General features: G+C 36.0%; 1 protein-coding gene across 1 annotated transcript; it reads right to left on the bottom strand.

The window, feature by feature from the left end:
* Window positions 1–11985: 11985 nt before the first annotated feature.
* gabra6b (gamma-aminobutyric acid type A receptor subunit alpha6b) lies at window positions 11986–64800 on the bottom strand. The gene is made up of 10 exons (XM_056447093.1): window positions 64592–64800; window positions 64366–64484; window positions 64063–64130; window positions 62632–62852; window positions 60603–60685; window positions 59634–59777; window positions 54213–54365; window positions 36498–36748; window positions 26534–26784; window positions 11986–12324 (listed from the first exon to the last, which is right to left on the bottom strand). Exons 1-10 carry the CDS (start codon window positions 64624–64626, stop codon window positions 12315–12317), a joined length of 1335 nt encoding a protein of 444 aa, XP_056303068.1. The 5' UTR covers window positions 64627–64800; the 3' UTR covers window positions 11986–12314.
* Between the last annotated feature and the right edge of the window lie 7180 nt (window positions 64801–71980).

Genomic DNA, 71980 nt, shown 5'->3' with positions numbered 1-71980 from the left:
CTATTTGAGTTACTGTTGTCTTTCAATCAGCTGGAACCAGTCTGGCCACTCTCCTCTGACCTCAGGCATCAACAAGGCATTTGATGAACTGTCTCACTGGATATTTTATCTTTTTCGGACCATTCTCTGTAAACCCTAAAGATGGCTGTGCGTGAAAATCCCAGTAGATCAGCAGTTTCTAAAATACTCAGACTAACCCGTCTAGCACCAACAACCATGCCACATTCAAAGTCACTTAAATCACCTTTATTCTCCATTCTGATGCTCGGTTTGAACTGCAGCAGATCGTCTTGACCATGCCTACATGCCTAAATGCATTGAGCTTCTGCCATGTGATTGGCTGATTAGAAATTTGCGTTAACGAGCAGTTGGAGAGGTGTACCTAATAAAGTGGCCAGTGTATATATATATATATATATATATATATATATATATATATATATAACTTTATGTCGAATTGAACATGAAGACTGAGGTAAAGGAGACTTTTATTCATAAATTTCCAGCATTGATGGCCACAGTTTGGTTCAACCATATTGAGATTTGCATGCCATCTTCAAAATCAGTAATGACACATCAAATGAAATGCCTTTCGCTACAAAATATCTCTCAAGACTGTCCTAGATTTGTCAGCTTTGGTGATTCCCAAAACCCCTCAGTGTGGCTTTAAAAAATCCCTTTATCAAAATAAACCAGAAATGTGTTCCTATCACATCACATTATCATGGGTTTAATTAACATTATAATACACTCCCTGAAGTATACACACTGGTTAATCACTGGTTAATATTGCACCTTTATGATTAAACAGTGGCAGATTGTTGTCAAGCTAGTAAATAAGGGGAACATTCACCCATGGTCTGGTATGGATCTGGTTTGAGCCGGTTTGCGTTGTGTTTATTGAATGGCAGTTTGGCATTTGAGAGACAAGAGCGTGCCGTGATTCTGCATGTGTGATTTTCTATTTATTCTCTTCTCTCTCTCTCTCTCTCTCTCTCACTCTCGCTCATGCTCCAGTCACTGCTTTTGCTACGTCAGAATGCAGGGTGAATCACGTGGCATGTGACAGTCTGCTGTTGGAGCAGAGCTGAGCTAATTTTGGTACTTAAAAAAAGAGAGACTAAATCCCTAAATCATAAAACATATGCAAGGAGTCGAAAAGGCTGCGGTAGCTGACTTTTGATTGGGGGATTTTGGAAATCTTGCCAAAGTCACGATTAGAGTTCTTTAAAATCAACTCTTTTTATAGTGATTTAGTATTTCATCCACAGATTGTTTTGAATTAACCGATTTCTGCACCTCTTTAGCAGCCATCTCTTTATAGGAGTTTGATCTATGGAAATATATGCAAATGACATGTATATGTATATGACATGTACATCAATAAATGGATTAATATATATTTTTTAACATTTTAATGTGTTAAAATAGTAAAATATGCAGTGTGCGTATATATTTATATATAAATATGTGTTTATACATAAATATGTATGTATATATGAACACACACACACACACACACACACACACACACACGCGCACACACACACACACACACACACACACACACACATATATATATATATATATATATATATATATATATATATATATATATATATATATATATATATATATATATATATATATAAAGTTGTGTGTGTGTATTTATATATAGTTATTAGCCCCCCTTTGAACTTTTTTTCCCAAATAATGTTTAACAGAGCAAGGAAATTTAATTTATATATATATATTCTCTGACTTCAACTGTATATATATATAATTTGCCCCCTTTTTTGCTTTTCCATCTTTGGAATAAAAAATATTTATGTAAAAATATTAAAATATACTATATGTGTGGGTGTGTGTGTTCATATATGATAAGGTAATTATAGCTAATATATATTTCGACACATATTTACATATATACAAATATGTAAACAGCCGTTTCTTCTATATAATTTGAAGTATAGATTTTGTTTTTGTATCTTGATAATAATTCAATAGATCTTGAATTATTAAAACATGTAGTATTATATAATAATAATAATTATTATAATAATGATTATTAATATTATTATTATTTATTTATTTATTTTTTTGTCTTTGGAATAAAAAAATATGTAAAAATAAAAAAATATAGTATGTGTGTGTTCATATATGGCCATTAAGAAAATATAGCTAATATACATTTCGACACATATACATATAAAAAATATGTAAACAGCCATTTTCTGCAATAAAAATATTGAAAATATTTATTTATTTTTGGCCTTTGGAATAAAAAATATGTACGTAAACATATTAAAATATACTATGTGTGTATGTGTGTGTTCATATATGGTAAGGAAATTTGAGCTAATATATATTTTTTTACACATATGTACACATGTACGATCTGTAAACAGCCATTTCTGCTATATAATTTGAAATATTGAAAATATTTTTTTTCAGTCTTTGGAAAAGAAAATATGTATGTTAAAATATTAAAATGTGCAGTAAATATAAATAATTATTTTACATATTTTTTTTTGTTTTTGGCGATGCGATGGCGCAGTAGGTAGTGCTGTCGCCTCACAGCAAGAAAGTCACTGGTTCAAGCCTCGGCTTGGTCAGCGTTTCTGTGTGGAGTTTGCATGTTCTCCCCGCATTCATGTGTGTTTCCTCCGGGTGCTCCGGTTTCCCCCACAAGTCCAAAGGAATGCGGTACAGGTTAATTGGGTAGGCTAAATTGTCTGTAGTGTATGAGTGTGAGTAAGTGTGTATGGGTGCTTCCCAGAGATGGTTTGCGGCTGGAAGGGCATCCGCTGCGTGAAACGTGCTGGATAAGTTGACAGTTCATTCTGCTGTGGCGACCCCGGATTAATTAAAAGAAAATGAATGAATGAATGAATGAATTTTACGAAAAAAAATACGTAAAAAATTATAAAATATACTATGTGTGTGTGTGTGTGTGTTCATATATGGCCTTAAAAATTCTAGCTATTATACATTTCGACACATATACATATATAAAATATGTAAACAGCCATTTTTGCAATATAAATAAAATACTATATATATATATATATATATATATATATATATATATATATATATATATATATATATATATATATATATATATATATATATATATATATATATATCCATGTACATTAAAGCTTACATATTTATAATACATATATATTTAAATATATGTTGCATATTTGACATTTTATATATCTAAAACCCAAATATGTTAGTCCAATATGCAAATATTGCCATATATGAGATTTCTATATGGCATCGCTTCTACCAGAAATCAAACAGAGTATGGGACAAATGGTTTAGCGAGACTCCCAGACATCCACGCTTTTAATGTGTACCCCTCACCCTTACCCTAACCCTCGCAGTGATGTTGCCAACTCTATTGAGTGCATGTGCAGGTCTGCAGCCAGATAATATTGGGTTTAGTTGCATGTCTACTTGTGAACATGCATTCATGCTTCTATCTTGGCACAAGACAAGGGAGGATTAAGTGTGCAGGGCAGGTTAAATGCTGCATACCAATAGGTGGCACTCTACCCTTTTTGACTATAAAGGGCAACCCTGAGCATGTGGGCATCGGGAGGACAGAGGGGATTGGATGTATTTTGGCACACTTATGCTATTTATCCATAAAGACGAGCTTTAAAACAATCCAGTAATTGGATGGAGTGTTGATGTTTATTAGCATAATCTTAAGTCATTTGGCTGTAGGAGAGACGGGGAGAATTGGCCAAACTAATATCTACTTACCCTGTGTCAGTAAAAAGTCATTAATTCTGAGACATGACCTCAATAGTAATACATCCGAGAGCTTGTAGATAATACATGTATGATTAAAGCGAATGTGCATGTGATATTGCAATGTGGATGATTTAAAATGAGCTAAATCACCACAATTTAAAAAAAAAATGTTTGGACAACTTAATTGTTTCATGTTTAATCCACTTCAATTTAACCTTAATTCCTTCATGTTGTCCCAGCACATACTGATTGTGTAGAACTCAGCATTTTTACACTGTATTTAAAGGGATACTTCCCCCCAAACCAAACATTCAGTCATCATTCACTCAACCTACACTTGTTCCAAACATATATGAGTTTGTTTCTTCTGTTGAGCGCAAAAGAATACGTGAAATACCTGTAACCATTGACTTTCAGAGAGTTTGTTTTTCCTATCCTCAATGGTTACAGGTTTTCAGCTTTCTTCAAAATATCTTTCTTTGTGTTTAACAGAAAAAAAGAAACTTATAATGGTTTGGATAAGTAAATATTGAGTAAATGTTCCTTATTTTTGGGGTAAACTATCCCTTTAAATTGCTTAATGAAACACAGTTGGAAAAACAAACATCAATTCAAAAGTTTTTAAAGGGCACCTATGGTAAAAAATCTACTTTTCAAGCTGTTTAAACAGACATATGTGCATGTATGGTGTATAGACCGTCATATTGGGGTGATGTAAGCACACCCAGTGCTTTTTTTTTCAATTTAACAACATAAAAACGGTGGACCAATTGGAGCTGTTTTCAAATCGACCGCTACCTGACGTAGGAGAGCGGTCCCCCCGCCCACCAATATTGATTGACAGGCGCGTCATCATATCCTTAGTTTGTTAATTCACGTCCGCCATTTTCAGCGTGAGTCGAAGCGATATCACTAAAGGAACACCCTAGCTCTATTTTTAGATGCAAGGCTCATTGGGCTCAACACAAGAGCAATATTCTCCACATTATCGCTCTAATCGGAATTATTGGTTGTATCTTTAGGTAGGTTTGCAAACATGTGTACTTCTCATTGAGTCTACCTTATACTTCAGCCGTTTGCATTTCTCGCGATTCCAGAAGCTCCCTGTGATCTTAACTAGCATGCGTTTTAGAATTCTAAACATAGGTTTCTATCAGGGTACACTCAAGTCGACGACTGGGCGTCGCGGACCGCTGCAGAAACCTATGTTTAGAATTCAAAAATGCGTGGCGCGACGATTCGGGACACATGTTTCTGCCGCGCTACAGAGAGTGTCTGGTGTGCCGTGTCGCGGTTTCGAGGGGCGCATCCGGTGCCTCAGTCAAAGTTAATTCAGTGTGCGTGGTTATTAGTTTCTGTGTACAAGCTTGTTGAACACTGAAAAAGTTATTTTTAGAATTGATAGAAACCTGTAACCATTGACATATACCAGTGTTTCCCAACCCTGTTCCTGAAGGCACACCAACAGTACACATTTTCAACGTCTCCCTAATTAAACACACCTGAATCAACTTATCATAACATCAGAAGAGACTCCAACACCTGAAGTTAATGGGTCAGAAAAGGGAGACATCCAAAATATGTACTGTTGGTGTGCCTCCAGGAACAGGGTTGGGAAACACTGACATATACAATACTATGGAATTCAATAGCTACAGGTTACTAACATTTAAAAAAAAATATCTTTAACACAAAAAGGAAACTCATAAAGGTTTGGAACCACTTGAGGGAGAGTAAATGATGAGTACAATCTCATTTTTGGGTAAACTATCCCTTTAAGAATCTTGAAAAGTATAATAAAAATATATTTAAAATATATATAAATTTCAGCAGCAATAAAATTCAACATACTGTATAACCAGCAGGCCTTCACACATGATACTTAAAACAACACCCAAAAACAGTGTTTAATATAATTAACATTAGCTCACATATTATACTGACATTATAAAATTGACTGTAACAAAAACAAACAAACAGACAGTCAAGAAAAGAGAAAATAACCGTTTTCTCATTTATTATAATTTTCATTTTGATGACAAAAAAACATGCTTTTTAAAAAATAAAACTCTTGGCACAAAAGAGGGAAAATAGTTTGCATTTAAACCAAGATGGAGACAAACGTGTAATGTTTTATGATAGTGTGTATATATACAGTATATAAATATTGTGCTTTCATGTAATGCTTACACACACACACACACACATTTAAATATGCTTTACGAGGACTCTCAATAGGTGTAGTGTTTTATACTGTAAGAGATATGCTTATTATGGCCTAACCCTAACCCTCACAGAAAACCTGTTCCAAATTTAAGTCAAAAGACCCCGTTAAGTATGATTGTCAAGTAATTATATAATTTTGTATCCTCATAAAGCACATAAACACACACATGGGTTTACAAGGACTCTCAATAGGCGTAACATGTTTTATACTGTAAATAATGTGCTTATTATGATCTAATCTTAACCCTCAAAGGAAACCTCTTCCAAATTGAAGTCAAAAAAACCCAGTAAGTATGATTTTCATGTCATTATACAATTTCATGTCCTTGTTAACCATATAAACACACAATTTTACGAGAACTCTAAATAGGCATAATGTGTTTTATACTGTAAATAATGTGCTTATTATGGCCTAACCCTCACAGGAAACCTGTACCAAATTTAAGTCAAAAGAGCCCGTTAAGTATGATTTTCATGTCATTATACCATTTCGTGTCCTAGTAAAGCACACAATTACACCCACAGGTTTACGGGGACTCTCTATAGGCATGATGTGTTTTATACTGTAAATAATGTGCTTATTATGATCTAATCTTAACCCTCACAGGAAACCTGTACCAAATTGAAGTCAAAAGACCCCGTTAAGTATGATATTCATGTCATTATACAATTTCATGTCCTTGGTAACCATATAAACACACAATTTTACGAGGACTCTAAATAGGCATAATGTGTTTTATACTGTAACAAAAATGTGCTTATTATTGCCTAACCCTGACCCCAACCCTCACAGGAAACCTGTACCACATTTAAGTCAAAAGAGCCCGTTAAGTATGATTTTCATGTCATTATACCATTTCGTGTCCTAGTAAAGCACACAATCACACCCACAGGTTTACGGGGACTCTCTATAGGCATAATGTGTTTTATACTGTAAATAATGTGCTTATTATGCCCTAACCCTAACCCTCACAGGAAACCTGTACCAAATTTAAGTCAAAAGAGCCCGTTAGGTTTGATTTTCATATCATTATACAATTTCGTGTCCTCGTTAAGCACATAAACACGCACACACAGACACACAGATTTCCGAGGACTCTCAAAAGTCATTATGTGTTTTACTGTAAAAAAATGCGCTTATTATAGACTAACCCTAGCCTTAACCCTAACCCTCACAAGAAACCTGTACCAAATTTAAACCAAAAGACCCCGTTAAGCTTGATTTTCATGTCATTATACAATTTAGTGTCCCCGTAAAGCACATAAACACACACAACGCAGGTTTACGAGGACTCTAAACAGGCAAAATGTGTTTAATACTGTAAAAATGTGCTAATTATGGCCTGACCCTAACCCTGGAAAACCTGTACCAAAGTCAAAAGACCCCGTTAAGTTTGATGTTCATGTCATTATACAATTTCGTGTCCTCGTAAAGCACATAAACAGACAGAAACACACATAAGAATCCTCTGTATAATTTCTGCTTTTCTTTTCATATCAAACACTGCACAATGTCAAAGATGAGTCGGTCATGGAACCTGCTAATCAGTGTATTTTTGCATGAGATGCGATGCAGTCCATAAACAAACCGTATGCTTCCATATATTATAATTCACCCATAATTACACATGTACATACAGCATATTAAATTGCATTCATTTGGCCGGGTACCTTTTTTATTTATTCATTCATTCATTTTCTTTTCGGCTTATTCCTTTTAATAATCTGGAGTCGCCACAGTGGAATGAACCGCCAACTTATCCAGCTGCAACCTATCTCTGGGAAACAACCATACACACTCATTCACACAAATACACTACGGACAATTTAGCTTACCTAATTCACCTATAACGCATGTCTTTGGACCTGTGGGGTAAACTGAAGCACCCGGAGAAACCCAACATGGGGAGAACATGCAAACTCCACACAGAAACGCCAGCTGACCCAGCCAAGACTCAAATCAGTGACCTTCTTGCTGTGAGGCGAACGTGCTACCCACTGCGCCACCGTGCTGCCCCCTTTTTTAATTATTTGTTTATTTTAAGTAAAAGATAGGTTCTTAATTACAGCACTTCTTGATAGTTTTTAGTCACGTGACCTGTGCGGAGACCTGGCGGGGGAAAAAACAAGGACGGTAATGGTAGCTACACTGGAATCTTCATTTAAGCACAATCAAATCATATTTCCATCTGTTTACATCTACGAATGTTTGGATCACAAATCAACAGAACAAAACAGATATGATTATAAACTAAATTGTGAACACATGTGATCCATATTCTGCAACGACAGCCATTTGTAATCCATTTAAAACCATAGTATCTCTGTCAGAGCTACAATTCAGTGATGTTTACATCAGTCTTGGGGATATTCCTCAGAGATTTGATCATTGGTGATGGTGTTATAGTGTGTAAGTGTCCGCTTTTATATTTAATGTCATTTTTTTGGCTTAGATCTATATTTGGTGGTAAGAAAAATCTATTCGTTCACTTATGCTATTCATACTTGCAATTCAATTTATCCAGTATTTTACTTCACCTGCAAATTAGAATAGAAACTGTAGAAATGTACATAAATGTACTGATAGATACAGTACGTAGGAGAAAATAAGTATTGAACACATGTTTTTTTCCTAGGAATAATATTTCTAAAGTAGCCGTTGACATGGAATTGACCCAGATTTTGGTAAAAACTGAAATAATACAAACATAAAAATAAAACAAAATAAAAAAATCACGATTTCGCAATTTTGAGGGTCTAAACATGCTCAAAAAACTCACGAAACTTTGCACACGCCCCAGAAGTGGCGAAAATTTACATTTGTTATACAGTAGGTTTCGGAAGTGGGCGTGGCAAAATGTCTCCACAGTGCCACCTATGCACTTTTGACAGACTGGCCCCCGAGCTACGATTCACGCATGCATACAAAATTTAGTCAACACGTCAAACATGCCAATACCTACAAAAAAGTCTCTTGGAGCTAAATCTCAAACCCAACAGGATGTCAGATATTTTTAACTTCCTCTGAAAAAGTGGCGTTTTTGCCATTTGCAGGCGTTGTATTTTAACGAACTCCTCCTAGGGATTTTATTGGATCAACACCAAAATTGGGTTTTGTCAGCTAAAGGCCTTGGCGATGTTAAATTGAGAAGACCTAGAGTTTTTATCGAAGGGTATATTCAGTTACAGTTATAGCACCACCTGCTGGCAACAGGAAATGACATGTTTTACACTGTAACAAACTCCTCCAACAAATTTTATCGTATCAGCACCAAATTTGGGTGGTGTTATCTGAAAGCTCTAACGATGAAATATTGCGAAGATCTAGAGTTTTCGCTGAAGGGCGTGTCCATGGTGGCATGACAAACCTCTGTGTTTCGCCATGAAACAGGAAGTCCTTATAACTCAACCAAAGAATGACTGACCTGCCTGAAAATTCACATGTTTGGTGAGATTTCTCACCTGAAGACATCTACATGCAAATATTGAGTCACAGTCATAGCGCCACCTGCTGACAGAAAGAAGTTTGGCTTATAACTCAGCCACACAACGTCTGACCTGCCTGAAAATTCACACGTTCGATGAGATTCCTCTCCTGAAGGTATCAACATGCCAATTTTGAGTCAGTCATAGCGCCACCTGCTGACATAAGGAAATTTTGTATAAATTGGTGATTTTCTCAGGGTTTTTTTTATATATCGGCTTAAATTAATATTGTTCGCTGTTCTCTGTCATCCTAAGGCCACCGGGCGGCAGTGAGCCCAGGTGCGAGGTCCCTTTCATCGCTGCTTGCAGCTTTAATTAGATTTGTTTTCTTTGCATATAAGGATTTCTTTAGTTGTTACCAACATCCGGGGAAAATTTCAAGCCAACAGCACCTTTGAAATATGTTTTCTGAGAATAATGGTGACGTGTTGAATACGTATTCCTCTTCTGTATAGGTAACATAGATTGTTATGTGTCAATGATGCTACAATATGGCACAAATCCATTAATTTCAATATATTTAAAATTAAAGTGATGTGGCGTCCCATGAAAACAATCAATATGCCTCTACATTTGCATGTACTTCTTTCATCTAAACTGCAAATTGCATAATTGTTCATGAATTGGATTAGCTGGCTCTATTTAAGACTTTATTATTGGGTGTTAATGTACTTACATATTAAAATGGGGAAAAAATAACAGCCAATACACCTCATAATATGATGAGAATTGAAAAATCCATTTATGGATATAAATCGAAACGAGATGGATGTTCTAAAATCAACACAAATAAATGAACTCAATTCACAGGATGGACTGTTGCCAGGAAACCCTCTTCAGATGATGGTTTCTGCCAAAAGCAGCCGCTGATTGTGATGTATTTAAATATACATTTCGTAATACGCTTTGATGGAGGCCAGCAGATAAATCATCTCCAATTATAAAAAGCACCTTATATAAGACAAACAATTCATCAATCGCATAAAACACAGCAGAACTGAATCTGTTTACTCATGCACTCCTGAAAAGGCTGTAGGAGGGAGAGTGTCTGTGTGTTTTAGAAGCGTGCGTGTGTGTGTGTGTAGGACAGCGCGTTTGAAACGTACTGTACATACTCATAGCTGTCCCCAAGAGGCCCGCCTTTGTCCAAAACTGCAGTTCTAAAAGAATTCTCTCCTAAAAGACCCCCATCAATTCAATGAAGCGTAAAGAGCGGGACAAAATAATTCAAGAAAACAGCTACTGTCTGGAGATAGCACGCATCTTTTGCCCCAGGTGGACTCCAGTGTCTGAAAAGACCAGAACTGTGAGTGCCTGTGTAAAGGAGGTGAAACGAATAATGGAAACACCACAATAATAAATAATAAAACACCTTAAACATGTTATGTTCTAATAATTGAAGCTAAGTATTAGCCAGAATGCAGAAGGATCAGCTGTGAAATATGTTAAATTATTCAATGTGGTAAGAGGAATTCCAGCAATTTATTTTAAGGTACTCTTCCAGATTTCAAATAAAATTATGAAAATTGTATATACTGAATATACTACCTGACAAAAGTCTTGTCGTCTATCCAAGTTTTAGGAACAACAAATAAAAACTAGACTTCTAGTTGATCATTTGGTATCAGAAGTGCCTTGATTTTTAATTATTAAATTAGAACAGTAAGGTCTGACTTTGCTTAGACAAAAGTCTTGTCACTATAAAGAAATAATGTCAGTATATAATATAAAGTCAAGGTGCAGTGGGAAAAGAATGAATATTGTGCATGACTCCTATAAGCTTGGAGGACTGCATCCATACATCTCTGCAATGACTCAAATCACTTATTAATAAAGTCATCTGGAATGGCAAAGAAAGCGTTCTTGCAGGACTCCCAGAGTTCATCAAGACTCTTTGGATTTATCTTCAACGCCTCCTTCTTCATTTTACCCCAGACATGCTCAATAATGTTCATGTCTGGTGACTGGGCTGGCCAATCCTGGGGCACCTTGACCTTCTTTGTTTTTAGGAAGTTTGATTTGGAGGTCGAAGTATGAGAAGGAGCGCTATCCTGCTGAAGAATTCGGCCTCTCCTGTGGTTTGTAATGTAATGGGCAGCACAAATGTCTTGATACCTCAGGCTGTTGATGGTGCCATCCACTCTGCAGATCTCTCCTATGCCCCCATACTGAATATAACCCCAAACTATGATTTTTCCTTCACCAAACTTGACTGATACTGTGGCATAATAATCTATCTTCTGCAACTTTTCCAAATGATCAACTTGAAGTCAAGTTATTATTTGTTACACATATATATATATATATATATATATATATATATATATATATATATATATATATATATATATATATAAAATTCAGGGGGGCTAATAATTCTGACTTCAACTGTATATATATGATATATGATAGGCAGGTAATAAGTCAGTAGTTAATGGTGTGAATTGTTACTTAAACTATAGTGTCTCTGAAATATTTGTCCTGTGAGTGTTTTGTGTGTGTATGTGTGTGTGTTTGTGTGTGTAATTAACTGATAGTGTCCAAACCAGTGCCACAAATGCCATTGAGCTTGAATGTCTTTAGGGAGAAGGGAAATCATTCTGCAGTCGGAGAGTTTCATGCCAGAGCGATGAGAGGTCAAAACATGCTACAGGGCCGGTGGAGAGGGAAGGCCAAAGGTGGAGAAGAGTACCACCGTCCCTCTCAAAACAATCACAGTTACACCTTCAGCAGCAGTGTCTCTCATCTATCCATACATCCATACATACATCCTTCAGTTTATAAGATGGTGATTGTCTTCAGTCGTCCTTCTTTGCAGGTTCTAACAGCACTCACACTTCCCTGAAAAAGAAAAACAGAGGGGGGATGAGTCAAATGAGAAACAATTACTAACATTATAGTATGGGGGGGGGGGGGTGATGTAATGTTCAATCCACTTAAATTTATAGAAACTAACAAGTTAACTTGATTCCTTCATGTTTACAGTGTAAGAGATTTTGGAAATGCTAATGTTAGCCTGATAGCACTGAAAGCCTTGTGTCCCTTCCTGTAAATTACTGACAAACACGACAACATCACCAAAATATATCAGGTAACGTTCACCAGAAAGACAACGTTATAATACTTTATAGTTATTTAAAGGTCTTTAGTGATTTAAAGGTCTGTTTTTAGGTGTTATAAGAATTTTTTGGAAAATGCTATCGTTAGCCTGATAGCACTGAAAGCTTTAAATTCCTCCCTGCAAATCGCTGACAAACATGACAACATTACCATAATGCATCGTCATTCACTAGAAAGACAACGTTATGGTATTTTATAGTGATTGAAAGGTCCCGTGAAACTAAAATCTGATTTTTAGGTGTTATAGTAGACTTTGCAAAATGCTATCATTAATAGCAATTAAAGCCTTATGTTTCTCCATGCAAATCTACATCAACATCACTATAATACATCTCGTAACGTTCACCAGAAAGACAACTTTATAGTACAGTTAGTGATTTAAAGTTCCTGTGAAACTAAAATAGTGTTTATAGGTGTTATAAGACTTTTTGGAAAATGCTAATGTTAGCCAGATAGCATTGAAAACCTTACGTTCCTGCAAGCAAATCGCAGACAAACTGACAACATCACCATAATACATCACGTAACGTTCACCAGAAAGACAACTTTATAGTACAGATAGTGATTTAAAGGTCCTGGGAAATTAAAATAATGTTTATAGGTGTTATAAGATATTTTTGAAAATGCTAACGTTAGCCTGATAGCACTGAAAGCTTTACATTCCTTCCAGCAAATCGCAGACAAACATGACAACATTACCATAATACATCATCATTCAATAGAAAGACAACGTTATGGTATTTTATAGTGCTTGAAATGTCCTGTGAAACTAAAATAGTATTTTTAGGTGTTATAGTAGATTTTGCAAAATGCTATCATTAATAGCACTGAAAGCCTTATGTTTCTCCATGCAAATCTACAACAACATCACCATAATACATCACGTAACGTTCACCAGAAGGACAACTTTATAGTACAGTTAGTGATTTAAAGTTCCTGTGAAACTAAAATAGTGTTTTTAGGTGTTATAAGACTTTTTGGAAAATAGTAATGTTAGCCAGATAGCATTGAAAACCTTACGTTCCTGCAAGCAAATGGCAGACAAACTGACAACATCACCATAATACATCACGTAACTTTCACCAGAAAGACAACTTTATAGTACAGATAGTGATTTAAAGGTCCTGTGAAATTAAAATAATGTTTATAGGTGTTATAAGAGATTTTGGAAAATGCTAACGTTAGCCTGATAGCACTGAAAGCTTTACATTCCTTCCTGCAAATCGCAGACAAACATGACAACATTACCATAATACATCAAGTATCATTCACTAGAAAGACAATGTTATAGTACTTTATAGTGATTGAAAGGTTCTGTGAAACTAAAATAATGTTTTTAGGTGTTATAGTAGATTTTGGAAAATGCTAACGTTAGTCTGATAGCACTGAAAACCTTATTTCCCTCCCTGTAAATCGCAGACAAACATCACCATAATACATCACGTAACATTAACTAAAAAGACATTGTTATAATACTTTATAGTGATTAAAAAGTCCTGTGAAACTAAAATAATGTTTTTAGGTGTTTTAGCCCTACTGAAAAAAAAAACAGCTTAAACCAGCATAGGCTGGTGGGCTGGTTTTAGGTGGTTGACCAGGCTGGTTTTAGAGGGGTTTTGGCCATTTCCAGGCTGGTTTCCAGCCATTTCCAGCCTGGTCTTAGCTGGTCAGGCTGGAAAATGACCAGCCAAAACCAGCTATGTCCAGCTTAAACCAGGCTGGTCAAGTTGGCTTTAGCTGGATTTAACTGGTCGTTTTCCAGCCTGACCAGCTAAGACCAGGCTGGAAATGGCTGGAAACCAGCCTGGAAATGGCCAAAACCCCTCTAAAACCAGCTAAAACCAGCCAACCAGCCTAGGCTTGTTGTTGCTAGATTGGATATGGATGCATCCGGAAGTTAACGAGATTTCTTTATATTATTTATGAAATTTCCCTTTTATTGTATATTATTAACTCCAACCCCAACTCTAAACCCAACCATCACAGTACTGTAAAAATATTAATTCTTGTTATACAGTGTCATAAAAAAATGCTGCTATATTAATGTGCATATCGCACTTCCGGCCAGCCGCGTATCCGATCTAGACTTTACCGCTTTGCGTCCTTCTCTGCAAATCACAGACAAACATGACAACATCACCATAATACATCATGTAACATTCACCAGAGAGACAACTTCATAGTACAGTTAGTGATTTACAGGTCCTGTGAAACTCAAATGGTGTTTTTTAAGTGTTAGCATCAGCATGTTAGTGTTAAGAATATTTATAAACTAGTGTGCTCCAAAACAGTGACAGAATTCACATTTAGAAGATATAAACCTAATGTAAACATCCAAAGCTTGCAGTTTGTCACTTCCACCTAAATGGATCAACAATGTTTTTGACATCACCTCATACTTCAGTTTCTCATCAAATCTTCTGACCAATCAAATGGTCATAAGTATCTAATATGCCCCGCCCCTTCAAGATGCGTCTCATTTGCTTTTCATTTGATGCGCTTGATCTCAACCACTCCCACTGGCAGAGTTGTGATTTTATTAAAAAAAAAAACACGCTACTGGCTGTTTTTTGTAAAGGGGAGGAGCTACTCTATGACCCACCCTGTCTTCATGTTATAGTTGGGATTACTTCAAATTTCTGCACAAAACTGCACGTTTCAAAGCACTTAATTAGAGGATTAATAGTGACCTTTAATAATTGCATCTTTATTATTTGCATTTAGCGATGCAGTGGTGCAGTAGGTAGTGCTATCGCCTTACAGCAAGAAGGTCGTTGGTTCAAGCCTCAGCTGGGTCAGTTGCCGTTTCTGTGTGGAGTTTGCATGTTTTCTCTGCGTTTGTGCGGGTTTCCTCCGGGTGCTCCGGTTCCCCCCACAGTCCAAAGACATGCGGTACAGGTGGGCTAAACTGTCTGAAATGTATGAGTGTGAGTGAGTGTGTATGGGTATCCCAGTGATGGGTTGTGGCTGAAAGGGCATCTGCGTAAAACAAATGCTGGATAAGTTGGCGGTTCATTCTGCTGTGGAGACCCCTAATTGAGACTAAGCTGAAAAGAAAATTAATGAATGAATATTTGCATTGAGGTGGCACAGGGGCTTAGTGGTTAGCACTGTTGCCTCACAACAAGAAAGTCACTGGTTGGAGTCCCGGCTGGACCACTCTGTATTTCTGTGTCAACTTTTCATGTTCTTCCCAAATGTTCACGTGGGTTTCCTCCAGATGGTCTGGTTTCCCCTGCAGTCCAAAGACATGCGATGTAGGTGAATTGCGTAAACAAAATTGGTCATAATGTATGAGTGTGTGTCTGAAAATGAGAGAGTATGAGTGTTTTTTCAGTACTGGGTTATGGCTGGAAGGCCATCGGCTGTGTAAAAAAGTGCTGAAATAGTTGGCGGTTCATGCTGCCATGGTATCCCCTGATAAATATGGGACTAAGCTTAAGGAAAATGAATAAAAGGATGATTGAATTGTTATTTGCATTCCTCAAAACAACTTGTACAGTGCTAACAGCAAAACATGATGGATTACCTGGAAAACCTATTACTCACTTAATCTATAGGTGATCTCTCAAAAGGTCAGTATTTACGTCAATGAACATATGAAATACATTGATTAGGTTAACTAGGCAAGTTATGTTAATTAGATCAAGTCATTGGAAAGCAGTGGGCTTGTTCCGTGGCCAATCGAAGGAGACAAATCTTAAGGGAGCTAATAATATTGAGCTTAAATATATACAGACATGGACAACATTTTTAGTAGCCTTCCATTGAAGAAAGAAAAACCACAGTAGACACTGAGACAACTTGACTGTAGTGATTAATCCAACCCAGGCTCATTCTGAAAACATACCACTATATACATTTCTGGAGAGTGCCGAAGGTACTTTTTTTTGCAGTTTTTGTTTTCGCGAATCCACCAGAGGCCGCTGTGCATGCTTTTTAAGATTTGAAAATTCTCTCGCAAGTGCCATTCGCGCCTGCTGTGTTTGCGTAAATCCACCAGAGGTCGCTGTTGACTGACTGACTGACTGACTAAATTAATGACTGACTGACTGATCGACCGACCCACCCTCCTCCTTCCCTAAACCCAACCAATAGTGTTTTCAAAAGCACAGATTGACCCCCCACCCACTTCTCTAAACCCAACCGAAAACCAATCCAGAAAAAGAAAAGCCCTCGCCTGATTTTTACCACGTTTTCAGATTTTATCACATTCTCACCCTGTTATTTATTTATTTTTTGGTCTTCTGTTTTTGTCTTCCCGCTTTCTAGAACCGTTCTTCACCGGACTCAAACCCAGTCATCCTGATCAACTCATCTTTGCGTCTGAAGTTCGCCGACGTACATGGCAAGCTAACAGGACAAACTGGTTACAGTGGGAAAACAGTCCATATGCAGGTAAGCAGTCAGCTGGTAAGAGCGAAAAGGAACGCCGTCATACCTCCCCGTATCATTTATTTTAAAGACGAAATGCATCCATACATACTTCTGGCTACATAATTTGCGATCTCCAGAAACGTATACAGGGGTACGTTTTAGAATGATCCTATGTTGGATTAATCAAAAAATAGTGAAAATAAACGAATGGAAATCAGATGTGGCTCAATAGAAGCATTAAAAAAGACAAACTAATGAAACTGGCTTGGACAAAATTAACAGGTAGCAATAATAATATAGGTAAACATCTGTACATGTATAAATAATCAACGTTTTTTATTCTAGTCTAACTTAAAGTAATCACTTTTCTTCAGCAAAAAATAAATAAATAAATAAATTCTAGGAAATAATGTGAAAATGTCCTTGGCTCTGTTAAACATCACTTGTGAAATACTTTGAAAAAGACTTCAAGTTGCACAATAGTGTTAATCAGTTTAAAATTACTTAATGACCTTCTCAGAATTCTCAGTGGCTTTAGTGTATTTTCTCAGATCAGAAATGACATTTTCAAAACTGCTTGTTCGACCTCCACATCATCTAGCTACTTCATTTCATACAATCAGTCTCTCATTGTTTATACATGTTCTGTTTGCTTTTGTGCATTCAAGCAATTGATTCTGTAGTTTGTCTGTAGTTTCCAGCTGCTAATATCCTGTTGCTAAAAATGTGTTATATAGTTTTCTGTGGGTTCCCCAAGGGGCAACCTCCCGCTCTCCCTCGGGAAGCCAATACGGAAGTAACTAAAACTGCAATTCATCGACTCGCCTTGGGGGGCTGGCTCCAGGAAGTCCAGGTCATTTCTGACTGCAGTGGGAAATTGGCCATTTTTACAGCTGATAAAAACATGCTTACAGCCTGGTACAAAAGATGGCTTTGGTGTATATAGCCATGATTAACCTTCATGACAACTGTGAGGGGGGTGAATTTTTATATAACTCATCCGTTTCGTTTTATTAAGTTATATTAAGTCTGCATAATTAAGGGCGTGGCCACTTGAGTGACAGCTAGGTCTCGCTGCTCGCTGTCTCGTCACCTGAGCTGATTACAGCTAATTAGCCGATAAACTCGGCATTTACATCGCATTTTTGTGTTGGTTAATGTTTCTTTACACAGTCAATTGCCTTTTGGGATTATTTTCTACAATTATCAGATGATATGGGATGCTGTGTGCACTTAATTGTGCTCACAAACCATTTACATGGCCTCCGTTTCCCTGGTGAGTAAAGTTATATACTTGTATACCATCTCTATAAATGTGTGTGCTTTATTTAAGATCATTTATCATTTATAATGTTCTTTAGAGCTGTAATGCCCTCCAGAATCTGACAGATTGATTAGCTGTAGGCTCTAGAACAGTCATCTGAAGCATTATCATACAGTGTTATGCTGGATTTCATCAATAGTCTTGGATTTACTAACACACACTATAATTGAAGTGTTTGGACGTATTTCGGGTTTTCCTCCTGTTGAAAAATGTCATAAGAACAATGTTTAGTGGCTCAGTGTATTACTACAGTGTTTTTATAAGTCTAAACACTTTATTGATATAGTGTACAGCCAAGCACATGTGGTCAGAACACAAACGAGTCGCAGGTAATAAAGTATCAAGCGTTTCTCCCAAAGTAAAGTCTGTCTGCCAGGTCTAAGCAATGTGCCAGCAGGTGTCTGGAGCTCCGCTCACTCTCCGCCTCTTTGCCCTTGTTTGGTATCCCGCCGTGGGTGCGATGACGCGCGAACAAAATGGCGACGGTTGGCCGCGCCTACTTTTAGCTTCATTTGCGCTCTTCAGAAACCTATGGGTGACGTCACGGATGCTCCGTCCATATATTTTACAGTCTATGGGTTTCCCCCACAGTCCAAAGACATGCGGTACAGGTACAGGTGAATTGGGAAGGCTAAATTGTCTGTAGTGTATGTGTGTGAATGAGAGTGTGGATGTTTCCAAGAGAGGTTAAGCAGCTGGAAGGGCATTCGCTGCGCAAAACATGTGCTGGATAAGTTGGCAGTTCATTCCACTGTGGTGGATGTTTCCAAGAGAGGTTTAGCAGCTGGAAGGGCATTCGCTGCGCAAAACATGTGCTGGATAAGTTGGCAGTTCATTCCACTGTGGCGGCCACGGATTAATAAAGGGACTAAGCCGAAAAGAAAATGTCTTACCCTTAAAACATATCCATTAGTTTATCAAATACCTCATTAAATGCAAAACGACTGATCTAGTTATCACAATCTGACCAATTGATTTGAATTATGTCATGAATTATGCTAATTAATCTTGATTTTCACCAATGAAGAGAATGTAGATGGTAAACCAATGATAATATTTCACCCTAATAACTTTCAGTTCAGTTTTAGCGATCTTCATGTTGACAATCGCGCTCCCTTCGCAGTGCACTTTGAAATCATTCATGTAATTTTGAACGCAGCCATTGCTCATGACGAAAGCTTTAGGTGACCAAGTGAATGTTATGTTATGTCTCCAAAGCTTGTGAAAACAAAAATATATAGCATATGTAAGAGGCTAAATTATTATATGCGTTTGTTTACATGACAAAACATGTATTTTTGACTCAAGAAGGTCCATACTGGCTCCAAAGGCAGATACTGATAAGATCAGGGCCTGGTATGTGGACTTTGGGGGTTTTACGATGTGGTCACATGTTGATTGGTCAGTTTGAATGTCTCAGCATTTTGGGCTTTAGTCATATGGTCAAGAAAGATACAAAATAGTTGGTAAAACGCTGCTCTGCCTCTTTTCTTTTCCTGGTCTGCTTTCCTCTGCTCCTCTCCTCCTCTGGAGTCTATCCTCTCTGACTCTACTGCAATCAGGCTAACTTCTGGGCCTGCTCTCTTTGTCTCTTTCTCCCTCCCCCTGTGTCTCTCCTTCTACCTCTGGTAACTTTAATTTTACATTTAAGCTGGGTACAATTTATATCATATGCTTTATCATTCCATATTTATCATTTTATACAGTTATTTTGTAATTAATTCAGTTGTAACTATAGAGAATTATTGTCATTAAATCATTTCATTTTCAAGAATTTCTGAATTACTTTTGATTTAACATCAACACTTAACTGTTCCATATTGCAATACAATACAACCACAAGATATATTAACGCTATCCCACATTTATAGCTATTAATACTGATAAAAGATTGCCCATTCGGCAGAACTACAGTTCGAACCGCTGTGGTTTAAAACCCATTCTTACACATACGTTAATGCTTTTAATTTATAGGTTATTAAGAAATGTCTGCTGTAGGCCTATATGACATGGGCCTGTTGGCTAGAACATTTCTGCAGTGGTTTGAATGTCAAATTGTACTTAAAAAAGGTTTGAGCCTCGCTGGTTTGAGCCTCGGCTGGGTCAGTTGGCATTTCTGTTTCCTCCGGGTGCTCCAGTTTTTGTTAACTATAGTAACATTGGTCACAGCTACCAAGCTGACCAATCACAGAGCTTGCGGTATTCATTGTTGCAATGTGTAGTTACATTTTTTGAGAAGTGCGCATCAACCACAGCGAGGGCTATGCGACCACATGAAGGCTGTGCCGGACCATACGTGTGCTCGACTCAGAAGGATAAATCAGCCTTTAAGAGGAGTTAAGCTTTAAATAAAAAAAAATCAGAAAAGAGTTTGATAATTGTTATGAGGAAGATGCTAATGGTTTAATCTGATTCAATAATTTATGCTAAGTTAAGGGCAAAATACATTCTGCGCTGCCGCGCATGGTCTAACAATGTTGAGCTTATTCTGTTAATGAGTTATGGGTGTGTTTTGAGCATAACCTGTATTAAACCAATCAGAGTCTCATCTCACATTCCCTTTAAGAGTCAGTTGCGTCGTGCCATGGCGCGTTTGCTATTTACATGGCCGACTTTGTAAGTGGAAAAATTAACGCTTCACTAGCGAGAAAACAGTTAAACAGAGGATCAGCAGCACAAGGATAACAAATGAGCCTTCTACATTTACTTTCACTTTCTCTTTCTTTCTTTTGTGGATAAGGAAACCGTGTTGTACGCACAGACATTCATTAGCCTACATAATTCATTTTAAATGTAAACATTTAAATTAATAATAAATTTAAGATTTGCTTGAAAACCAGCAAATGAATAAATACGCAATAATAACAAAGTGTGGTCAAAAAACTGAGGTATATCCAAACACACGTCCAAAACCTAATGTGTAATGTTTAGAAATGGTAAAACTCTAATGTTTAATGTTCAAAAATGGTAAAACTCTAATGTTTAATGTTCAGAAATGGTAAAACTCTAATGTTTAATGTTCAGAAATGGTAAAACTCTAATGTTTAATGTTCAGAAATGGTAAAACTCTAATGTTTAATGTTCAGAAATGGTAAAACTCTAATGTTTAATGTTCAAATATGGTAAAACTCTAATGTTTAATGTTCAAAATGGTAAAACTCTAATGTTTAATGTTCAAGTATGGTAAAACTCTAATGTTTAATGTTCAAAATGGTAAAACTCTAATGTTTAATGTTCAAGTATGGTAAAACTCTAATGTTTAATGTTCAGAAATGGTAAAACTCTAATGTTTAATGTTCAAATATGGTAAAACTCTAATGTTTAATGTTCAAAATGGTAAAACTCTAATGTTTAATGTTCAAATATGGTAAAACTCTAATGTTTAATGTTCAAAATGGTAAAACTCTAATGTTTAATGTTCAAGTATGGTAAAACTCTAATGTTTAATGTTCAAAATGGTAAAACTCTAATGTTTAATGTTCAAGTATGGTAAAACTCTAATGTTTAATGTTCAGAAATGGTAAAACTCTAATGTTTATTGTTCAAATATGGTAAAACTCTAATGTTTAATGTTTAGAAATGGTAAAACTCTAATGTTTAATGTTCAAATATGATAAAACTCTAATGTTTAATGTTCAAAATGGTAAAACTCTAATGTTTAATGTTCAAATATAGTAAAACTCTTATGTTTAATGTTCAGAAATGGTAAAACTCTAATGTTTAATGTTCAAATATGATAAAACTCTAATGTTTAATGTTCAAAATGGTAAAACTCTAATGTTTAATGTTCAAATATAGTAAAACTCTATGTTTAATGTTCAAAATGGTAAAACTCTAATGTTTAATGTTCAAGTATGGTAAAACTCTAATGTTTAATGTTCAGAAATGGTAAAACTCTAATGTGTAATGTTCAAGTATGGTAAAACTCTAATGTTTAATGTTCAGAAATGGTAAAACTCTAATGTGTAATGTTCAGAAATGGTAAAACTCTAATGTTTAATGTTCAAATATGGTAAAACTCTCTCTAATGTTTAATGTTCAAATATGGTAAAACTCTAATGTTTAACCTAAAAAAACCTTTTAACCTTAAAAGCTATTGTGCCTTTATTTCAGGTAGTGTGAATCCATAATGAACTGATAAATCTGGGTCTCCAGGTCTCACGTTCAACATTTCCTGACACATCTTAGATGGGCAGTAATTGAATGATCATTACACCAAAGTTATGGCAAAGGCCCGCGTGAAGATGGGAAAATGGGGGATTTCAGGCAGCGTTGACATTTATTGCCTTTGATTTATGAGAGAAGCACTTCCTCTCGCGTCTGGCACTCCAGTGGGCAATAAAGCGAAGAGCTTATCACCTGCAGGTAGCTTCTCTGAAACTGCTGCATACATGTGCATACACACACACACACACATATCAAACTCAGCCAATGTGCTTCCTTAATGTCCAGACCTGAATGGAACTATTCATTAAAAAGCCACCAGCAGGCTAGTAGAACCCACTATGATTTCTTTGTGAGGCACACACCAACATACTGAATGTGTGTGTGTGTGTGTGTATGAAAGAGGAGATATCTCCTATTTTCCCTTTGTCCCAATGGCAGCTCTTTCAGAGAGGCTTTGAGGCCTTTTTATATTTCATTCTTTTTCCTTGGGATTTGAAAAGAGAAAGGTGACACAAGGACAGGGAGAACCTGACCCATGTTCAGTTCACGAAAGAAAAGGCGAAATTAATGCAAATGAACTTGTTGGAATGAATGTCTCTCACTTTTAGGACATTCACAAAATAGACTGTTTAATATTACACACGTAGGATATACTGAAAACAATGACCCGGTTCTAGGAAACACTCCAATACTACTGCCGATTCATTACAATTGAATAGAAACAGTTCATTTAGACAGTTTTAAATCCATTTTAGCTGATAAAGTTAACATTTTGAATTACTGAATATATTTGTAACACTTTATAATAAGTCAATGCACAATGAATCATTTATTATGTATTTGCAAATAGTTATTTCATTATCTGTTAAGCATTAACTCTACATTAACAGACATCAGTAAGCAGTTTATAAATAAAGCTACAGATGCTGCATTCCTGACGTATAAGCGCATGTATAATGTGCTTAATGATTGCAATTTTTCATACTTTGTTAATAATTTGTTTTTCATTACAAAATGAAGTACTGAATAAATCTGTTTTTGTTTTTTGTATTTTATATATGATGGTGTATTCTATGTTATTATGCTGTGCTTCTATTTTAGGTGTGACTTTTTAACATTCTGTAAGATGTTGTTATACACATACAACTGTTATTTCTGAATGCGTGACGCTGGGATTTAGATGATTTCAAACAAAACTATTTGCTGAACATGTAGTACGTTGCCTAAAGCATTCACTCCATCTCATTTTTGGCGGAAATGGCGTTTAGCGGTTTTAGCATCTGAACTCTTCATATATACAAATAAAAATAGACTCTTCAGAGTTTTCAAATCTGTGTTTGAATATCAATACGATCAAAAAACGACTATTTTATGACTTGATCTGCTGATCTGCGTTTGTCAACCCCAGGGGGTTAATAATTAAAGTCCACATAAAAGGAAGTATTTTTCAAGGACATAAATAGATGTAGCTAGTTATACAACATCACAGATCAGTGGCACACAGCTTTTCACAATAATAAACACTTTGCTCAGGTGTGATGGTTATACATAGATGCGTTTCCGCCATATTACGCAGCTGCTCATGATAACAGACAGGGAACAGAACTTTGCTAGCCATTCAGCATCCTATTTGGGCATCATTTGATGACTTTGTTCATCAAAGCTTAAAGAGTCAAGTGACCATGTGACCTCCAAAACAAACAGCTCCCTCTGCTCCTCATTAACCACAACACGCACATCTGAGTTTTAAAGGACAATAAAAAGTGTAACATTTAAATACATTTGACTTTGTAACAGGGGCGTCGCTTGACCCAATTTACTGGGGCATTTGATTGGTCAGATTTGATGAGAAACTGTTTGAGGTGGAAGTGACAAGCTTTAGATCAGGGGTGCCCAAACTTTTTCGTATGAAGGGCCACATATTAATGAGGGCCAGTTGGCGTTTCTGTGTGGAGTTTGCATGTTCTCACCATGTCCGTGTGGGTGTCCTCCGAGTGCTCCGGTTTCCCCCACAGTCCAAAGACATACGCTATAGGTGAAATGAATAAACTTTATAAGATGTTAATATAAGACTATATAGATGTTAATATTAGGTTAGATTTAGGTTAGAAGGACAATGTTATTTTGATCTTCAATAATGACGTCAAATGACGTTGATATTTGGTAGATTTTGGTTGTGTTGGAAAATAACCAAAATCCAACGTCGACCCAACATCTTAAACCAACGTCATATTGATGTCAAATACTGACATTTATTCATCAGGTTTGGCAATTAAAATCCAACATCTGATAGTGGTAACATCCACACAACGTCAAGCTGTAACATCATTAGATGTTGATATTTGGTTGATTTTAGGTTGGAAGTTGAACGTAGGACATTGATGTCTGTTGCTGAGTTCTGACATCAAGCCAATTTTAATTTCCAAACAAAATGCAGCATCTCCACGACGTTGGGGTACAACGTTAATCTGACGTCATGTTGACATCCTGTACCTGCTGGGTGTTCAAGGCCATTTTGGTCATCATACAGTAAACATCAGTCATCTTCTCATCAGTGACAGGCATCTAAACAGTCTCTGGGTCAATGCGTGTAAAGATTTTAGACATCTTCCCAGACACTTTGAATGCTTCCAAAGTTTGCTGCAATTATATATCGCCCATGTCTTAAGGTAGTTCATTATGATGCGAATTATCGTCTATGTGCGATTTGATTCGACAGCAATCAAAGGACTGATTTTTCTAATCCCCATATACAAGAAAAAATAAAGTAGTGACTGCAGGTTGAAGGAAAGTAGTGGAGTAAAAGTACCAATACAGCACTAAAAATGTACTCAAGGGAAAGTAAAAGTACATATTTTTAAAACTTGAGAGATTCCTTAAATTCCTGAGAGAAACAATTACAGAAATTTGAGTATTTGTCATTTATTACCTTACACCACTGATAATAGCACACAATTTAAACATTTTTTGAATTATATTCAGTGATTATTAATCAAAAGATGTTCCTTTAAGGATTTATTTATTTATTGAATTCCAGATCTTGCTCAGACACAGCTCTCCTATTATCGGATGATAAGTGATTATGGCTTCAGGAGAAAAAAAATATATGAGTTCCTTGAGGGATAATAAAGGGTAGGAGGTGAAAGAGAAAATAGCAGGGAAGAAATGTGCCCCGTGAAACCCGAAATTAGTCTCAGCATTGGCCAGGAATTAAATCTCTATTAAATATAAATGGCTTATCATCAAAATTCAACATTTGTCTTCTGTTCAGCAGCAGAGGTTATATTATATTATATTATATTATATTATATTATATTATATTATATTATATTATATTATATTATATTATATTATATTATATTATTCATTTTCTTTTCCGGCCACAGCGGAATGAACTACCAACTATTCCTGCATATGTTTTACACAGTGGATGCCCTTCCAGCTGCAACCCAGTACTAGAAAACAGCCATACACACTCATTCACTCACACACTATGGCCAATATAGTTTATTCAATTCTCATGTCCTTGGACTTATGGGGGAAACCAGAGTACCCAGAGGAAACCCACACGAACACGGGGAGAACATGCAAACTCCACACAGAAATGCCAACTGACCCAGCTGAGGCTCGAACCAGTGACCTTCTTGTTGTGAGGCGACAGTGCTAACCACTGAGCCACCGTGCCGCCTATACATTAATATCTGTGTTTATATACATTACATTAGTATATTCCGAAGCCAAAACGGGAACTGATCTAACAAAAACTACAGAGGCCTCGAGCTTTAAATAGAAAATTTTATTAAGAAATTGCTAATGGTCTAATCTGATTCAATGAATTATGCTAAGCTAAGTTAATAGTAACCACGCCAGAACAAGAAATCAGCTGAATGGGTTCAAAAATGGTTCAAGTCAACTGCTTAACCCTAGAAGACTTAAAATAACATAAAAAAGGTAGAGTGTTCCTTTAAGATATGATTGAATCGCCTTTTGTTACAGTTATGAAATAGTATAATGTTCCTGATCCAATGATATCACCACATTGAAACGGTCTTAAACTCCTACCTGGATTCCATTGTGTCTTTGGTGAGATAGACAATCCAGTAGACCAGGTTGAAGGCTCCAAAGGACAGAGGGAAAAGGATGCGTGAGTACTTGTCAATAATACTAGTTCCTGTCAGCATGTTGTTTGCAGGGACAGTGGAGCCTTGCTGGTGGAAATCAGGTTGAGATGACCTGGAGAACCTGTCAGTCGCGTTTCTTTGAGAGAGAGAGTTCATTCGTTTCTTCAGCACTCCTCCGGGGTCCAAAGGATTCTAGACACAGAGAGATTTGTGACATCAGAACAACAAAACAGTTGTAAGGCTGCTGACTGGTGAGGCTTTTTTACATTTGTGGGGGTTAGGAATGTATAATAGACAGGGAAACGGCGTGGTTATTATTTTGATGTTGATTTGATTATCATTTAAAAGGCACCTATTATGGAAAAATCTCTTTTATTAGGGGTTTTCATGACACTTTGATTGACATTCTCCCTTTGTATGTGTCCTCAGAGGGAGAAAACCCCACCCATTAATGACGATCTCTCCTTAATTATCATAGACAGTTTTGTTTTTGAATCTGCCACTATGCTGACACACAAGCATTTGTAGCTCCGCCCTCTCTTGAAAAGAGCGCAATCTTATTTGAATTTAAAGCGACAGTCACCAAAAAGACACAATTAGGATCAAAGCCTAAAAGGGGCAGTTTCAAAGACTTATAAAACATTTTCTGTGGGGCATTTTGAGCTGAAACTTCACATACACACACTAGGGACATCAGAGATGTATTTTATATTTTTTAATAAAGGGCATAATAGGTCCCCTTTAAATCTATTATGTCTCTTCAGTAAGACTTGAACTAAATCCCAAATTTATTTTTCATTTTCTTCGATTTTGTTTGATGCATCAGTTGATTGAACTTTTAAATGAATGACAACACTGTTTCAGAATTAAAAATATATTTGGGTTCCTAAAAAAATAAAGTATAACAGGTTTGGAATGACGGTAGACAACATTATATATAATAAATTTATATATAGTTATAACTTTATAATAGTTTAATTCTACTTCTTCTTATTATTATTATTATTAATAATAATAATAAATATTTCCCAAGTGACTTTAAAAAAGTAATGAATTTTTTTTACAGTATTTCTTATAATATTTTCTTCTGGAGAAATTTAGTTTGCCTGGAGTAAAAGCTTTTTTCTAAAATAAATAAATAAATAGTAATAATAATAATAATAATAATAATAATAATAATAATAATAATAATAATAATAATAATAATAATAATAATTTAAGGTCAATATTATTAGCACCCTTAAAAAATGATATGCCTTAGTAATACATTAACGACATCAAATTAATCAAATAATCAGCGAATGAGAAATAACTGACAGAAAAAGCAATAAAAACAGACAAAATCTCTAAAAATTGTCATAATTTCAAGATTAAAACTTGTAGATTATTTAAACAAGGCAAATGCATTGATAACCATTACTAATGGTGTACATATATTTTACAATCAGTTTAAACCAGTCATTTCGTCCTCTTTGAGTATATAGTTTTTCAGAGTCATTTAGATTAGAATGGGCGGGGCTTAAGTTCCGTATCGACATCACACCGACACGGCTAAAGACTCATTACAGTAGCAATTCATTCAAACCACTCTGAGTCGACTCTTTTATAGGTGAATCAATAGTTTTAAACACGGTGCACTTTCAGATTTAAGCTTTAGCTGGATATTTGACTTCACTTAGAGCTGTTACACACTACATGGAAGGTCATTTTCAAAACCCCATAATAGGAGTTCTTTAACACTATTAAACACAGTTTAGCCTTGTGAGCAGTGTGGTTACAATGGAAAACTCTACTTGTACATTCCAATTTCTGTTAGCTTTCAAAACTGTCATATCTAAATGAAGGCAAAATGCTTAAATTATTATTATTATTTATTGATTTTCAAATAAAAAAGCTTGTTCTTCCAACTTGCCAGTGGATATCGCTCTAATTGTAATTTCTGACTCAAAACTATTAAATGCAACATAACATGTTATGTGTTTAGTTTAATAATACTAGTAGGTCATAACCAGTAGGCAAATGGGAAGCATTGATATCAGTAAACAGATTTTAAATGAGTCTTTGCGCTAAGTGAACAAGGTTTATTTATGGCTTTTATTTGAAGCTCTTTAGCCCTTTCCGGCTGAAAATAATAATAAAAAAAAAAAGTTTTGGCACAAAGCAAATGTGTTGACTCGGTTCCATCATTGAGCAGGTTTCCAAGCTGTGAGTGTCAGCTGCAGATCACTGTGTCGCCCCTACTGCAACGTGAAATCGCCCAGGGAGCACCTGGCTCATGCTGCCATAATACCGCAGCTATTTTTGACACCGCAACAGGCAGCACCTCACTCGGGCTAAATATCCACGCCAATGGGACATTCACACACTTTTGTCTCTGGCTCACTACATGTACAATTGAAGTCGGAATTATTAACCCCCCTGTAAAATGTGTATTCTTTTTAAATTGCACTTTAAGATGAATACTAGTATCTTGTGAAATAACTAGTTAAATATGATGTGCTGTCATCATGGCAAAGACAAAAGGATTAGTTATCAGAAAGTAGTTGTAAAGACTATTGCCAATAAATGGATTGAAATGACAAATCATGTCTCGGTTAAACAGCACTTGGGAAACATTTTAAAGGCAACACCAAATACAACTTACCTAAGTCACATAGCTACTATGCAGATATATAAAAAATTACCGTATTGAATCAAAGCTGTATATGGCATGGTTAACCCTTGTATATTGTTCAAATTAACTGACCTTTGGTTATGTTGGTGGCTGTTTTTGCCCCACTGACTTCCATTATAATGACATTTTTTTTTGATTGCACAGCCTTGACACCATATATTCATGCATTCCTGATTCATTGAGTCATTTTTACTGTTGATCATCAGTTGGCAGAATTTACCCTTTAGATAGGCCAGTACAAATAAGTTTCTGGCTTTAATATGAAGTTCTGTGGAGTAAAACAGCAGTTTATAGTGTGTGTGCAGAAATACACCTACTATGTTTACTATGTTCTGAGAGTTGAGGTGCTTACTGTATTTTGATTTTCTCAAATGTGCAGTATCAATGTAAGTGTTACTCTCACACACACGCGCATTATACGTCATATACAGTGAATCCAGAAAGTATTCATAGAGCTTCACTTTTTGCACATTTTTTTTATGTTGCAGCCTTATTCCAAAATGGATTAAATTCCTTTATTCCTTCAAAATTCTACCCACAATACCCCATAATGACATTGGGATTTAAATGAAATTCATTAAAAATCACATATACACATGTATTCACAGCCTTTGCTGTGAAGCTCTAAATTGAGCTCAGGGACATTCTGTTTCCACAGATAATTCTTGAGATGTTTCAGCAGCTTAATTGGAGTTCACCTGTGGTAAAATCAGTTGATTGGACATGATTTGAAAGGGCATACACCTGTCTATATAAGGTCCCAGGGTTGACAGTGCATGTCGAAGCACAAACCAAGCATGAAGACAAATGAATTGTCTGTAGACCTCCGAGACAGGATTTTCTCGAGGCACAAGGCTGGGGAAGGTTACAGAAAAATTTCTGCTTTTCTGAAAGTTCCAATGAGCACAGTGGCTTCCATCATCCGTAAGTGGAAGATGTTTGGAACCACCAGGACTCTTCCTAGAGCGGGTCAGCAATTCAGTGATCGGGGGAGAACGGCCTTAGTGAGGGAGGTGATCAATAACCCGATAGTCACTCTGTCTGAGCTCCAGCGTTCTTCTGTGGAGAGAGGAGAACCTTACAGAAGGACAACCATCTGTGCAGCAATCCACCAATCAGGCCTGTATGGTAGAGTGGCCAGACAGAAGACAATCCCTGCCTGGAATTTGCCAAAAGGCATCTGAAGGACTCTCAGACCATAAGAAACAAAATTCTCTGGTCTGATTAGACTGAAGTTGAACTCTTTGGAGTGAATGCCAGGCGTTACGTTTGGAGAAAACCAGGCACTGCTCATGACCAGGCTGATACCATCCCTACTGTGAAGCATGAACTTTCATGAACTGAAAGACTAGTCAGGATATGAATGCAGCAATGTACAGAGACATCCTGAATGAAAACCTGCTTCAGAGTGCTCTTGACCTCAGACTGAGGCGACAGTTCATCCTCCAGCAGGACAATGACCCAAAGCACACCGCCAAAATATCAATGGAGTGGCTTCACAACAACTCAGTGAATGTCCTTGAGTGGCCCAGCCAGAGCCCAGACCTAAATCCTATTGAACATCTCTGGAGAGATCTACAAATGGCTGTACACTGTTGCTTCCCATCCAACCTGATAGAGCTTGAGAAGTACTGCAAAGACGAATGGGCAAAAACTCCCAAAGACAGGTGTGCCAAGCTTGTGGCACAAGATCAGTTTTGTGCGTAGAATTTTGAGAAAATAAATGAATTTAATCTATTTTAAAATAAGGATGCACTGTAAATCAATATAAATCCAGAACCTAAGCTTTTTTTTGCACTGAAACCGATGATGAACAGTAAACATGACTAATTTTACCTTCTCCCAACATGAAAAACCACCAATAGTCAAAAATGCATGATTATATGGTGTCATGGCTTTGCAATCAAAAAATTGTAATTACCGTATAATTAAAGTCAATGGGACAAACGCAGCCACAAACATAAGGAAAGGGTAGTCAATTAGTGCATTGTTGATTTTTTTTGACAATTTTCAAATTATTTCAAATTATTATGTGTCAAAATAAGATTTGTCACCAAAAATCATGCCATATGCGTGAAAGTTGTGGCCAAATTAAGACTGAAAATCTAAAACATTCTCAACAGCACACAAGGGTTAATTATATGATGCAATGAGCAGTTTAGCACTGCTACACTCCATATTACATTTACCTCTGCATAATGTTAGATGAACAATTGATTACTTGTCCCATTCGTAGGATGTTTTGGTAATTGTTGGCAGAAAAGTGAGTTCACTTCATTGATCGATCGATCAACCGTTCATCTGGTTACTGATTTAATCCTCTGAGCACAGCTGTTATTTAATTAACTAACAGAAGAATGCTGCCTTTAATTCATTTAAAGGAACACTCCACCATTCTTTGGGAAATAGGCTCATTTTGCAAGAGTTTAACATTTGAGTCTTACCATTTTTGAATCCATTTAGCTGAGGACTTTTAGCTTAGCATAAATCATTGCATTGGATTAGACCATTAGCATCTCACTCAAAAATTTCAAACTTTAGTTAAGATTGATGGAAAATAAAAAGTAGCTATTTTCTAGGCCAATATGGCTAGGGATTATACTCTCATTCTGGAGTAATAATTAAGTGCTGCTGCTGTTCCATGGCTGCAGTGGGTGCAATGACATTACGCAGCACTGTAGCCTAGATACCTAGCCTGTGACTATTTGCAGAGTAGAGTTCCTAGCCATATCAACCGAAGAAATAGCGACTTTTCATTCTCTGTTGTCCTTAGTACACAATGAAACTACAGAAGACAGTGTTTCCTCTAGGATTTACAACGGCTATACGTCGTGTTTGCTGGCCTCACGCATCTGTCACAGTCAGCCAGTCAGTCAGTCAGTCAGTACGTAACCTTAAAAGGTTAAACAAATGACGCACAGCACTACTACGGTTACAGAAAAGTTCGCGCTGTTATAAATCACTTACCCTTTAATACGTTTTGGTGCGATTATAACCCGCTATTAAAAAAATAGAATGTTTTGAATGAGAAGCTGTAATGTAGCCGTGGCGGGATGAATCTTGGCGTGGCGACCCACCATGGAAGAATGAATGTAGCGGAAACCATGGAAGAGTCATGCTTTAAATTGAAAAATTATCATTTTGAGTGTGATGCTAATGGTCTAATCCAGTTTAATGATGTATGCTAAGCTAAGCTAAAAGTGCTGGAATGTATTCAAAAATGGTAAATCTCAACTACAGTGGGTACGGAAAGTTCTCAGACCCCCTTAAACTTTTCACTCTTTGTTACATTTTTTCCTCATTATACACACAGCACCCCATATTGACAGAAAAACACAGAATTGTTGACATTTTTGCTCAGTATTTAGTAGAAGAACCCTTTTGATCTAATACAGCCGTGAGTCTTTTTGGGAAAGATGCAACAAGTTTTTCACACCTGGATTTGGGCTTTTCTGCCATTCCTCCATGCAGATCCTCTCCAGTTCTGTCAGGTTGGATGGTAAACATTGGTGGACAGCCATTTTTAGCTCTCTCCAGAGATGCTCAATTGGGTTTAAGTCAGGGCTCTGGCTGGGCCATTCAAGAACAGTCATCAAGTTGTTGTGAGGCACCTCCTTCGTTATTTTAGCTGTGTGCTTAGGGTCATTGTCTTGTTGGAATGTAAACATTCGTCCCAGTCTGAAGTCCTGAGGACTCTGGAGAAGGTTTTCATCCAGGATATCCTTGTACTTGGCCGTATTCATCTTTCCCTCGATTGCAACCAGTCGCCCTGTCTCTGAAGCTGAAAAACACCCCCACACCATGATGCTGCCACCACCATGCTTTACTGTTAGGACTGTATTGGACAGGCGATGAGCACTGCCTTGTTTTCTCCACACATACCGCTTAGAATTAAGACCAAAAAGTTCTATCTTGGTTTCAAGAGAACAGAGAATCTTATTTCTCATCATCTTGGAGTCCTTCAGGTGCTTATAGCAAACTCCATGTGGGCTTTTATGTGACGGGCCACTCTGCCATAAAGCCCCCCTGCAGTGATGGTAGACTTTCTACAACATTCTCCCATCTCCCGACTGCGTCTCTGGAGCTCAGCCACAGTGATCTTAAAATTTAAGGGGGTCAGAATACTTTCTGTACCTACTGCATTCCAAAAAAAAAGGAGTGTCCAAGGCTAATTCAACTCTTGCTGTAATTCTTACCATCAGTAAATCACATTTAATTTCCGATTCCATTTTCAAGATCTGTCCATGCAGTCTTACCAATGAATGACATTCCCCTGAACGCAACTATGAGCAACTTCACAGCACAGACACATATGCAAGAAAGTCACAGGAAGTGCGAACAGGCTTCAGCAATCAAGGTCAAGCAAACGTAAACACTTCCACATTCCTACAGTTCTGAAGACGTACCAAACAAAAGCTGAGCCGCAGTCACTGCCATTATCCCCGTGACTTTACATGAAACGGAAGTCTGACTGTGACTTCACACATTAATGTACTGCGTCTACCCCCTACAGCAATCACGCAAGACACAGAGGATAGATCCCTTCGCTTTGTGCCTGGCATGGCTGTTTTGCTACATTGAACCGATTATGTAATCTGCGGCTAGGGAGGCCACTGGCTGTCTCTCTTCGTCTAGTTGTTGTCACAGGGTTTCTGCAGGTTTCATAAAGTCTAATTTAAGACCTTTTAAAGACCATTATTAATGTAATTTCAGACTTATATATGGGGCTAAACACTATAAGGATTTTTTTCTAATGTAAAAGGAAAAAGTTTTTACAATCATCATTAAAGAAAATGTCCAATTTAGTATTCATTTTCCTTCGGCTTAGTGCCTTATTTATCAGGGGTCACCACAGTGGAATGAACTACCAACTATTCCGGCATATGTTTTACACAGCGAATGCCCTTCCAGCCACAACCCAGTACTGGGAAACACCCATACACTCTCACATTCACACACTACAGCCAATTTAGTTTACCCAATTCACCTATAGCGCATGTCTTTGGACTGTGGGGGAAACCGGAGCACCCGGAGGAAACCAACATCAACACAGGGAGAACATGCAAACTCCACACAGAAACTCCAACTCCAACCAGCTAATCACTGAGCCACCGTGCCACATAATTAAGTTATTTCTTAGCCACATATTTTAAATAATGTGTCAAACTCTGGTTTTATAGATGCACTTTTTTCAACTTAAAAAAGCTAAATATACGCAACTAAATAAATTAAACTGGATATATAAAACTGTCCAGTGTCTTCACCATAAATAAATGGAGAACTTTGAAACAAATGTTATTTTAAGGAAGATAATTCAACTATATTAATAAATAGAGCTCAAATTAAACTGTTAGTTAAAAGTTCTATTGAGACGGTTTGCTATTGATTAGATGATTTCAGCCTGAATGAGCACAGTAGCTTTTCATGGCTATCGGAAAATTAAGACCTGTTTAAAACGAAAATTTAAGATTTTTTAAGACCATTATTATTAATATTTCTTTTTTTATATATATAAAACCTAAATATAGGCAACTAAATAAATTTAATTAAATATATAAAAACCATAATAAAAGGAGAACTTTTAAACCAATGTTTTTGTAAGGAAGATAATTAAACTATTTTGATAAATATAAGAGCTAAAAAATGTACTATTTGTTAAAAGTTCTACTGAGATGGATTGCTGGTGATTGGATGGTTTTGGCCCGAATGAGCAGCTTTTTATGAACACAGGAAAATTAACACCTTTTTAAAATGATTTAAAGGCCTACAACACAATATTTCAATACATTTAAGGCTTTTTAACACCATTATGAATGCAATTTCAGACTTTTATATGGGGCTTAGCACTATAAGATTTTTTCTAATGGAAAAGGAAAATATTTTTACTATCCTCATAAAAAAATGTAAAATTTAATTATTTCTTAGCCACATATTTCACATAATTTGTCAAAACAAGCAAACTCCGGTTATATAGATGCATCTTTTTCAACACAACATTTCCTTTTTTTAAATAAAACCTTAAATATATGCATCTAAATAAATTAAATATATAAAAACCATAAATAATGGGAGAACTTTTAAACAAATGTTTGTAAGTAGGATAACTTAAACTTTATTTGTAAGTATAAGAGCTACAATTTAAACAATTTGTTAAAAGTTCTATTGAGATGGATTGCTGGTGATTACACGATTTCGGCCTGAATGAGCAGCTTTTCTTAGACGTAGGAAATTTAACACCTTTTTAAAACGTTTTAAGGCCTACAGCACAATATTTTGATAAATTAAAGACTTTTTAAGGCCATTATTAATTAAATTTCAGACTTCTATATGGGGCTAAACATTATCAAGATTTCTTCAAATTTTTACTATCCTCATAAAAAAAAAAAAGTCAAATTTAGTTATTTCTTAGCCACGTTTCAAATAATTTGTCAAAACAAGCAAACTCTGGATTTACATTTACCCTTTTTTTTAAAAAAAAACAGCTAAATATATGCTACTTAATTAAATTAAATGTATAAAACTGTCTGTCCAGGTCAGTGTCCTCACCATAAATAATTGGTGAGTAGCCTGAGTGAGTAGCTTTTCACTGACATAGGAAAATTAAGACTGATTGATTTAAGTCCTACAACACAATATTGCTGTAAATTTAAGACTTTCAAAGGCCTAAAATTTAGCTTTAGCAACTTAATACTTTTTAATACTTTTTACCCCTGAAAAAACGAATTGCAAAATTGTTCAGCTAAGCTAAAAGTGCTTGAAATTGATTATACAGTATGTACTATTAATTATCGATATAGTTTTTGATGCTAATGGTCTAAATCAATTGGTGATTACACGATTTCGGCCTGAATGAGCAGCTTTTCTTAGACGTAGGAAATTTAACACCTTTTTAAAACGTTTTAAGGCCTACAGCACAATATTTTGATAAATTAAAGACTTTTTAAGGCCATTATTAATCAAATTTCAGACTTCTATATGGGGCTAAACATTATAAAGATTTCTTCTAATTTTTACTATCCTCATAAAAAAGAAGTCAAATTTAGTTATTTCTTAGCCACGTTTCAAATAATTTGTCAAAACGAGCAAACTCTGGATTTACATTTTAACTTAATTTGTTTTTTATTTACAGAATTTAGCCCAAATAAATTGTTCACAAGCCCTCCAATGAATCATTTTTTTCAGTGTGTGTCAGTTCAAACGGGATAGTGTAGATGAATAAAATAAAAATTACCAAAACGACTTCTCCATCACTTCTGGCAGCTGCTGCGGCAGCGGCGGCACGTGCAATGTTGGCTCGCCGAATTTCCTTATTGGCCTGCAAGGTGGAGAAATAGTTGACGGCGGCAAACTCGATGAGGGCAGAGAAGACAAACGCGAAGCAGACGGCGATGAACCAGTCCATGGCGGTGGCGTAGGAGACTTTTGGTAATGAGTGACGGGCGCTAATGCTCAGCGTGGTCATGGTTAGCACTGTGGTGATGCCTGTTGGGGATACAACAAAAAGAGAGCGAGGTTAAAACAAGTTAGCTTGACTGATCCTATAAGGTCTTGGTAAAGATGATCTGTTCTGTGTTTGAGATATTGAAACCTCAACCTAATTCATACTAAAAACTCATTAGTTGTGTCCCAAATGGCACACTAAACACTACACTATATACTATGTACTTACAGTATACACTAAACAATGTAATGTAGAGTTTAGTGTCCTCCCAAATGGAACACTAATGTTTTTTTACAAAACAGAAACTAAAATCATTTCCCAGGCAACATTAAACGGTTGCCAAATTAGTGAAATAAATGACCAAACTACAGAGAAGGGTATAAACGGAGGTCAGAGCCAGCTCCAAGTGGGTGGGACTTGAGCTCTGAGTAGGCTGTACAAACCTCCTGGAGTTTTCCTTTATTGTCTTGTATGTGTCATAAAGGTGCAATCTTTTGTGTTTTATGAATGTCTAGAGCTACCACAACCCTAAACCTCTCACTTGAAGGTCACCAAGCCTACTTGCAGTGTAATCCATCCCACTTGGACATCCCCGGGCTGCAGCGATACCTACTTGAAACTACCAACTAGTACCTATCAATAAAACAAACTAGGTAATCCAACCTTAGTGGCTCCCTTTCTACTATGTGAGCAAAACTGCGACCGTTGAGTGCATGAAGTGCTGCGCATGGTTATATGCATTATAATTTATCAAAATTTTGTTTTTGTTGCTAATGGTCTAATCTGATTCAATGATCTATGCTAAGCAAATCTAAAAGTGCTAGATATTATGCAGCGCTGTTACCTAGTTAGCAAGCTGGGGACTATTTTCAGGAACTGCATAATGTGCAAAACTTGCTAATGTGTAGCCTATTATAAATTATCGAAATTGTTGTTGATGCTAATGGTCTAATCCGAATGAATGATCTATGCTAAGCTAAATTAAAAGTGCTTAATATTATGCATTGATGTTACCTAGTTGCCTAACTGGGGACTCTTTTTAGGTGCTGCACATGACTATACGGTATGTACTATAAATTATTGAAGTTGTTTTTGTTGCTAATGGTCTAATCCAATTCAATTATCTATGCTAAGCTAAGCTAAAAGTGCTTTATATTAAGCAGCGCTGTTACCTAGTTAGCTAGTTGGGGACTATTTTCAGGTACTGCATATGATTATGTGTATTACAAATTATCGAAAATGTTTTTGATGCTAATGGTCTAATCCGATTCAATGATCTATGCTAAGCTAGGCTAAGCTAAAAGTGCTTTATATTATGCAGCGCTTTTACCTAGCCGCCTAACTGGGGACTCTTTTCAGGTGCTGCGCTACTATAAATTCTTGAAATGGTTTTTGATGCTAATGGTCTAATCCGATTCAATGATCTATGCTAAGCTAAATTAAAAGTGCTTAATATTATGCAGTGATGTTACCTAGTTGCCTAACTGGGGACTTTTTTTAGGTGCTGCACATGATTATACATTATGTACTATAAATTATTGAAATTGTTTTTGTTGCTAATGGTCTAATCCAATTCAATGATCTATGCTAAGCTAAGCTAAAAGTGCTTTATATTAAGCAGCGCTGTTACCTAGTTAGCTAGTTGGGGACTATTTTCAGGTACTGCGTATGATTATATGTAATACAAGTTATTGAAATTGTTTGTGTTGCTAATGGTCTTTTCTGATTCAATGATCTATGCTAAGCTAAACTAAGATAAAAGTGCTTTATGTTATGCAGCGCTGTTACCTAGTCGCCTAACTGGGAACTCTTTTGCGCATGATTATACAGTATGTACTATAAATTATCGAAATTGTTTTTGATGCTAATGGTCTAATTCAATTAAATGATCTATGCTAAGCTAAGCTTAAAGTGCTTTATATTATGCAGCATTGTTACCTAGCTGGGACTTTTTTCAGCTGCTGCATATGATTATATGTACTTTAATTATCAGAATTGTTTTTGATGCTAATGGTCTAATCTGATTCAATGGTCTATGCTAAGATAAGCTAAAAGTGCTTGAAATTATGCAGCGCTGTTAACTATGTAGCTAGCTGGGGATTCTTTTCAGGTACTGCACATGATTATGTGTATTACAAATTATCGAAATTGTTTTTGATGCTAATGGTCTAATCCGATTCAATGATCTATGCTAAGCTAAGCTAAGCTAAAAGTGCTTAATATTATGCAACGCTGTTACCTAGTTGCTTAACTGGGAACTCTTTTCAGGTGCTGCACATGACTATACAGTATGACCTATAAATTATTGAAATAGTTTTTGATGCTAATGGTCTAATTCAATTAAATGATCTATGCTAAGCTAAATGTGCTTTATATTACGCGTCATGCCTAGTTGCCTAGCTGGGGACTATTTTCAGGTGCTGCGTATGCTTGTATGTAATACAAATTATTGAATTAGTTTTTGATGCTAATAGTCTAATCTGATTTAATGATCTATGCTAAGCTAAGCTAAAAGTGCTTTATATTACGCAGCATTGGTACCTAGTTACCTACCTGGGACTATTTTCAGCTGCTGCATATGATTATATGTATTTTAATTATCAAAATTTTCTTTGATACTAATGATCTTATCCAATTCAATGATCTATGCTAAGCTAAGCTAAAATGTCTCCCGTTAAACCTGGAGATCAGCTGAATTGATGCAAAAATGGTAAAACTCCAGTTTAACTGTAGGGAAACTGCAAAATAAGCCTTTTTTAAAGAAGAAATAGAGTGTTCCTTTAAGCTATTTGAAACATAAACACTGTTATGAAGTATATCCAGTCTAGGTATAGTCCATGAATGGCCCCTGTGTCTCTTATGTTGCCAGTCAGGTCTTGCCTATACAGTATATGGATGTAATTTTGTTCTCAGTTCGGTTTCTTATGTTTCCTGTACTTGTGTTGTTGTTGTTATTATTAGTAAAAGAAAATGCATTCAGACCCATGTTTCAGAGTTGAGCACTCTGACAAGAACCACCATAAAATGGCTGATGGTAAAGCGAGGGGATGGGGGGCAGTGTTCAGTTATTTCATAATGGATCATAGAGCCCCATGGTTCGCTGGTGCGTGCTGGTTCTATTGAATAGGTCATTTACTCAGAGCTCTGCATGAACTCCCATGGAATAGCTCCAGGATAAATAATAGCCATTAGTTGAGTAAGGACTGAAAAGCCTCTGAGATTCAAAGTGATTTGTCCGAAAGATGACAGATAACATTGTTTAACACGCTTTGCAGTGTTTTATATTACATCTAAATCCTTGCATCTCTTTCATAAGTGTTGTGTTAAATAATAGAGTATATTTATAGAATGCTTCCCCAAAGGAACAGAGTTTTTATAGGGAAGAATGGCCTTGCTATATTTCATTTGGTTTGTTTTTTCCTTAATGTTTGGAACAATGCAAGAACAAAAACTCTTTTGTTAGTAACTTATTTTCTTCCTTGCGGTTCAATACATTAGTAGTACTGACAATTCAATTAGTGCATGTGTGTGTGTGTATACAGTATATAGTGGAATATAAAAAAAGTTGCTTAAATCTTGGGCTTGACTATATATATAATTATAGATATATGAGATATTCTTCAAGCTCGGATGACTGTTGGAATACAGCTACTGAAAAGTACCAGCTATTAAAATTATATTATAACTATGGTTGCGCGATAATAGAAAAATATGCGATATTGTTGTTGAGCATTGCAATGACGATATTACTTACAAGATACATATACATATATATATATACAGTTGAAGTCAGAGTTATTAGCCTGAGATTTTTTTCTTTTTAAAATATTTCCCAAATGATGTTTCACAAAGCAAGGAAATTTTCACAGTATGTTTGATAATATTTTTTCTTCTGGAGAAAATCTTATTGGTTTTATTTCAGCTAGAATTATAGATTATATAGATTATTCGATAGACTACAGAACAAACCATAGTTATACAATAACTTGCCTAATTACCCTAACCTGCCTAGTTAGCCTAATTAACCTAGTTAAACCTTTAAATGTCACTTTAAGCTGTATAGAAGTGTCTTGATTATTTACTGTCATCATGGAAAGTTATTAGAAATGAGATATTAAACTATTATGCTTAGAAATGTGTTGAAAAAAACAGTGGTTGGGGAAAAAAATAAACAGGGGGGCGAATAATGGATGGATGGATGGATGGATGGATGGATGGATGGATGGATGGATGGATGGATGGATGGATGGATGGATGGATGGATGGATGGATGGATGGATGGATGGATGGATAGATAGATAGATAGATAGATAGATAGATAGATAGATAGATAGATAGATAGATAGATAGATAGATAGATAGATAGATAGATAGATCCATCTATTGACAAAATCGTGTATCATGAGATTGGTATCGCAAATCGTACAGCATTGTGAGTCAGGTGAATCGTTACATCCCTATTAATTCCACATTCTCTGAGCTCCTTCTTGTACTTCAAGAGACTTCTACAAACTCTCCACATTCCAAATGCAATGCTGTACCACTTGGACTAGCAAGTTGAAGGATTCGGATTTCTACTTTCCAATCCGTCTCAGCATGGATCAACGTTTATCCTTTTCTCATCATCCTGTTTCTCATTATTTTTTATTAAAGATGATTATTGAATAATGAATAAAGTTAACACATTGCTTAAAATAAGAATGTTCAGTGCATTTGCATGTCACTTTGTAACTATTTTCAGGAGCCACCGAACCAGGTCAGAGGTCACGGAGACCTTGAGTGGAACTGAGGGCTGAGGACTGGGAGCAACTGTTTCTGTTATTTCTATGAGTTAATACTATCTAAAATGTCTAAAGTGATTCTGCTATTCGTACAGTTAATTCTTTTAAGGTGATTTTACTTTTTATTCAAGATAGACTTTGTGTAGTAAGGATATTATAACTGCCTGAATGTTGATTATACCGGTTTTTAACCAGTTTTGATAAGGACGGCTGAGAGTACACTCAGCCTTGGATAAGAAACAGATTGTACTTTAAGTGTGTGTGTTCTATTTGATTGTGAATCCGTTTTACAGGTCTGGAGTCAGCTCTAAACAGTCTAGTGGACGTCTGACGTTTATGCTTAAGATATTGTTCAGAATTATACGCACGCACACACTTGGAAATTTTCCTATTCTTATCTGTGTTTTAACCACTCAGGTTAGAACACCTATATGTGTGACGCAGTTAATGACGTGATGTGAGAGTTTAATTGTTACTGATTTGGGATTGTAAGCAGAGCGGCCTGGGAACTCATTGTGAGTGTTGAAACTGGCTTCTGCTGATGAAACTGCCATCTTCAGTCAACTTTATTTATTTATTTCAATCTCTGACTCCGGCTCTTCTTCATCTGACAGACTGGTCATTCCTTGGGTTAAACCTGTATACTATCCCTACAAAGTAGTTTACAACTTCCTGTTGACAGCACACACTATGACATCACATATGCTGTCATTTAGCTTTCTCTTTGCTAGGATTATTTATGTCATACTTGCTATCATCAATCTAGCAACATCACATAGATATCTCCCTTTGATAAAGGTACGGTTCTTCTATTTTTTTGACCACCTGTTATTTTAAGGGCAAAGGTGCTGCTGATACTATCTGCCAAACTATCCATGGCAGGAGACGCTTGTGTTTTTGTTGTGTGATCTATAGGGCAAGCTCATGGTCAATGGGTCGGGCAGATAGACGAAAAGATATGTTTTTCATCCAAGGAAGGAAAGAGACTGTATTGGAGAGAAAGAGAGCGATAGGGAGAGATATATAATATTCTCTGTGAGGACAGTAAGGATGAAACATGCCCGGCTCTTAATAGAGACAACAACATTTTTATGGCGAGCACAAAGCTTGATTCTGGATGACTAAGCCAAATAGAGACGTAACATTATAAATGGAGCTAATGGGAAGCTGAGCTGTCGGGGATCAGGTTCGCTTGTAGAACCCAGTAATAAAATTCAGTACAGACGGAGCTGAATAAACATGCTACGTCTATATCAATACTGGGCCTTAAAGGAATTGCTGGCCCAAATCGTAATTTATTCAACCTATACGAATGGGATGAACAGTGCATGTCAACCTCAGAATGTCAAAAGCACCATATAATAATCATTAAGCACTTGATACAGACCTATCAGTTTTCAAGTTGTCTGAAACCATAGAACAGGGGTCACCAATCACGGTCCTGGAGGGCCGGTGTCCCTGCAGGGTTTAGCTCCAACTTGCCTCAACACACCTGCTTGATTGTTTCAAGAATACCTAGTAAGACCTTGATTTGCTTGTTCAGGTGTGTTTGATTAGGGTTGGAGCTAAAATCTGCAGGACACCGGCCCTCCAGGAACAAGTTTGGTGACCCCTGCCATAGGATAAAAACACTACAAACAATGATTTTCTCACTTTTTGTCTTTGGTCTTTGGTCCATATATCTACATTGTAAAAAATATATTTATTTTTTATATTTGTACAGAACGATTATTTATTAAAGATATTATTTAGTTGACTTTACTTAGAATAGTGAGCAAACCCATTGGGCTCTATGTTAATGATCTAGGCGCAAAGTCTAAAGCGCTTGGCGCAAGAGCATTAAGGGCATGGTCGAATCCACTTTTGCTATTTTATGGATGGATAACGCTCTTAAAATCACAGTTTAAAAAGCAACTTGACGCTCCTAAAGAAGGTTGTAGACATTACATTGTTAGACAACCAACCATTAAAAATGTGCCACTGAATAATTATTCAAATATTATTCATTGAATTACAAAACATTAACTTATTGAATCATTAAATAAGAATGGCGGTGCATGCCGCTGTTGCGACCCCAGATTAATAAAGGGACTAAGCCGAAAAGAAAATGAATGAATGAATGAATAAATAAGAATGAGATTTAAAAGTAAATATAATGATTTGTCATTTGGTGGTGACATGAAGAAATTCCCCCTTATGTGTAAAGCACTTTGAGTGCCCAGAAAAGTGCTATATAAATGTAAGGAATTATTATTGATATTATTTGCTCATCTGGATTAATTTTATATTCACTCACCGGCCACTTTATTAGGTACACTTTACTCGTACGGGGTTGGACCCCTTTTGCCTTCAGAACTGCCTTAATCCTTTGTGGCAAAGATTAAACAAGGCACTGGAAATGTTCCTCAGAGATTTTGCTCCATATTGACATGAGAGCATCACGCAGTTGCTGCAGATTTGTCGGCTGCACATCCATGATGTGAATCTCGCATTCCACCACATCCCAAAGGTGCTCTATTGGATTGAGATATGGTGACTGTGAAGGCCATTTAAGTACAGTGAATTCATTGTCATGTTCAAGAAACCAGTCTGAGATGATTCGCACTTTATGACATGGTGCGTTATCCTGCAGGGGGTAGCCATCAGAAGATGTGTACACTGTGGTCATAAAAGGCTGGACATGGTCAACAACAATACTCGGGTAGTTGTAATATTAGTAACTTTCTGTAGTAGTAGTTGGTGTAGTACTTGGGATTTATTAATATTGTTGTTGTCAGTTATTATTACTGTTGTCCTTTCTTTCTTTTTACTGTCACTATGACTATCATACATTACAAGCATTGTTGTCATTCCTTACGACTGACTGGTTTCTTTCTATCTGCTTTATTTATTTCTATGATACTTGCTTCATTTATTGACTGTTATTGTCCCTTATGTATGTACTCTGACCTGTCCACCAAGTTACCTTTACATGCACACACACACACACACACACACACACACACATATACGGTAAAGTCTAGATTGGATATGCAGCCAGACGGAAGTGCGATTGGCACATTAATATAGCAGCATTTTTTATGACACTGTATAACAATATTTAATATTTTTACAGTACTGTGACGGTTGGATTTAGGGTTGGGGCGGGAGAAGGCTTTAAAAAATACAATTTATTGGGTAATTTAATAGATAACATAAATAATACTCGGTACAACTGCTGTTTTTACATTACTGTGACGGTTGAGTTTAGGGTTGGGGTGGGAGTAGACCTTAATAAAATACAATAAATGTGAAATTTAATAAATAATAGAAATAATCCTCATTAACTTCCAGCCGCAAACATATCCGATCTAGTAACAACCCATATACACACACACATCTGCCAGTACCTGACTGTAGTGTTGTTGTTTTTGTTGATGTTTCATTTTTTTTGTATTTGGATGATCCCAATTTGTGTATCTTTTTGCATATTCTAATAAAAAAAGCCTCTTACAAATAAAAAAAAAAAACAATACTCAGGTAGGCTGTAGCGTTGATCCTCAATTGGTACTAATGGGCTTAAAGTGTGCCAAGAAAATATCCCCCACACCATTACACCACCACCACCAGCCTGAACCATTGATACAAGGCAGGATCTATGCTTTCAAAAAATTTGGATCCACTAGTCTAGACTAATTTGATGGATTCTGAGCAGGGATGTAAATGTAGCGAGGAAACAAAAAGAAAGCAAAGACACTCACAAGAATCCTTAGGGCAAAATAATGCTTTTAAGGGCAAAACTCTTATCCAAATTAACCTCAGTCAATTACACCTCTAAACCAAATGCTTTGGGTTATTTCAGCTCTTAGTGGTAGAAGATTGTGATGTAGAGCGACTACAATGGATATGGACAGTGCGTCCCTCTACCTATTCATCTCCACTAGCTAAAGCAAGTCATTTGTCAGAACCTCTCGCTCCTTTTTCTATTTTACACTGTATTAAGTTGTCTTTCACGTCTCTTTTCACAGGATTCACACTCTCACCTCAGAACCCGTGACAGAACTGAGAAACATACTGTAGGTTAGTCACCTCTCCACATGAGCGGTGTTTGCATGCTGAAACAACTCTCTGGTGTAACTAACACCTCGCTCAGAGAAAGCCATTTTTATACTATAGCTGTCACTTTGTCAGCAAAAGATTAACATATCCAAATTAACCCATTTAAGTCTGCTGGCAACTCAGTTTGGGGTGGGGGGTGGGGGGGGGAAGCATCTATGAGAGTTTTGAATAGTGCCCCATGTTGTTAGTGAACGTTCAAATATTATTCCAGAAATGTTTCACCCACTTTACCCTCTGCAAAATGAATACGGCAGCTGGCAGGAGCTTTAATTGTCTCATCCTGATGTGTTGTCTCGGGCTGATGTGTTTCTCTCATAGAGAGAAAAAAAAACTTTAGCTGTAGGTTATAGATTCACTTTTAATTGCTTAATGCACTCATTATGATGGCCCCATTGAATCACAAGTGGGAGACCACAAAGACAGATGTTTCATTCAATCATACAGAGTTAAATAGCTGAAAAAACTATGACAAAGTAAACATTAAAGGAACAATCCACTTTTTTTGTGGAAATGGGCTCATTCTACAACTCCCCTAGTGTTAAATAGTCAAGTTAATAATTTTTGAATGCATTCAGTCGATTTCCGGGTCTGGCTGGAGCACTTTTAGCTTAGCTTAGCTTAAATCATTGAATCAGATTAGACCATCAGCATCAAAAACTATTTCAATAATTTATTGTGTGATGTGATATGGCAACAACATTCCTTGAATTAACGACAGAGTGACAATATAGTTTACATAATAGTTGCTAGCCATATCAACCAAAATAAATTTTATTTCCATCACTTATAGCTTAGCTTAGCATAAACAATTGAATCGGATTTGATCATTAACATCAAATACTATATCAATAATTTATTGTATATATAAACATACGCAGCACCTGAAAATAGTCCCCAGCTAGGTAACTAGGTAAGAGCGCTACTTAATATTATTGTGCCTACTGCAGCTGTGATTGATTTGATTTAATGCTAGAGTGACAATATAGTTGCTAGCCATATTAACCAAGAAAATATATTCTTTTCATTTTCTGTCGCTTTTATCTTAGCTTAGCATAAATCATTGAATCGGAATAGACCATTAGCTTCAAATCAACTTCAGCAATTTAATGTATATAATCATAGGCAGGGGCAGCACGGTGGCGCAGTGGGTAGCACAATCGCTTCACAGCAAGAAGGTTGCTGGTTCGAGCCCTGGCTGAGTCAGATGGCATTTCTGTGTGGAGTTTGCATGTTCTCACCATGTTCGTGAAGGTTTTCTCCGGGTGCTCCGGTTCCCCCACAAGTCCAAAGACATGTGGTACAGGTGAATTGGGTATGCTGAAATTGACTGATGTAAAAATGGAAACTTTTAATTTTCGATCATTTTTAGCTTAGCTTAGCATAAATCATTGAATCATATTAGACCATTAGCATCAAAAATGATTTCTATATAATCATGCATGCGCTTGCAAATAGTCCCCAACTAGGTAACAGCACTGCATAATATTATTGTACCTACTGTAGGTACTGCAGCAAAATTCCTTGATTATAACGCCACAATGACAATAGAGTTCCTAACCATATCATTTAAGAGAATATCAACTTTTCATTTTCCATCGGTTTAAGCTTAGCTTAGCATAAACCATTGAATCGGATTAGACCATTAGCATCAAAAACAATTTTGATAATTTAAAACATATATAACCACATGCAGCACCAGAAAATAGTCCCCAGCCAGTTAACTAGCTAACAGCGTTGTGTAATATCATTGTGACTATTGCAGCTGTGGTACGGCAGCAAAATTAATTGATTATTACGCCAGAGTGACAATATAGTTCCTAGTAATATCAATCAAGAGAATATCAACTTTTCATTTTTCATCAGTTTTAGCTTTACTTAGCATAAACCATTGAATCAGATTAGCCCATTAGCATCAAAAACTATATCTATATAATCATACGTGCACCTGCAAATAGTCCCCAACTAGGTAATAGCACTGCATAATATTATTGTACCTACTGTAGTTGTGGTACCTCAGCACCTCCTGTACCTCGGTACCTCCTTTATTATAACAGGAGAGTAATAATATAGTTCCTAGACATTTTAATCAAGAACATATCAACTTTTAATTTTCCGTCCCTTTTAGCTTTGCTTAACATAAATCATTGAATCGGATAGACCATTAGCATCAACTTTTTTTTTTTGATCATTTATTATATAGAATCATCTTCACCAGAAAATAGTCCCCAGCTAGGTAACTAGATAAGAGCGATAATTAATATATATATATAAAAAGTTCCTTGATTTTTAGGCCAGAGTGATGATATAGTTCCTAGCCAACCATTAAACTTTTAATTATTTTTTTCACTTTAGCTTAGCTTAGCATAAATCATTAAATTGAATTAGACCATTAGCATCAAAAACAATTTCAATAATTTATATTAAGCATACACAGCATCTGAAAATAGATGTCCCCTGAAAATAAAATCCCCTGCTAGTTAACTAATGCTGCCCAATATCATTGTTACTGCTGCACCCATGGTCCGGCAGAAAAAATTCTTCCTTGATTATTTCGCCAGAATGACAATATAGTTTTGACAATATAGTACTTTTCTGTCACTTTTAGCTTAGCATAAATCAATTAATAAGTTTAGACCATATGCACCATGAGACCAAATATTTTTGAGCGAGATGCTAATGGTCTAATCCGATTGAATAATTTATGCTAAGCTAGGCTAAAAGTGCTCCTGTCCGAACCTGAGATTGTCTGAACTGATTCAAAAATAGTAAAAATCAATTGTCAAATCTGTAAAATGAGCCTGTTTAATTATATGTTACGTTATTTTAGCATGTATTAAGGTTTAACCCAAGATATCTCTATCATTTCGTTCCATCAAATCTGAGTGATCTCATGTTTGTATAACTGTGCTCTGATTTTACGTGGAAAACTGAGCCAACAGAGGAAGGAAAGGAAGAGGATCTCAATATGTTTGCTTTTATCCTGCACCGCCACAGAACAAGGGCCAATGCACTTTAAGTGATTTAGGACCGTTGCCAACAGCTGCCAAGAAGAGTGCATTAAGATAATGAAGCAGAGTGGAGATCTACATAAAAACCAACAGAAAAAAAAAACGAGTATCATCTCATCGAGCTATAAATGACTGCTTAGCAAATTCATCTGGATTCCTTTTGTTTATGAAGAAACACAATGATGTATATTCATGCTGGCACCATTTTTTATGAGAACTTTCAGCCTCAGTCTAACAATTCACAACTCTTCGCTTTAAACTGTGCTGGAACTTTTCAACGTACATTCGGTTATTTCATATCTGCCGTATTTATAATACAAACGCCTCCTGCTTTCTATGGGTGAGATCCAACATGCATGGTTGCTGCCTTGTAAAGTAATGGAGACTCATAAGTGACTGATTTAGAACACTTTACATGGGCGGCAACACTCTAGAGACTCAAGTTATTTTCCATTGAGTTAATAAACAATAAACAATGCTAATAAAAAGGTAAAGCAGCACATATAGGCTTAACACACAACAATTCAACAGGGTTCATGCCGAATAACACAAGATGTACTGATGCTAAAATCGTAGTGTATGAGTGTGTGTGAATGAGTGTTTAGGGATGTTTCCCAGTGATGGGTTGCGGCTGGAAGGGCATAAAAAATGTCAACTTTTAATTTTCGATCATTTTTAGCTTAGCTTAGCATAAATCATTGAATCGTATTAGACCATTAGCATCAAAAATTATTTCTATATAATAATGCATGCACCTGCAAATAGTCCCCAACTAGGTAACAGCACTGCATAATATTATTTCAAGAGTTCACACTTAGATATTGTTTGACAACTGTTAGCAGGTTTGGCATGCTGTCCCGGGAGAGAACCCTGAGCTCGGAGATAGGTGAGCCCAGGGCTCCCGCCTGGTCCATAGAGCCTATGAGGGGAGAACGAGATCAGGTGGTTCTCGAGAGCTCCCCGTGGTAAAAGAAAAAAGGAGGAGAAGGGGTGGATGGGGGGTTTCTTTGAAAAACGAAGATAAGAGAGTAGTTCTAGCTAGGCTACTTATAGTGGGTTGGGGTTAATCTGATTGGCTAACTAGTGAATGTAGATGAGTGGCCAGCTGCAGTCAATCATATCACGTGCTCCTCTCGAAATTAGTTTGAAAACTTCACTTTACCTACTGTAGGTACTGCAGCAAAATTCCTTGATCATAACGGCAGAATGACAATATAGTTCCCAACCATATCAATCAAAAGAATATCAACTTTTGGAAAGTTATTTTCCATTGAGTTAATAAACAATAAACAATGCTAATAAAACGGTAAAGCAGCACATATAGGCTTAACACACAACAATTCAACAGGCTTCATACCGAATAACACAAGATGCACTTCATTTTTAGAGTCTGTTTACATGAAAACAATGCAATTAAATGAGAGAATTTTGTTTTCAAATTTGCTTCATTTAAAAAAAATGTACGAGAGTGTGTGAATGAGTGTTTAGGGATGTTTCCCAGTGATGGGTTGCGGCTGGAAGGACATAAAAAATGTCAACTTTTAATTTTCGATCATTTTTAGCTTAGCTTAGCATAAATCATTGAATCATATTAGACCATTAGCATCAAAAATTATTTCTATATAATCATGCATGCGCTTGCAAATAGTCCCCAACTAGGTAACATGATATTAGGTGCATAATATTATTGTACCTACTGTAGGTACGGCAGCAAAATTCCTTGATCATAACGGCAGAATGACAATATAGTTCCTAACCATATCAATCAAAAGAATATCAACTTTTGGAAAGTTATTTTCCATTGAGTTAATAAACAATAAACAATGCTAATAAAAACGGTAAAGCAGCACATATAGGCTTAACACACAACAATTCAACAGGCTTCATACTGAATAACACAAGATGCACTTCATTTTTAGAGTCTGTTTACATGAAAACAATGCCATAAAATGAGAGAATTTTGTTTTCAAATTTGCTTCATTTAAAAAAAAATGTACGAGAGTGTGTGAATGAGTGTTTAGGGATGTTTCCCAGTGATGGGTTGCGGCTGGAAGGGCATAAAAAATGTCAACTTTTAATTTTCTATCATTTTTAGCTTAGCTTAGCATAAATCATTGAATCATATTAGACCATTAGCATCAAAAATTATTTCTATATAATCATGCATGCACCTCCAAAGAGTCCCCAACTAGGTAACAGCACTGCATAATATTATTGTACCTACTGTAGGTACCGCAGCAAAATTCCTTGATCATAACGGCAGATAGTTCCTAACCATATCAATCAAAAGAATATCAACTTTTGGAAAGTTATTTTCCATTGAGTTAATAAACAATAAACAATGCTAATAAAAAGGTAAAGCAGCACTAATAGGCTTAACACACAACAATTCAACAGGCTTCATACCGAATAACACAAGATGTACTTCATTTTTAGAGCCTGTTTACATGAAAACAATGCAATTAAATGAGAGAATTTTGTTTTCAAATTTCCTTCATTTAAAAAAAAAATGTTTCTCATACAACTAATAATGTATTATGTGTTTCAGAAATACACATTTGCACCAGGATTAAAGATTGCATACCATCCTGTAGAAACAAACCAGTTATTGCAACTTGTGTATGTGCATAACTTCACAGTATAATAATTTTAATGAATTTATTTAGTTGTTTATTTGATTTTGAGTAAATTTGTTTTGTAGTTTTCAAGAACTTTGAAACTCAAAACATTACTTAAATGCACAAAATGTTTTGTAATTGAATAGCAACAATTTATTTTATTATTAAAAATTTATTTTAATATATTATATATTTTTTATTTTATCCAAAACATAAAGGTTATGTAAATGCACAAAGGGTTTAGTTTTTTATTAGAATAGCAATATTTCTATTGAATAACAACAATTTATTTATTATTAAAATCTTTATTTATTAATTCATTCATTCATTTATAATTTAATATAATTTACTTAATTTTATTGTATTTACTATTTTAAAAACTTTGCACTTGCAGGGACAAAAAAAATAACTGTTATGTAAAAGCACAAAAAGTTCAGTTTTGTATTAGAATGCTTTGAATACCAACAATTTATTTATTATTAAAATATTTTATTTTCATTCATTTTCTTTTCGGCTTAGTCCCTTTATTAATCCGGGGTCGCCACAGCGAAATGAACCGCCAACCTATCCAGCACGTTTTTACGCAGCGGATGCCCTTCCAGCTACAACCCATCTCTGGCATATATCCATCCACACACACTCATTCCCACTCATACACTACGGACAATTTAGCCTACCCAATTCACCTGTACCGCATGTCTTTGGACTGTGGGGGAAACCAGAGCACCCGGAGTAAACCCCCGCGAATGCAGGGAGAACATGCAAACTCCACACAGGAATGCCGAGCCTCGAACCAGCGACCCAGCAACCTTCTTTCTGTGAGGCAACAACACTACCTACTGCGCCACTACGTCACCATATTTTATTTTATTTTATTTAATTTTAATTTTTTTTAAATTTATTTATTTTTTTTATTTTATTTTATTTTATTTTATTTTATTTGCAGTTTCAAAAAAGCATTTTCAGGGTCCAAAACATATAACATTAACATGTTATGTAAATGCACAAAACTTAATTAATTAACTGGGCTAATGATGTAAATAACTGGACTAATTCTGGTCACTTCTTTATAATTAATAAAAAAAATATTTTATTTTATTTTATTTGCCCTTTTAAAAAAACTTCACACTTTCAGGGACACAAAGCGTAACTGTTGTGTAAATTCAAAAAAAGTTCAGTTTTGTATTAAAATGCAAATGAATACCAACAATTTATTCATAATTAAAAACATGTTGTTATTTTATTTTAATGTATTTTATTTTATTTTATATTATTTGCAGTTTCAAAAACTTTCAGGTACCCAAAACATGACTGTTGTGTAAATGCACAAAAATGTATTTAGTTAACTGGGCTAATGATCTAAATAACTTGACTAATTCTGGTCACTTCTTTATTATTAATGAATAATTATTTTATTTTATTATATTTTGCAGTTTTCAACAACTTTACAATTTAAAAAAGAGAAAACATGTAATTAAAGCAATGTGATCTGTTTTAAGAAATTTACAGTCTGTTCAATCTGCACCTTTCAGTATGGAATGGATTAATTCTGATCACTTTAAGCACTGCATCCATTTCTCCTTTTTTTTTTTTAAACTGAGCTTGTTGCTATGCGATTGCATTCTATGTGAGAAACGCATTGGAGTTTGGCCAAAAGAAGGTCATAATGATCTTAAAAGGCACACTGTTGCTGCCTACCTTTTAAAACAGCAATCATATCAGTAAACTCTTATCTATTTTGCCTTAAAGGTTCTGTATGTAAGTTTTTGACTCTTCTAAAGCATAACAATATCATAATACGATATCATAATACAACAATATCATAATACGTTTGCAGATATTTAAGAAACAACATTCTTGTTTATCTGAAAAACAATGCTAAAGTCGGATATTCTGCTTTGAAAATGTGCGATATGTGCCGGAACGGCTGTCTTTGTTTTGGTCCCTTTAACCAGCCCAATGCGTGTTTAGCCAATTATATTCCAGCACCATGGGCTGCCTTGGTGGATAACAGCGTATTTGATTAATTCTGTCAGGAAGGCTTCCAAAGTGTGTATCCGCGACCAAAATTGTGACCTCCGGTGGAAAGTAGCACCCTCCGAAATTAGACGCAGATTCAAAGTTCCACATGAGGTGGTTCTTAACTAGCAAATAATATAAATATTACTAATGTAAACATTAGGTGAGCAGGTAACATTGTAACCCTCTGTCCTAACAACACACTACATGATGAAATTTGCGGTGATAAGTAATGGCTGTTTGCACCAGACGAAACACGGCAGATATTTAAATAAAGCCATTCAGAAGCACAGAATAGTGCACTCACTGCACTCCAACAAAACGGTAAGGTTTCTAATCTAATTAATACATATTAAACCTCTTTAACATTATTAAATGTAGATGCTGAATCACTGATATGTGCTGGTTTACACTGAGTTACAGTAATAAAGTTTAATTTCAAACAGTTTATTTTATTTACAGGATCTGAGGTGAACTATCTGCTGCTGCTTTCAGTAATATGGCAACAAATGTCATGTAAAATGGCACTCAAACTCACATTATTAGCATTTAACACTGAATAAAGCTTATGAGGTGTACCTGAGGTGATCATTGACAGTTTTTCCTGTTGTTCAGCTGCAAGAAATATATTTCTAAAATATAAATTCCAGGTGTTTCCAGGACAAAAACTGCTTTTAATATGGAAAATATTCCTTCTATTCCGTGCCTTTGCTTTTATATAGAACATGCTTTAAATCAGCCTTTGTTGGTGTCGTCAATCTGGCAACCTGCTCTTGTCCGTGTTTTGAACCAGGAGTGCAATACCTAGTTCAACCACTGGGTGTCAAAATTACATACTGCACCTTAACTCACCATGTCTGAAACACAAGGTCTCAATTCAAATCTCATTGGGTATGCATAAAATGCCACGCATTAGTATTAGCGTATTGGTGCATGTGCACTGAGCCCAAACAAAAGCAAAATATATAAAAAGTGGCTTACCAAACACAGTTCTTGCAGGTACGGACTCTTTGTCAATCCAAAAGGAGACCTGTGCTAAGATCACAGTCATAATGCATGGGATGTAGGTCTGGATCAAGAAGAAGCCCATTTTTCTCTGCAGGTGGAAGTACACCGTCATGACTATATATTCACCTGCAGGAGAAATACACAGGACATCATGCTATGGGATAATTAACCCAGCGAAACATTTCGTCGTCATTTACCTATCACCTCACATGTTACAAACTTTGAGCGGTGGCACAAAGTAACCCTTATTGTTTTTGGCCAAATTATAAACAAAGTAATGGGCTTAGACAAACCATTTATTTTTTTACCAACAACACACAAGCATCTCCTACAAAGGAGCATTGGTTGTATGATCGCCAGACTTATGGTTTCTGTGCAGTTTTGACAAAACTGCCAGGAGTATAAATGTTACTATTTACCCCACCTGCAAGTTGTAACGGTCAGAGGATTGGGTGTAACATGTGCTTAAAAAGGCAGATTTTACACAATTAATTTAAATCCAGTTTACTTTAAATAGTAGCTATATTTCCTCAGTACTAATCTTAATTTATTTTGTATTCTACATAGCACAGAATGTTTATTTATTTATTGGATAAACACATTTGAAGTTATTTGGATTATTATCCATTACTATACAATGCATTTATTTGTAGTATAAGCAATAAAATATATATTTTTTGTCTATTAAAAAAACATTTTATTTAAAAGTTTTTAACATTACACTCAAAATTAAACAATTATTTTGTTAGTTTAATTGGTGTCCAACAGTGTGTGGCTTATTTGTATCCCCCTGTTACAACTAACCCCGCTGTGTCGTGTTTTACTCAAAACTGGCTAGCAGTCACTGTGTGTTTGTACATCTTTCAAAATAGTTCCATCTTTTAACCTAGAAGACGGTGATCACAACAATATAAGATTTTACTTGCATACTTTCACAGATTTAAAAAAAAAATATATATATATATATATATTGACTATAAAGACTTTTATGCTGAAAAAATGGTTTCTCCTGTGTTTCTCATCCAAATTTTGCTGAACTTTTTTAAGATGTGGCAGGAAGACGTCTGCCGACACTGTGGGGAAAGCCTCGGAAGCATGCCATGGTTAACCCTGAGCAAACACCTTAAAACTCTGTGTTGCATTTTACCCCGCATAACTTTGTGCCCTGCGCTCCCCTACTAGTTTCCAGCTTTCATCAAACTATATTTTTTATGCTCTCATAAAGGGTTGTAAATCCTGAGTAAATAGTGAGTGCATTTTAATTTTTGGGTGGACTATCACTTAACCTCTTTCGAACATAAGCTCTAAACACTCCTTACCTGTCTGTGTGAGTTTTTTATTGTGACCATTGTTTGGAATGCATCCTTTTAGGTTTTTACTAGAAAAGATACAGCCATACCTGCCAACATTTGGTTTATAAATTCGCAAAGTGAAGAGCGCGGGGGTGGGGGGAATCACTGAAGAACGGAGAGCGGACATGGATGGTTGCACATCGGGTTCGGTGCACATGGGGACTATACCAAAAAAGCTGAGGAGTGTGTTGGGTATGGGGGTATAATTCCGGGAGTTTTCCGGGAGACAGAACGATACGGGAGATGGGTCTGAAATACGGGAGACTCCCAGGAAAAACGGGAGTGTTGGCAGGTATGGATACAGATGTGTCTGGAAGTTAACGAGAATTATTTATATTATTTACTAAATTACCCATTTTATTAACAAGTACCCCAACCCTAAACCTAACCATCACAGTAATGTAAAAACAGTTATCATACTGAGTATTTTTTTTTATATTATTTAAAAAATCATTTATTAAATTGTATTTTATTAACGTCTACCCCAACCCTCACAGTACTGTAAAAATATTATTTATTGTTGTACAGGGTCACATAAATGATGCTATACTGATGTGACAGCCTAATCTCACGAGAAAATGAAACAATTTTACGTTTTGTTAGTTTAGTGGCTAATTCGACAAGTTCAGTCGTACAAAAATGTATGATTTTAAAATGGAGATGTGGCACCCAACCCCACCCCTAAGCCCAACCGTAATTCTGGGATGAGCAAATCGAACTAAATTACTCAAATGAAATCGTACAGTTTCGTACGAATTAGCCACTAAATCAAAAAGTTACGAATTGCAGTGAGATCGTGTTGAATGTGAATATCCCATCTAGACCTCATTTTAGAGTTCCCATAGAGATGCGTTAAGTTTCCCACAAAACTTTAGCAGACCCAATGAGTTATTTATATATTGCTATTTGCAAATATTGAGAAACGTCCTAATTATATTGTGAAAAATCTCATATTCCAGCTCTCGAATATGTGTAGGAACATGTATTACGTCTTTTAATCAGCTTAATGATCATACTATGTGATCTTTGGCTGGTGATGTTAAATCAACGCTGCAGAAGAGATCACAGCTGCTGGATTTACAACATGTTCTTTTGTCATTTTCTTACGAAATATGCGAAAAAAGACTGTTTAACTAAGAGTGGAATAGAGAGCATACATAAACAGTGTGTATCTTATGTAAATAAAGCATATTACTGTCATCTCTGTAGGCATCAGCGTGCATTTTACAAACCCTAAATTGTATTGAATGTTCAAATCTTAAAATAAATGTTATTTGAATCAGAATCAGAATCAGAAAGAGCTTTATTGCCAGGTATGTTCACACATACTAGGAATTTGTTTTGGTGACAGAGCTTCAACAGTGCAACAGGATTACAGAGACAGGACAAAAAACAGATAATAAATATATTTTAAAAAAAATAGAAGTAAGTAGTGAGTGCAAATATACAGATTGACAAGTGTATGTACGTGTTTATTACTATATACAACGTTATATGTGCAGCTGTTATGTGCAAATTGGCATGTAAAGTGTGTTGTTAAATAAGTGTATATGTGTATAAAACTGTATAGCAAGTAGTGATGTTGGTTTCGCAATTATTATCATCAAGTGTTCATGAGATGGATTGCCTGAGGGAAGAAACTGTTTCTGTGTCGGGCTGTTCTGGTGCGCAGTGCTCTGTAGCGTCGACCAGAAGGTAAAAGTTCAAAGAGGAAGTGTGCTGGGTGTGAGGGGTCCAGAGAGATTTTGGCAGCCCTTCTGCTCGCTCTGGATAAGTACAGTTCTTGGGGAGTAGGAAGGGTTGTACCAGTGATTCGCTCAGCAGTCCGAACTATTCGACGTAGTCTTTGGAGGTCGTATTTAGTAGCTGAGCTAAACCAGACAGTTATTGATGTGCAGATGACTGATTCAATGATGGAGGTGTAGAACTGTTTCAGCAGCTCCTTTGGGAGGTTAAACTTCCTCAGCTGACGAAGAAAGTACAGCCTCTGTTGAGCTTTTTTGACAATGGAGTCAATGTGAGTGTGTGATTTGTTTGAAAACACTGATAAATTGTGATTTATTACAAGCACCACAGATCTCTTTATATGCCTCAGCTTGAGCTGTCAGGTTTGAATTTTAGAAGTCGTTGATGTGCGCAGAGTTCCCACGCTTCTTAATAGTACATGTATTACAGACATATTAATTCAAGGCCAGGAAAGTACTTTAAAACAAACAGAGGTCAAAAACTGAACGAAAAAAAATGCTAAATTCTTAATTTAAAATATCTTACATCTTAAAATATCTTAAATCTTATACAAGAACTATGAAAAATATTTTCAGAAGCCACATTTGAATAGCGCCAGTATATAATTCAACTAATTGTGAAATGTTGACTTTCATAGTGCATATATTACAATTACAATTACAAAGGTGTTCGGTTTAAAATTATTAGCGATTTAAAAAGTCCTTGGATATGGTGTCCTTGAAAGAGAGGGAACTCCGCGTACATTCTTAAAGTTCTAATCACACTGGTGTGATCGTATGCCTGAAAGGGTTAAGGCCACTTCTAAATGGCTTTCCTGATTTGTTTTTCCTCCATTTCTGTAATCTGATCACCATATGCACTATATACATCTAATGGGTCACTATATTGTAGCCTTCTGGCTTGCTTAGTTGGATAAATCGATAAGACCACACTGACTTTGGCTGGATGATGGCACTATGATCTTCTGTAGAGCTAAATTACCGCTATACTGCATCTTTAAACACTGACACTAGTGAACTGAACTGAGCCATTAGTGCATTGCTGCTTTCTGTACATTTTTTTAAATGATGTGGAGCTCATCCTGGGACAGTCTGTGTTGTATTGAACTAAATGTGACATGACATCACATGGATGTGGATGTAAAATCTATAAAAATACATTCCGTAACATATAATGGGGTGTTCAGAAGACTGACGTGACATCATGAAAATGGAACGGTATTTTATGCATTCTTATAACAACTGTCTTTACGTGTCATTCGCTCAGTTATGTCATTTTAAATAGAAATGTGACATTCACTCAACTTATTTTTGCTTCTTGTTCAAACTATGTATTTAAAATGATTTTTTTGGTGACAACTTAATTATTTTAAGTTCAATCCACTTAAATTTGTACAAACAATTAAGTTACCTAATCGATTTGTGTTTGGACAACCTTAAGGAATTGTGTAGAACCCTTTTTTACAGTGTTGTTTGAGATATCCTTGTTATGATAACGTGACATAAACAAATACATCACAACCTATTTGTCTTTGTCATGACAACATGACATTATCAAGACAACATAACATTGTCATAAATCTGTCATAAACATAATTATCATGAGATTATTATAATTGTGTCATGAATTTTATAACAGCATCATTAATACCACAGCTAGTGGTACAAATCAAATTTGTCATTAAAATGTCAATAAACATCATTAAATATTAATGAGGCTGAAATATTAATGTAATATTGTTTTGTATATATTGATATAAATGTTAATATTAATTATTAATGATGCTTATGAAATTATTTAACATAGTATTGACACTTTTTATAAGACATTTCAATGACAAAAGTAATCAGAAAAATATTTGCATTTAAATAACACAACAGAGAAATAACACTTAATGACAGTTGTCATAAGCATGCATAAAATCTCCTTTATATCCATAATATGCATACCTGCCAACACTCCCAGCCTTCCCAGGAGTCTCTTGTATTTCAGACCCATCTCCTGGCCACCTCCCTTATAGCTCTGTCTCCCGGAAAACTCCCGGAATTCCACCCCCCTGGGTCCCCACTGAGTGTGATTTCGGCCATTGGCGCACCCCCGGATAAAATCTTCCGGATTTTATGATCCGAATGTTGGCAGGTATGACAATACGTGTCATGTCATGATCATAAATGTCCTATGAACACCCCTTCAACTGAAATGTTACCATACAATCAAGATGAACAGGAAATATCTCACATTAAACTAGTTTCATTTGTACAACTCATCAATCTTTGAATCTTTGTAAAGCTCATACCTGTGTTTGACTTCAACCTTTCGCTAGACACCGTCTGTCCAATGAGATCATACTGTAGCAGACTGGAGCTCTCCTGAGGAACTTCCACTGAAAATTGCGGCCCTTTCTTCCACGTGTAAACAATCTCACTCATTGGGTAGGCATCTATACCAGGCAAAAATCCAAACTAAAGTCAGTCATTTCAGTAAATGCATTTAAAGGGGTTTAAATGGGCCGCTTTACCCAACCCAGGCTCATTCTGAAAACGTACCACTATATACATTTCTGAAGAGTGCCAAATACATCCCAGAATGTACATTTTTTGTATTCGTGAATCCACCAGAGGCCGCTGTGTGCGCTTCTTGAGATCTCAAATTTTTAATCATCAGTGCCATTCCTACCTGCTGTTCTAGCGTAAATCCGCCAGAGGCAGGTGTCGACTGACTGACTGACCTATCGACTGACCCACCCTCCTCCATCCCTAAACCCAACCAATAGTGTTTTCAAAAGCACCGATTGACCCGCCCACCCACTTCCCTGACCCCAACTAACAGTTTTAAAAAGCAATCCAGAAATAAGAAAAGTCATCGTCTGATGTTTACCATGTTTTCATATTTTACCACATTCTCACGCTGTTATTTACTTGTTTATTTAATTTTTTGCCTTTTGTTTTTGTCTTACCCCCTTTATGGAACCATTCTTCACTGGACTCGAGCCCCATAATCGTGGTCAACTTCTCTCTGCATCTCATGTCCGCTGACATACATGGCGAGCAACTGCACAAACTGGTAATAGTGGGAAAGCCGTCCATACGTAGGTAAGCGGTCAGCTAATAAGTTCGAAAAGGAACGACATCATGCAGCCCTTTAGCATTCGTTTTAAAGATGAAATGCAGCCCTACGTACTTCTGGCTACATAATTTGCGATCTCCAGAAATGTATATAGGACTACGTTTTCCAAATGAGCATATGTTGGTTTTATCTCACTTACAGCTGCCAAATTTCAAAGGACACGAATGTCCATCCATTGGAAAGTTTATCAGTCGCATGGGGCACTCTGCGTTGATGGTTAACCTGGAATATCACAAGCATTATCTTTAATTTTAAGTGAAATAACAGAGGATTTTAAACTCTATACATGGTGGGGTTTGAAAGACAATATATTAATGTTGTATTGCACTTATTTAATATGTATACACTGCTTTTCTTACTCAGAATTTTGTCTTGTTTCTTGTCCAAATATATAAACATTCTCGAAACAAGAAGCATTTTCTAGACCAGTGTTTCCCAACCCTGTTCCTGGAGGCACACTAACAGTACATATTTTCGGTGTTTCTCTTATCTGACCCATTAACTTCAGGTGTTGGAGCCTCTTCTAATGTTCTGATGAGTTGATTCAGGTGTGTTTGATTAGGGAGAGGTTGAAAATGTGGACTGTTGGTGTGCCTTCAGGAACAGGGTTGGGAAACACTGTTCTAGACTATAATATTAAGTCAAAATAAAGTGAGTTTTTTTTTAAACAAGCACAATACTCTGTCAACGGGGTGAGCAAAATAATCCTATTCCAAAGCAAGATTGTTTTGCTTGTTTTGAGGAAAAACTCACTTCATTTTGACTTATTATTTCTGTAAATTAGACATTATTTTTTTGCATGTCTAGAAAATGCTTCTTAATTTAAAAATGTTTAGATATTTGGACTAGATACAAGACAAAAACTCTACATGCGAAAAGCTTTTTTTGTGTACAGTGTATGTAAATTCTTATTACAATATGCACTATTAACATATCCACTATATATACAGTTGAATTCTTTTTCAAATATTTCCCAAATGACGTTTAACAGAGCAAGGAAATTTTCACAGTATTTCCTATAATATTTTTTCTTCTGGAGAAAGTCTTGTTTGTTTTATTTCGGCTAGAATAAAAGCAGTTTTTGATGTTTTAAAACCCATTTTAAGGTTATACTATTAAGCATTTTTTTCAATCGTCAACAGAACAAACCATTGCTAACTTGACTAATTAACCTAGTTAAGCAGAGTACTGTAGATGGAACCAAAGGAGTTTGACAATGATCGACTATAGCATTATGAGAGATTAGAGGACAAAGATAGTTTTGTCAGGGAATTATCCGAAGATTTTGGACAAACCGCGAGCTGTTCTTCCGGTGGACTTGACGTGATTATTCTAGTTCTGCCATTTTGTCTGAATAACTCTTACGAACTTTGATTATTAGTTAATATACATTCAAATACCCCTAAATCTGACGAAGCTTTAATCAATAAATTATCGTATTCATAATTAAGTTCGCCACCACTGATATTTTAAGCGTTATATAATGTTTGCCGGTGATTTATTAATGAACATCTTTTTTTTTAAGTGTCACCAAAGGCATTTCGTTTACTTACTGGATTCTGTATGTTCATTTAAATGACAAATATACAGTTGAATTCTTTTTCAAATATTTCCCAAATTATGTTTATAAGAGCAAGGAAATTTTCACAGTATTTCCTATAATATTTTTTCTTCTGGAGAAAGTCTTGTTTGTTTTATTTCGGCTAGAATAAAAGCAGTTTTTGATGTTTTAAAACCCATTTTAAGGTTAATACTATTAAGCATTTTTTTCAATCGTCAACAGAACAAACCATTGCTATACAATGACGCCCAATTACTCCAACTTGACTAATTAACCTATTTAAGCCTTTAAATGTCAGTTTAAGCTGAATACTATAGTCTTGAAAAATATCTAGTAAAATATCATTTACTGTCATCATGGCAAAGATTAAAAAATCAGTTATTAGAGATGAGTTATTAAAACTATTATGTTTAGAAATGTTAAAAATTATGTTAAAAAATCTTTTAGTTAAACAGAAATTGGGCCAAAAATATACAGGGGGTAATATTTTTTGACTTCAACTGTATATAGTGGACTGGTAAGCAAGATATGTTTCTGTTGCAGTTTTAAAGAGCAAGTGCACAGTCCATTTTTGACTTGGAGAGCAAATGTTTGGCACGCGGGTTACCTCATGGTGTACAGAATAGTTCCGTTCTGCATGATGCGGAACAGCTTGTTGGGAGTGGTCATGTTGTGTGAAATCGAACGTTTGCCATTTCGGAAGAAAGTGTCCGGCGTCCAGATCTTGCTGACCATTAGGTTGTTCAGACGCAGGATCTCAATGGGGCCCTCAAATTTCAGCCGGTCATCTATCCACGTTTGCCGGAAAAACACATCCATTGTGTATTCCTAAGAAACGTTTGCTTGATGGTTTAAAGAGTTTATGAGATGTACACATGCACTGTAATTTAGTTTTAGGTACAAAACTAAGATTACTGGAGTATATTTTAGAAATAAATTTAATTTGAAATTAAATATTTGCACTTCAAAATTTCATACATACGCGATGTTACATGCAGTTTCTTTGTAATTGTGAATTTCTGAGATATTTTTGAGAGGAAATTGTTTCTGTACATCGCAAAAAAATAGATTTTTTGTCTCGTTTCTAGTCCAAATATCCTAAAATTCTTAAATCTAGAAGCATTTTAAGACAAGCAAAACATATTGTCTTGTTTTAATAAATAATAAGCCGAAATTAAGTGAGTTTTTCCTTAAAACAAGCAAAATAATCTGCCAATGGTTTAAGTAAAATAATCTTAAATCAAAAGGAAAAACAAGACTATATTACTTACCCCATTAGCAGATTATTTAGCCTTTTTTAAAAGGAAAAACACTTAATTTTGTCATATTATTTCTGAAAAATCAACAATATCTTTTGCTTGTCTAGAAAATGCTTCCTGATTTAAGTATTTTTGGATATTTTGACTAGAAACAAGACAAAACTCAAAGTTAGAAAAGCATTTGTTTGCAAAATGTCATGCTTAAGCACTGCTACTTCCATTTTTTTATTTGTAAATGTGAATTTACGAGACATTTTTTAAACTGCTTCTGTATATCTTCCATGACTAGTTTTGGAAATGACACAAATCTCAATTATCCTGTGGTGATATATGTAAACGGCAACCCACAATTATTCTGAATGAGCTAACACATCAGCAAAGTGTCATCGGATATGTTTTCTGATCCAGGTTGATATGCATTCACCCAGGAGTGGTATATTTTTATCTTTTTCCCTCCACTAATCTTGGCAGAGACTTATCTATACTGTCTTTCGGATTGTCACAGTGTATCACATGGCAAGCGAGGTGGCTTTGGACACTCTAGAAAAACAGTGTAGAGTGCAACAGAGGAAAGAAAGCTGAGCCGGGACCCTCACTGTCAGGGATTGTCAACCAGATTAAAATCCCTAAGCTGCTATAATGACATCCTGCCCAAATGTCAGAATAATGAAGCCAGGCCAACGCTACTAGAAGCTACTGGGCATAGAAAACATGCAGTTACAATGGATTTGAGTTTATGTTTGCATGTATCATAGATATAATGGTTTTAAATCACATACCATTTCCACATCAGAAACTGGACCGAAGCTGGTGACAAAGATGTCCGTTTTAACCTCTGTGACAGGACCTGAAGTATATATAAATGGATATAAATAAATAAATAAATAAATAAATAAATACAAAAAAAGGAAATAAATGTGTCTCCTCAGTTTACTAATTACCACTATTCTTCATTTAAAAAGCCCCAAAAGGAAGTTCTTAAATCCAGAACTAATTACATAAACTTTAAAGATGTCATTTTAAAGATTAAACTCCCTAAAGTTAACATATCAATACTCTAAGTGGTTCCAGCAGTTGCCTACCTCCAAATCCTGGTCGAAGTCTGTTGTCATATCCATCCAATAATCTATCCAAAATGCGCGTGATGTTATCCAAATATATCCTTGTTTCTGTTGGCGGATTTGCCACCACCTGTCCAACACTGTAAACAAATCCAAAACTCAATTTCCTTTTTTTTTTCTCAGACAAAGCAGAAAAACAAACACACGCGCGTGAAGAAGTGAGATAAAATAACCACTTTCTACTTACCAAGATAGGAAAAAGCATGTGCGTACCCAAGCCATGCTTTGCGCGCACTCTCTATCCAAGTGTCCCCTTGTCAACTAGTGTTAGTTGTACATCCCATAATTTATGTGTGCGAAAGGAGCTGGTGTAATCGCAAGGCTTGTGTGCGTAAATCCTGAAGCTTTTTTTATGCGTGTATTCTTGCTGGAGTTCCTCAGTGGGGTTGCGCTTCTTCTGACTCACTCTGATGGAAAACTAAAGTGCTTTCAAAGAGGCGGAGTACTGTAGATGGAACCAAAGGAGTTTGACAATGATCGACTATAGCATTATGAGAGATTAGAGGACAAAGATAGTTTTGTCAGGGAATTATCCGAAGATTTTGGACAAACCGCGAGCTGTTCTTCCGGTGGACTTGACGTGATTATTCTAGTTCTGCCATTTTGTCTGAATAACTCTTACGAACTTTGATTATTAGTTAATATACATTCAAATACCCCTAAATCTGACGAAGCTTTAATCAATAAATCATCGTATTCATAATTAAGTTCGCCACCACTGATATTTTAAGCGTTATATAATGTTTGCCGGTGATTTATTAATGAACGTCTTTTTTTAAGTGTCACCAAAGGCATTTCGTTTACTTACTGGATTCTGTATGTTCATTTAAATGATAAATATTCAGGTTTTTAAAATGTTTTCCCACTCTTATATAATATCTGAACGTTTAAGTCAGCTTTTAAGTTAGATTTGTGAACATATATTCCCTTGTTTATGTTGGTGCCCTTGCTAACAGCTAAAAAATAACTTAGCCTAATAGCTAGTAGGATAAGTAATAGTAATAGTATTTTTTTACTTAGATAGATAGATAGATAGTTAGATAGATAGATAGATAGATAGATAGATAGATAGATAGATAGATAGATAGATAGATAGATAGATAGATAGATAGATAGATAGATAGATAGATAGATAGATAATATTGCATAATACTACAAATAATGATTAATTTAGATAGATAGATAGATAGATAGATAGATAGATAGATAGATAGATAGATAGATAGATAGATAGATAGATAGATAATATTGCATAATACTACAAATAATTATTAATTTAGATAGATAGATAGATAGATAGATAGATAGATAGATAGATAGATAGATAGATAGATAGATAGATAGATAGATAGATAGATAGATAGATAGATAGATAGATAGATAGATAGATAGATAGATGTGTACTCACCGGTATTTTAATAAGATGAGTTGTGTGTAGTTGCTAAGATAAAATTTTATGCAGTGGCAGACTGTGGAAAAAAAAAAATGGACACTTGGGTGAAACATGTCTATTTTTATGAACAACACTTCATGTTTATTTATTTTAGTTTAGTGATGATTTGATCCAGAATCTCTGATGCAATAACATATTATGGCCAGTCATCGGGTATAATGCCACGGTGATAAAATGTCTCTCCGTCTATGCTGATACAGCCTTTTTCACTCACTCAGAATTGATGGGATCACATCTGCACCAGGATGGCTCTTTCCACAGGAGCTTATTCAAATGATGATGTTGGAATAGCCCGTATACCACTCTCACTGAAACAACGCCGGCCCATTATCCTAATCCACAGTCGTAAGGTTTTAATGCATCGGGCTATCGTCCACCATTAGATTCATTTGAAAATTTGATGGCCATTCAGCGCTGCACTGTCAGGGAATGACAATTACATGCTGATACGGGATCAGCAGGATTTAAAACCATGACACAGTTTCATCACAGACCCTGGATAAGAGAAGCTGCCCCCCAGGTCACTCCTTCCGGTTGATGTCCACTCGCAGTAATAATAATAACAATACAAAAGTGCTCAACATATATGAGTGCATACTTCACTGATCTCTCTTTTAAATTAATGTTTTATATGATGTTGTAAAATGATGTATACAGTTGAAGTCATAATTATTAGCCCCCTGAATTATTAACCCCCCTCTTTATTTATTCCCCAAACGGAGAGAAGATTTTTGAAACATGATAGTTTTAATAACTCATTTCTAATAACTGATTTATTTTATCTTTGCCATGATGACAATAATATTTGACTAGATATTTTTCAAGACACTTCTATACAGCTTAAAGTGACATTTAAAGGCTTAACTAGGTTAATTAGGTTAACTAGGCAGGTTAGGGTAATTAGGCAAGTTATTGTACTATGATGGTTTGTTCTGTTGACTGTCAAAAAAGGGGCTAATAATTTTGACCTTAAAATGGTTCATAAAAAATTTAAAACTGCTTTTATTCTAGCCAAAATAAAACGAATAAGACTTTCTCCAGAAGAAAAAATATTATCAGACATACTGTGAAAATTTCCTTGCTCTGTTAATCATCATTTGGGAAATATTTAATAAAGACAAAAAAATTCAAAGGGGGGACTTCAACTGTATGTGCATATACATTAGATTACTCAGTACCAAAGCCAAAACCGAAACTAATCTAACAAAAAACATAAGACAACAGTCCAAAAATGAGTACGCAAAAATTAATATGACTTCTGCTGCTTGTTCAAAGTACTTATTCAAAATTAGCTGAAACAAACAATTCATATGTTTGTTTTGGGACAACTTGATTGTTTTACAGTATGCTCAATCCACTTTCTAAGTTACAGTTTTTCTCAGTGGCTTTGGTGCGTTTCTCACAACACTATTTACATTTGCACAGCAGTTAATGCATTTCTCAAAACAATTAATCATTTGTGCACATCATAGTAGCAGTTTCTCATTCCTTCCAACAAATTGCGAATGCTTTTAGACATGGATCAACTGCTATATAGATCTCTGCTCTTTTATAACATTATCATTCGCTTATGTCATGTCAGTCAAAATGAACTAAACTTGTGAATGCTGAATAGTCATTCCATAAAAAAAGAATAGTCCTCATTTAATTTCTTGAGTCATTTCATACACAAATGTTGAACTAGTTGTCAAAATCTGTCAAGCTAATTTTATAAAACAAATTGTATTCTTGTTTTTCCTGAAAATGTCATCTAAATTGAACAATTTCATGAATGATTTACAGACCTGTGTGTGTTGTAGGTTCAGTTCCAAGATGCACTGCTACCTGTACGTATATTGTTCATAGTTGTGCACAGCTCTACCCAAAGGGAGTTTATGTTTGTGGTAACTAAGGGTGTATTTATTCTCAATGCTGTGAATAAATTAGAATTGTAAAGAGCATATGCAGTAAAAATGTGAAACATATTCAGTGTCTTGTACTCAGACACCTCACTAAATGCAGTATTGCTTAACTTTACTGTAGTTTTCAAAGGGCTGTGCAAATAGTATAAAGTGTTGTCTTGAGCATTTCAGGAAGTGTCACCAAAATCTGACTTTTTTTTTTTGCCTTGGAAAAAATGTACAGAGTAAACTATCATAATAAAAACATGACAAAGCCATTTGACTATCTTGTTCATAAACAATGGTGTCAGGACTTTTCATCTTGATGACACTGACACTTTCATTGACATTAATTGCTTTTGAGAAATGAGCTATCCATGTTGAGCAAGTGACTCACATTTGCAGGTTATCAGCTAGGTTTTGCTGTTTGTACTTGTAATTGTTTTGAGAAATGCATTAACTGTTGTGCAAATGTAAATAGAGTTGTGAGAAATGCACCAAAGCGACTGAGAAAAACTGATAAATGGATGGATGGATGGGTGGGTGGGTGGATGGATGGATGGATGGATGGTTGGATGGATGGATGGATGGATGGATGGATGGATGGATAGATAGATAGATAGATAGATAGATAGATAGATAGATAGATAGATAGATAGATAGATAGATAGATAGATAGATAGATAGATAGATAGATAGATAGATAGATAGATCCAGAAAAGACTGGTTCCAGAAAGCAGGTGAGACAAAAATAAAATGAAATGAAGTAAATAACAGGGTGAGAATGTAGTAAAATCTGAAAACATGGTAAAAATCAGGGCTTTTCTTTTTCTGGATAGCTTTTCAAAACACTGTCGGTTGGGTTTAGGGAAGTGGGTTGGTGGGGTTATCAGTTGGTTGATCAGTCAGTCGACAGCGGCCTCTGGTGGATTTACATGAGAAGAGCAGGCAGGGTTGTCGCTAGGGGGGGAAGGTTAGGAAGATTCTAAGGGCCCATACATTTATGGGGGGTCATTTTGAATAGCGATAATTGAAATGTATTATAAAGTGACTGAGCCGAAAAGAAAATGACTGAATGAATGAAATATACTATCTTTCAATTTCTTATGATGTTAGCTGACCAAACTTTTAATTCTGTAATTTATTTTTAATACTTGTAGTTTATTTTAATGGATATGACTCGTTAATAAAACAGTTTTGTTAAAATGCACCAAATATTTACTGAGAAATGGACAGAAATATTCATTTTTCAAATGAGGGTGTACTCATTTATGCTATCTCTGCTGAGCACCATCTACACTTAAACCAGATAATCATGGAGCTTTATGAAACATAAAGACGGCCGAGGAGGATTCTGATATGACTGCTGAACAATGAGATTGTTGGCTTGTGAAATACCAACAGAGACAGGCCCTGTTGGCTACTGAAGCATAGCGAGAACTGAGAGGCAAAAACCAAGCGGAGCGGGTCATTGGAGCATGAACGGGGGGTAAAGGTGTGCCAACAGACACAGATACTGTGCTTCTGGTCAAAATAACACTACACCAAAGCAAATGTTCTCTGTTTGGTCAGTGTGGAACTTTGTAAACAACTGGCCCTTGCAGAGAGAGAATGAGCACTGTGCTCAGGTCAGTGGTGTGAACATCACACCAACTAATAACCAACACAATAAACAGGCTGAATGTAGATGTGAAATCCAAGAATTAGGGGATAGAACATCCAAATTAACTCCACTCAAGTGGTTCAAAACCTTTATGGGTTTCATTATTCTGTAACTAGCATGATGACAACAAGCTATCAGCATGCTTATCAGGTAAATCATAACAGGACATTTTGAATATGACATGAATATGTTTTAGCATTTCACTCAGTGTACTTAGCATATTTTAGCATGTAGTTGGTGATGCTAACATACTTTGCATGGATATATATTAGTATTAGTATATTATAGCACTATTCAGGGGCAGACTGGGACAAAAAATCAGCCCTGGCACTGTAGCCACACCAGGCCACATTACCACACCGGCACAGCCCCACCCACAGACACGCACATTCACTACTTATATTGGTGTACAGATGGTGAAATGATATAAGCAGTACCATATGTAATAAATATTTAAACATTTAATGTATGTGACTGGAACAAAAACAAACCGTTTATAACAAATGTATACATACCCTACTGAAAAAAACAGCTTAAACCAGCTTAAGCTGGTTGGCTGGTTTTAGCTTGTTGACCAGCCTGGTTTTAGAGGGGTTTTGGCCACTTCCAGGCTGGTTTCCAGCCATTTCCAGTCTGGTCTTAGCTGGTCAGGCTGGAAAATGACCAGCTAAAACCAGCTTGACCAGCCTGGTTTAAGCTGGACATTGCTGGTTTTGGCTGGGCTCCCAGCCTGGCTAGGCTGGTCAAGCTGGTTTTAGCTGGTCATCACCCAGCCTGACCAGCTAAGACCAGGCTAGAAATGGCTGGAAACCAGTCTGGAAGTGGTCAAAACCCCTCTAAAACCAGCCTGGTTGACCAGCTAACACCAGGTTTAGGCTGTTTTTATCAGTAGGGTACTTTCATTTTATTCATTCCTTTTCTTTTCGGCTTAGTCCCTTTATTAATCTGGGCTTGCCAGATACACACACACACTATGGACAATTTATCCTACCCAATTTCCCTATAGCGCATGTCTTTTTACTTGTTGGGGAAACCAGAGCACCCGGCACCAACACGGAAAGAACATGCAAACTCCACACAGAAACGCCAACTGACCCAGCCGAAGCTCGAACCAGCAACCTTCTTGCTGTGAGGCGACAGCGCTACCCACTGCGCCACCGCGTTGCCCCCTTTCGGGAAAATTTCAGTAAATTTTTTGCATTTGGCAGCGTCTGATTTTAGAGCCATTTTTTTTTAGCTTTCTCTGAGCTTTTCTGCACCGCCTTTCCTTTTTTACGGTCCATCTCTGACAATTAGCTTGTGTCGCACTTACTATTTGTTTGACATTCCTGCCAGATTTTGATTACGTCCACGTAACCTCTTATTAGGTCGGATTGGGTCGACCCATCTCGACTATTGCCGATTGGGCCAAATGCTTAACATTTACTATTATTAATACTATAATAATCATCCTCATCATTATTATCATCATGTTCACATCTTGCAAGAGATAAAAGCTGTCTGCATGTAAAAACAATACATACAAAATAAATAAAAATTTATGAAACTGACCAGCGCACATTTAAAAAAATGGTCCGGCTCATCTGGCATTTGCCAGAATTGCCAGATGGCCAATCCACCCCTGGCACTATTTGATTATTATTAGCATGCAGTAGTCACTGCTACTGCTTTAAGCTGGTTGACCAGGCTGGTTTTAGAGGGGTTTTGGCCATTTCCAGGCTGGTTTCCAGCCATTTCCACCCTGGTCTTGGCTGGTCAGGCTGGAAAATGACCAGCTAAATCCAGCTAAAACCAGCTTGACCAACCTGGTTAGGCTGGTCAAGCTGGTTTTAGCTGGTCATTTTTCAGCTTGACCAGCTGAGACCAGGTTGGAAATGGCTGGAAACCAGCCTGGGAATGGAGCTACTCATGAACTGATTACATGGACTATAAAGTCAGCATACAAACATACAGACGTTGCATTACAACACCATTACAACATTATCCTTGCCTTCCGAACCTTTTGAACCTTGCTTTGTTTTGTTTGTTTACGTTGCCTGCTGCCTGCCTGTACTGACTATCTGCCTGTTTATCAACCACAACTCTGGATTGCCCATATATATCTGTTTGCTCCTTTGTTGACTGTTGCTTGTCTGACCATTCGATTTAATAAACCCTGCGTTTGGATCCGCACTCCCTGTTGTCAGTGTTCAAGTTACAAATGTGTTTCTCATCACTGTTTTTTCATCGTGAGCTCAATATTTTATTACATTTTGTGAACATTCCTACATTATAAACATTTCATTCCAATAATAATGTAATAAATATTATATCATGCAGTTTTTACATCATGCGGTCATTGCATTATGAGTTGCCACAACTTCCATAGTAGTCAAACAAATACAGTGGAAGTCAATGGCTCCAGGTTTACTTTTATGTTCAACAAAAGAAAGAAATTCAGATGTTTTAACCAAGTAAAACTTGAGTAAACGATGACAGAATTTTGAATTTGGGGTGAACTATCCCTGTAACATAACTATAGGGTGTATTTGGGTTGTGAATACAGAATTTCAACCTCTTAGCCCTTCCACGTCCCCCTGC

This window comes from Danio aesculapii, chromosome 21 (genome assembly GCF_903798145.1).
Source record: "Danio aesculapii chromosome 21, fDanAes4.1, whole genome shotgun sequence".
Taxonomy (NCBI): domain Eukaryota; kingdom Metazoa; phylum Chordata; class Actinopteri; order Cypriniformes; family Danionidae; genus Danio; species Danio aesculapii.
The sequence above is the reverse complement of the archived record's forward strand: the minus strand, read 5'-3'. Positions and strand labels throughout refer to the sequence as shown.

Coding starts and splice junctions, on each gene's coding strand:
- gabra6b (XM_056447093.1), bottom strand. CDS start 64,626: ATGGCTTGGGTACGCACATGCTTTTTCCTATCTTG. Junction 64,131..64,365: donor ACTTCGACCAGGATTTGGAG/GTAGGCAACTGC, acceptor TATATACTTCAG/GTCCTGTCACAGAGGTTAAA. Junction 62,853..64,062: donor CAGTTTCTGATGTGGAAATG/GTATGTGATTTA, acceptor AACGTTTCTTAG/GAATACACAATGGATGTGTT.